This window comes from Chiloscyllium plagiosum, unplaced genomic scaffold (assembly GCF_037043375.1).
Source record: "Chiloscyllium plagiosum isolate Xiang-an unplaced genomic scaffold, Cpla_swu_hap1 HiC_scaffold_12, whole genome shotgun sequence".
NCBI lineage: Eukaryota > Metazoa > Chordata > Chondrichthyes > Orectolobiformes > Hemiscylliidae > Chiloscyllium > Chiloscyllium plagiosum.
Genome location: NW_028270150.1, coordinates 10,774,604 through 10,846,692, shown reverse-complemented (window position 1 = coordinate 10,846,692; position 72,089 = coordinate 10,774,604). Strand labels below are relative to the sequence as shown.

The following is a 72,089-nucleotide window of genomic DNA, read 5'->3' as shown; positions in this document are numbered from 1 at the left end:
TTACAGGTTGGGCTTCATTGTGATTAAGCAGTGTTATTAGGAATATTTTCAGGGTTAGGTCCAAAGGCATTTTGATGGGTATTTCAAGGATATTCTCAAGGGCATTTTCAGGGGTGTTATGAGCAGCACCTTCAGAGGTAATGAAGGAATATCCTGTGGGATATTTTCATTGGTATCTACAGGACTATTCTCATTGGGTACTTTCAGCAGTGTTCTGGGGGTGCATTCAGAGATGTTCTCGGTGGTACTGGAGGTATTCAAGGGTGCTCTTAGGGGAATCAAAAATGGAAATTGCTGGAAAAGCTCAGCAGGTCTGGCAGCATTTGTGGAGAGAAATCAGAGTTAACATTTCGGGTTGAGTGACCCTTCCTCAGAACCCATTGAACATGATGTAGATGGCTATGATCCTGGGTTGATTGAAAATACAAATGATGAAACTTGGGTTGGAATCCACATGGATTAGTGGTGCTGGAAGAAGTCCCCACCACCAGGGATATATTTCCCTCCCCACCCCTTTCCGCAAAGACCGTTCCCTCCGTGACTACCTGGTCAGGTCCATGCCCCCCTACAACCCACCCTCCCATCCTGGCACCTTCCCCTGTCACCGCAGGAACTGCAAAACTTGCACCCACACCTCCTTCCTCACCTCTATTCAAGGCCCTAAAGGAGCCTTCCACATCCATCAAAATTTTACCTGCACATCCACCAATATCATTTCTTGTATTCCTTGTTCCTGATGCGGTCTCCTCTACATTGGGGAGACTGGGCGCCTCCTAGCAGAGTGCTTTGGGGAACATCTCCGGGACACCCGCACCAATCAACCACATCGCCCCGTGGCCCAACATTTCAACTCCCCCTCCCACTCTGCCAAGGACATGGAGGTCCTGGGCCTCCTTCACCACCGCTCCCTCACCACCAGACGCCTGGAGGAAGAACGCCTCATCTTCCACCTCAGAACACTTCAACCCCAGGGCATCAATGTGGACTTCAACAGTTTCCTCATTTCCCCTTCCCCCACCTCACCCTAGTTCCAAACTTCCAGCTCAGCTTTGTCCCCATGACTTGTCTGACCTGCCTAGCTCCTTTTCCACCTATCCACTCCACCCTCCCCCCTGACCTATCACCTTCATCCCCTCCCCCACTCACCTATTGTACTCTATGCTACTTTCTCCCCACCCCACCCTCCTCTAGCTTATCTCTCCACCCTTCAGGCTCACTGCCTTTATTCCTGATGAAGGGCTTTTGCCCGAAACGTCGATTTTACTGCTCCTCGGATGCTGCCTGAACTGCTGTGCTCTTCCAGCACCACTAATCCAGAATCTGGTTTCCAGCATCTGCAGTCATTGTTTTTACCTGGAATCCACATGGGGTGAGTCTGTCCGTGGAAACAGGTTTTAGTAAATATTTGGTCAAACTTGGTTTGTTTCTGATTTACAGCAGTTCTTTAGGCTTTTACTAGTGGTACATCTTAGAGTTTTCACAGGGGTACTCTCAGATATTTTCTGGGACATTCTTAGGGGTATTTTCAGAGCAATTCACAGGGATATTTTAAGTGTTCTGAGAGATATTTTAAAGGATATTCTGAGAGACATTGAGGAATACTGTCAGGAGTATTTTCATGAGTATTTTCAGCAGTATTTTGAGGGATATTTTGAGATACATTAAAAGATATTTTCAGTATTTTAAGGGACATGAAGGAATGTTTTCATGAGGATTTTCAGGGACTTGAAAGGGTATCTTGAGGTCCATTGAGAGGTAATTAAGGAACACTAAGGGATACGTCCAGGGGCATTTTGAAGGGCATTAAGGGATATTTTCAGGAGTATTTTGAGGAACATTTAAGGGATATTTTCAGGAGTATTTTGCGGGACATTAAGGGATATTTTCAGGAGTATTTTGAGGAACATTAAGGGATATTTTCAGGAGTATTTTGAGGAACATTAAGGGATATTTTAAGGAACATTAAGGGATATTTTCAGGTGTATTTTGCGGGACATTAAGGGATATTTTAAGGAACATTAAGGGATATTTTGCGGGACATTAAGGGATATTTTCAGGAGTATTTTGTGGGACATTAAGGGATATTTTAAGGAACATTAAGGGATATTTTCAGGTGTATTTTGCGGGACATTAAGGGATATTTTCAGGAGTATTTTGAGGAACATTAAGGGATATTTTAAGGAACATTAAGGGATATTTTCAGGAGTATTTTGAGGAACATTAAGGGATATTTTAAGGAACATTAAGGGATATTTTCAGGAGTATTTTGCGGGACATTAAGGGATATTTTGAGGAACATTAAGGGATATTTTGAGGAACATTAAGGGATATTTTCAGGAGTATTTTGAGGAACATTAAGGGATATTTTGAGGAACATTAAGGGATATTTTCAGGAGTATTTTGAGGAACATTAAGGGATATTTTGAGGAACATTAAGGGATATTTTCAGGAGTATTTTGAGGAACATTAAGGGATATTTTGAGGAACATTAAGGGATATTTTCAGGAGTATTTTGAGGAACATTAAGGGATATTTTGAGGAACATTAAGGGATATTTTCAGGAGTATTTTGAGGAACATTAAGGGATATTTTAAGGAACATTAAGGGATATTTTCAGGAGTATTTTGAGGAACATTAAGGGATATTTTCAGGAGTATTTTGAGGGACATTAAGGGATATTTTAAGGAACATTAAGGGATATTTTAAGGAACATTAAGGGATATTTTCAGGAGTATTTTGAGGGACATTAAGGGATATTTTGAGGAACATTAAGGGATATTTTCAGGAGTATTTTGAGGAACATTAAGGGATATTTTCAGGAGTATTTTGAGGGACATTAAGGGATATTTTAAGGAACATTAAGGGATATTTTAAGGAGTATTTTGAGGGACATTAAGGGATATTTTCAGGAGTATTTTGAGGGACATAGCGTGGTAATTTCTGGGATGTTTTAACAGAAGATTTCTGGGATATTAGGGAATGTTCTGAGCAGGGGTTTAGATTCCTGCCGACTCCCTGTGTTTGTTTTATTCTCCCGCGATTTATTTCTCGAATATTTATTTTTGTTTTGAACCGGGCCGTGTACCTGCAGAAAGAGCTCGAACAGAATCTCCTCCCGGGTGTTACTGTCCAGATTCCCCACGAAGATTGTCCTGTCCGCCTCCTCCTGTTTACTCATGGCCCCGGCCCCGGGCCGCCTTCACTCTCCCTCCGGGCGAACATCAATCCCCGGCCCGAGGCCGCGTCGCCATCGGCCCCGAGCGGCTGCTGCAGCTGGAGGACCTCAGTGGAGACCTCCGGGCCACAAGGGGGCGCTGCGAGTGGAGGGCCCCAGCAGAGACCTCCGGGCCACAAGGGGGCGCTGCGAGTGGAGGGCCCCAGCAGAGACCTCCGGGCCACAAGGGGGCGCTGAGAGTGGAGGGCTGAAGCAGAGACCTCCGGGCCACAAGGGGGCGCTGAAAGTGGAGGGCCCCAGCATAGACCTCTGGACCACAAGGGGGAGCTGCGAGTGGAGGGCCCCAGCATAGACCTCTGGACCACAAGGGGGAGCTGCGAGTGGAGGGCCCCAGCAGAGACCTCCGGGCCACAAGGGGGCGCTGCGAGTGGAGGGCCCCAGCAGAGACCTCCGGGCCACAAGGGGGCGCTGCGAGTGGAGGGCCCCAGCATAGACCTCCGGACCACAAGGGGGAGCTGCGAGTGGAGGGCCCCAGCAGAGACCTCCGGGCCACAAGGGGGCGCTGCGAGTGGAGGGCCCCAGCAGAGACCTCCGGGCCACAAGGGGGCGCTGAGAGTGGAGGGCTGAAGCAGAGACCTCCAGGCCACAAGGGGGCGCTGAGAGTGGAGGGCTGAAGCAGAGACCTCCAGGCCACAAGGGGGCGCTGAAAGTGGAGGGCCCAGCATAGACCTCTGGACCACAAGGGGGAGCTGCGGATGGAGGGCCCCAGCATAGACCTCCGGGCCACAAGGGGGAGCTGCTAGTGGAGGGCTGAAGCAGAGACCTCCGGGCCACACGGGGGAGATGACACTGGAGGACACTGGCGGAGACCTCCGGGCCAGACAGGGGTGCTGCAAGGTGGAGGACTCCCAGCAGAGACCTCCGGGTCACAAGGGGGCGCTGCGGGTGGAGGGCCCCAGCATAGACCTCCGGACCACAAGGGGGGGCTACAGGTGGAGGGCTAAAGCAGAGACCTCCAGGCCACAAGGGGGAGGTGCGAGTGGAGGGCCCCAGCAGAGACCTCCGGGCCACACGGGGGAGCTGCGAGTAGAGGGCCCCAGCAGAGACCTCCGGGCCACACGGGGGAGCTGACACTGGAGGACACTGGCGGAGACCTCCGGGCCAGACAGGGGTGCTGCAAGGTGGAGGACTCCCAACAGAGACCTCCGGGCCATATGGGGGACACTGCAGCTGGAGGACTTGAATGGAGACCTCCGGGCCATGTGATCGTATTCCAACAAGAGGTTCCCAATGGAGACCTCCTGATAACAGTGGGGGTGCTATAGGAATGGGATCCAGTGGAAACCTCGGTAAAAACAAGGACTGCAGATGGTGGAAACCAGAGTCTAGGTTAGAGTGGTGCAGCAGGTCAGGCAGCATCCTGACCTCTATTCCTGAGGAAGGGCTTTTGCCCGAAACGTCGACTTTCCTGCTCCTCGGATGTGACCCCAGTGGAGACTTCCAGGCCACAGTGAGGCGCTGCAATGGGAGGACTCAGTGTGTGATGTACACCTTCTGGTAGGGGGCGATGTACGAGGAGGACCCAGACTGTGGAGTACCCCCACTGGTAGGGGGCAGTGTAGCAGAAGGACTCAGAGTGTGGAGTACCCCCACTGGTAGGGGGCAGTGTAGCAGAAGGACTCAGAGTGTGGAGTATTCCCACTGGTAGGGGGCAGTGCAGTGGGAGCACTCGGGATGTGGAGTATTCCCACTGGTAGGGGGCAGTGCAGTGGGAGCACTCGGAGTGTGGAGTATTCCCACTGGTAGGGGGCAGTGCAGTGGGAGCACTCGGGATGTGGAGTATTCCCACTGGTAGGGGGCAGTGCAGTGGGAGCACTCGGGATGTGGAGTATTCCCACTGGTAGGGGGCAGTGCAGTGGGAGCACTCGGGATGTGGAGTATTCCCACTGGTAGGGGGCAGTGCAGTGGGAGCACTCGGGATGTGGAGTATTCCCACTGGTAGGGGGCAGTGCAGTGGGAGCACTCGGAGTGTGGAGTATTCCCACTGGTAGGGGGCAGTGCAGTGGGAGCACTCGGGATGTGGAGTATTCCCACTGGTAGGGGGCAGTGCAGTGGGAGCACTCGGAGTGTGGAGTATTCCCACTGGTAGGGGGCAGTGCAGTGGGAGCACTCGGGATGTGGAGTACCCCACTGGTAGGGGGCAGTGCAGTGGGAGCACTCGGGATGTGGAGTATTCCCACTGGTAGGGGGCAGTGCAGTGGGAGCACTCGGGATGTGGAGTATTCCCACTGGTAGGGGGCAGTGCAGTGGGAGCACTCGGGATGTGGAGTACCCCACTGGTAGGGGGCAGTGTAGCGGGAGGACTCAGAGTGTGGAGTACTCTGAGCTGGCACAAGTTGCCCCAGTGGTGAAGGGTGCGTTTGAATGGACCTGTTATAGGTAATGGAGCGGGAGGGGGCACTGCATGTGGAGGTTCATTGTTAGATTAGATTAGATTCCCCACAGTGTGGAAACAGGCCATTCGGCCCAACATGTCCACACCAACCCTCCGAAGAGTGACCCTGCGCCTCTGACTAACGCACCTAACAACTATGAACAATTTAGCATGGCCACTGACCTGCACATCTTTGGAATGTGGGAGGAAATTGGAGTCATAGAGTCATAGAGATGTACAGCATGGAAACAGATCCTTCAGTCCAACCCAATCTTGTCCCACCTGCCAGCACCCGGCCCATATCCTTCCAAACCCTTCCTATTCATATACCCATCCAAATGCCTCTTAAATGTTGCAATTGTACCAGCCTCCACCACTTGCTCTGGCAGCTCATTCCATACATGTACCACCCTCTGTGTGAAAATGTTGCCCCTTTGGTCTCTTTTATATCTTTCCCCTCTCACCCTAAACCTATACCCTCTAGTTCTGGACTCCCCGACCCCAGGGAAAAGACTTGGTCTATTCACCCTATCCATGCCCCTCTATAAGGTCACCCCTCAGTCTCCGACACTCCAGGGAAAACAGCCCCAGCCTGTTCAGCCTCTCCCTATAGCTCAAATCCTCCAACCCTGGCAACATCCTTGTCAATTTTTTCTGAACCCTTTCAAGTTTCACAACTTCTTTCCGATAGGAAGGAGACCAGAATTGCACGCAATATTCCAACAGTGCCCGAACCAATGTCCTGTACAGCAGACTCCCAACTCTTGTACTCAATACTCTGACCAATAAAGGAAAGCATACCAAACGCCTTCATCACTATCCTATCTATCTGCGACTCCATCTGCACTCCAAGGTCTCTTTATAGAACATAGAACATTACAGCGCAGGACAGGCCCTTCAGCCCTCGATGTTGCGCCACCCTGTCATACTAATCTGAAGCCCATCCCACCTACACGGCACGGTGGCACGGTGGTTAGCACTGCTGCCTCACAGCACCAGAGACACGGGTTCAATTCCCGCCTCAGGCGACTGACTGTGTGGAGTTTGCACATTCTCCCCGTGTCTGCGTGGGTTTCCTCCGGGTGCTCCGGTTTCCTCCCACAGTCCAAAGATGTGCAAGGCCAGGTGAATTGGCCATGCTAAATTGCCCGTAGTGTTAGGTAAGGGGTAAATGCAGGGGTATGGGTGGGTTTCGCTTCGGCGGGTCGGTGTGGACTTGTTGGGCCGAAGGGCCTGTTTCCACACTGTAATCTAATCTAATCTACACTATTCCATTTACGTCCATATGTCTGTCCAATGACGACTTAAATGCACTTAAACTTTGCGAATCTACTACCGATGCAGGCAAAGCATTCCATACCCTTACTACTCTCTGAGTAAAGAAACTACCTCTGACATCTGTCTTATAACTATCTCCCCTCACTTTAAAGTTGTGTCCCCTCGTGTTTGCCGTCCCCATTCTTGGAAAAAGGCTCTCCCTGTCCACCCTATCGAACGCTCTGATTATCTTGTATGTCTCTATTAAGTCACCTCTAACCTTCTTCTCTCTAACGAGAGCAGCCTCAAGGCCCTCAGCCTTTCCTCGCAAGACATTCAATAGACAATAGGTGCAGGAGTAGGCCATTCAGCCCTTCGAGCCTGCACTGCCATTCAATATGATCATGGCTGATCATTCCTAATCAGTATCCTGTTCCTGCCTTATCTCCATAACCCTTGATTCCACTATCTTTGAGAGCTCTATCCAATTCTTTCTTAAATGAATCCAGAGACTGGGCCTCCACTGCCCTCTGGGGCAGAGCATTCCACACAGCCACCACTCTCTGGGTGAAGACGTTTCTCCTCATCTCTGTCCTAAATAGTCTACCCCGTATTTTTAAGCTGTATCCTCTGGTTCAGCACTCACCCATCAGCAGAAACATGTTTCCTGATGCCAGAGTGTCCAATCCTTTCATAATCTTATACGTCTCAATCAGATCCCCTCTCAGTCTTCTAAACTCAAGGGTATACATACCATACAAGGTAACATCCTAGTAAATTTCCTCTGCACCCTTTCCTAACCTTCCACATCCTTCTTATAATGCGGTGACCGGTACACAATACTCCAAGTGTGGCCATACCAGAGCTCTGTACAGCTGCAGCATAACCTCCTGGTTCCGGAATTCAATCCCTCTATTAATAAAGGCCAAAAACACTGTATGCCTTCTTAACAACCCTTGAGGAGAAAGTGAGGTCTGCAGATGCTGGAGATCAGAGCTGAAAATGTGTCGCTGGAAAAGCGCAGCAGGTCAGGCAGCATCCAGGGAACAGGAGAATCGACGTTTCGGGCATAAGCCCTTGTTCAGGAATCCTGAAGAAGGGCTTATGCCCGAAACGTCGATTCTCCTGTTCCCTGGATGCTGCCTGACCTGCTGCGCTTTTCCAGCAACACATTTTCAGTTCTTAACAACCCTGTCAATCTGGGTGTCAGCTTTCAGGGATCTGTGTACATGGACACCGAGATCTCTCTGCTCATCTGCACTCCCGAGAATCTTACCATGAGCCCAGTACTTTGCATTCCGATTACACCATCCAAAGTGAATCACCTCACACTTGTCCACATTAAACTCCATTTGCCACCTCTCAGCCCAGTTCTGCATCCTATCTATGTCTCTCTGCAACCTACTACATCTTTAGTCACTATCCACAACTCCACCGACCTTAGTGTCGCCCGCAAATTTATTAACCCACCCTTCTAAGCCCTCATCCAGATCATTTAGAAAAATGATGAGCAGCAGTGGACCCAACACCGACCCTTGCGGTACGCCGCTAGTAACTGGACATCAAGACGAACATGTTCCATCAACTACAACCCTCTGTTTTCTTTCAGCAAGCCAATTACTGATCCAAACTGCTATGTCTCCCACAGTCCCATTCCTCTGCATTTTGTATAATAGTCTACTGTGGGGAACCTTATCAAACACCTTGCTGAAATCCATATACACCACATCAACCGTTTTACTCTCATCTAATTGTTTGGTCAATTTGTCAAAAAAACTCAATGAGATTCATTAGGCACGACCTACCCTTCACAAAACCGTGCTGACTGTCCCTGATCAGACTATTCTTTTCTAGATGGTTATAAATCCCATCTCTTATAACCTTTTCCAACACTTTACCAACAACTGAAGTGAGACTCACTGGTCTGTAATTACCAGGGTTGTCTCTACTACCCTTTTTGAACAAGGGAACCACATTTGCTATCCTCCAGTCCTCAGGCACTATTCCTGTAGACAATGATGATTTGAAGATCAATGCCAAAGGCTCGGCAATCTATTCCCTTGTTTCCCAGAGGATCCTAGGATAGATCCCATCCGGCCCAGGGGACTTGTCTATTTTCACACTCTGCAGTATTTCTAATACCTCTTCCTTGTGAACCTCAATCTCTTCTAGTCTAGATGCATGTATCTCTGTAAATCCTCGCCAACATTTCATTTTCTACAGTGAACACTGTCAAAAAATATTTATTTAGTGCTTCCCCTATCTCCTCTGACTCCACACACAACTTCCCACTATTATCCTTGATTGGCCCTAATTTAACTCTCGTCATTCTTTTATTCCTGACATACCGATGGAAAGCCTTAGGGTTAACCCTGATCCTATCAGCCAACAACTTCTCATGTCTCCTCCTGGCTCTTCTGAGCTCTCTTTTTAGGTCTTTCCTGACTTCCTTGTAACCCTCAAGCGCCCTAACTGAGTTTTCACATTTTGTCCTAACATAAGCTGCCTTCTTCTTCTTGACCAGAGATTCCACTTCCTTAGTAAACCACGGCTCACGCGTTCTATATCTTCCTCCCTGCCTGACAGGTACATACTCATCTAGAACACACAGCAGCTTTTCCTTGAATAAGCTCCACATTTTTAATGTGCTCATCCCCTGCAGTTTCCTTCCCCATTCTACGCTTCCTAAATCTTTCCTAATTGCATCGTAATTTCCCTTCCTCCAGCTGTAACTCTTGCTCGGTGGAATACACCTATCCCTTTCCATCACTAAAGTAAACCTGACAGAATTGTGATCGCTGTCTCCAAAGTGCTCACCTACTTCCAAATCTAACACCTGGCCAGGCTCGTTACCCAGTACTAAATCTAAAGTGGCTTCGCCCCTTGTAGGCCTGTCTACATACTGTGTCAGGAAGCCCTCCTGCACACACTGGACAAAAACTGACCCATCTATAGTACTTGTACTGTAGTGATCCCAGTCAATATTTGGATAGTTGAAGTCCCCCATGACAACTACCCTACCTCTCTCACTCCTATCGAGAATCATCTTTGCTGTCCTTTCCTCTACATCTCTGGGACTATTCGGAGGCCTATAGAAAGCTCCCAGCATGGTGACTTCTCCTTTCCTGTTTCTAACCTCAGCCCATACTACCTCAGTTAATGAGTCCCCAAACATCCTTTCTACAACTGTAATACTGTCCCTGATCAACAATGCCACACCTCCCCCTCTTTGACCATCTTCTTTGTTCTTACTGAAACATCTGAATCCCAGAACCTGCAACAGCCACTCCTGTCCCTGCTCGATCCATGTCTCTGTAATGGCCACAACACCGAAGTTCCAGGTACCAACCCACGCTGCCAGTTCACCCACTTTATTTCGGATGCTCCTCATGTTGAAGTACACACACTTCAAACCAGGTTCTCGCTTGCCAGTGTCAGATACTTGATTTGGGAACTCCCTACTCTCATTCTCTTCTGTACCTGTCCTACAATTTTGGTTCCCATCCCCCTGCTGTATTAGTTTAAATCCAACTTAATAGCTTTAGCTATCCCCCAGGATATTGGCACCCCTCTGGTTTAGATGAAGACCATCCTGCTTGTAGAGGTCCCACCTACCCCAGAAAGAGCTCTAATTATCCAAAAACCCAAAACCCTCCCTCCTGCACCATCCCTGTAGCCACGTGTTCAACTCCTTTCTCTCCCTATTCCTCACCTCACGAGCACGTGGCACGGGCAGCAAACCAGAGAAAACAACTCTGTTTTTCCTAGCTCTAAGAACATAGAACATAGAACAATACAGCACAGAACAGGTCCTTCGGCCCACGATGTTGTGCCGAACATTTGTCCTAGCTTAAGCACCCATCCATGTACCTATCCAATTGCCGCTTAAAGGTCACCAATGATTCTGACTCTGCCACTCCCACAGGCAGCGCATTCCATGCCCCCACCACTCTCTGGGTAAAGAACCCACCCCTGACATCTCCCTATACCTTCCACCCTTCACCTTAAATTTATGTCCCCTTATAACACTCTGTTGTACCCGGGGAAAAAGTTTCTGACTGTCTCCTCTATCTATTCCTCTGATCATCTTATAAACCTCTATCAAGTCACCCCTCATCCTTCACCGTTCCAACGAGAAAAGGCCTAGCACTCTCAACCTATCCTCGTACGACCTATTCTCCATTCCAGGAAACATCCTGGTAAATCTTCTCTGCACCCTCTCCAAAGCTTCCACATATTTCCTAAAGTGAGGCGACCAGAACTGCACACAGTACTCCAAATGTGGCCTAACCAAAGTCCTGTACAGTTGCAACATCACTTCATGACTCTTGAATTCAATCCCTCTGCTAATGAACGCTAATACACCATAGGCCTTCTTACAAGCTCTATCCACCTGAGTGGCAACTTTCAAAGATCTATGAACATAGACACCAAGATCCCTCTGTTCCTCCACCTCACTAAGAACCCTACTGTTAACCCTGTATTCCGCATTCTTATTTGTCTTTCCAAAATGGACAACCTCACCCTTGGCAGGGTTGATCTCCATCTGCCACTCCTCAGCCCAGCTCTGGATCATATCTAAGTCCCTTTTCAGCCGACAACAGCCCTCCTCACTATCCACAACTCCACTAATCTTCGTATCATCTGCAAATTTACTGACCCACCCTTCGACTCCCTCACCCAAGTCATTAATAAAAATTACAAACAGCAGAGGACCCAGAACTGATCCCTGCGGAACTCCACTTGTAACTGGGCTCCAGGCTGAATATTTACCATCTACCACCACTCTCTGACTTCGACCGGTTAGCCAGTTTTCTATCCAATTGGCCAAATTTCCCTCTATCCCATGCCTCCTGACTTTCCGCATAAGCCTACCATGGGGAACCTTATCAAATGCCTTACTAAAATCCATGTATACTACATCCACTGCTCTACCCTCATCCACATGCTTGGTCACCTCCTCAAAGAATTCAATAAGACTTGTAAGGCAAGACCTACCCTTCACAAATCCGTGCTGGCTGTCCCTAATCAAGCAGTGCCTTTCCAGATACTCATAAATCCTATCCCTCAGTACCCTTTCCATTACTTTGCCTACCACCGAAGTAAGACTAACTGGCCTGTAATTCCCGGGGTTATCCCTAAGCTTCCATCCTAGCTCCCTGAATTTCTGCCTCAAGTCTCTTTGTTCAGCAACACTCCCAAGGACCTTACCATTAAGTGTATAAGTCCTACTAAGATTTGCTTTCCCAAAATGCAATACCTCGCATTTATCTGAATTAAACTCCATCTGCCACTGCTTCACCCATTGGCCCATCTGGTCAAGATCCTGTTGTAATCTGAGGTAACCCTCTTCGCTGTCCACTACACCTCCAATTTTGGTGTCAGCTGCAAACTTACTAACTGTACCTCTTATGCTTGTATGCAGACAACGTACAAACTCCACACAGACCGTCGCCTGAGGCTGGAATCAAACCTGGGACCCTGGCTCTGTGAGGCTGCAGTGCTAACCACTGAGCCACCGTGCCACCTCATGGTCAGAGCCAACCTGGCCAGCCTAGGCAGCCTTGTTTCGAGACAAAAAACACTGCAGATGCTGGAATCCAAAGTAGACCAGCAGGAGGCTGGAAGAACAAAGCAGGCCAGGCAGCATCAGGAGGTGGAGAAGTCAATGTTTGGGTGTAACCCTTCCTCAGGACTGGAGCCTTAGCATTTAAATGGGATGGAATAGTCATGTTCAGATGGGCCACTGTCATCAGAGATTGGACACATGGTTCATGCAGTGGCATACTCCCAGGCAGCTGGAGGTGTTATGAGTAAGAGGTATCAACACTCAGAGTCATAGAGGTGTTCAGACCTTTTAGTCCAACTTGTCCACATTCTCTAAACTAATCTAATCCCATTTGCCAGCACTTGACCCATATCCCTCTAAACCCTTCCTGTTCCTATATCCATCCAGACTCAGTGAGCAAAGTACTCCTATCTGACAGGGGCTCTGGATGGAAGACTGCACATGTGTTTAACAAGAGTAGATAACCTGGTTTAGCTCAGTTAACCAGATAGCTAATTTACAATGCAAAGTGACTCAAACAGCGAGGGTTCAATTCCTGCACAGACCGAGGTGTACTCAGGTTGAACTCAGCCCTCCCTGAGGTTAAACCACCACCAGTCGTCTCTCTCTGATGAGGGAGCAGCCCTATGGTGGTCTGGTAAGATTATGATGATGTTACCTTGACTCCCAGGCAGCAGGGATTGCTGAACCAGGAGGTCTCAACACTCAATGAGCTGAAGTACTCCGAGCTGACAGGGGCCGCAGTACCTGGAGGGCTCTACACAGTACCTAGTGGGTGGCACGGTGGCACAGTGGTCAGCACTGCTGCCTCTCAGCGCCTGAGACCCGGGTTCAATTCCCGCCTCAGGCGACTGACTGTGTGGAGTTTGCACATTCTCCCCGTGTCTGCGTGGGTTTCCTCCGGGTGCTCCGGTTTCCTCCCACAGTCCAAAGATGTGCAGGTCAGGTGAATTGGCCATGCTAAATTGCCCGTAGTGTTAGGTAAGGGGTAAATGTAGGGGTATGGGTGGGTTGTGCTTCGGCGGGTCGGTGTGGACTTGTTGGGCCGAAGGGCCTGTTTCCACACTGTAAGTAATCTAATCTAATCTAATACATGGTTAATTGGCAATGAATGGCCTCATAGGAGGGGCTCACAGTGCAACATTGGGAAAGCCGAGTCAGCTTGAGGATTTGGGGGGGCACTGACTGTAGGGTGGAGAGATCCGAACAACCGTGAGGACTCTATAAACTACTGGAGAAGTGAAGCATTCCCAACCCCTGGGTAAACTGTCATTAGAGGACAGGTATCGTTTCATTGGAGGCAGTTCAAAGAAGGTTCACAAGAATGCTCCTCTGGGGGCTTGGTCACACCACTTGTCAATCACCAGGTTTACTTGTCCATATTTAACCTGAGTCGAAAAGTGTGATGCCCGAAAAGCACTGCAGGTCAAGCAGCATCTGAGAAGCAGTGGAATTCACATTTCAGGATTAAGCCCTTCTTCAGGAATGCAGGTGAGACCACTTCTGGGTCTGTCCTGTCGGTGGGGCAGGATATATCCAGGGGTGATGATGGTGGTGTCTAGGACATTGTCTGTAAGGTATGATTCCGTGAGTATGACTGTGTCAGGCTGTTGCTTGACTAGTCTGTGAGACAGCTCTCCCAATGTTGGCACTAGCCCCCAGATCTTAGTAAGGGGGATTTTGCAGGGTCAACAGGGCTGTTTCTGCTACTGTCTGTTCTGGAACCGAGGTTGATGCTGGATGAATCGGTTTTATACAACTGAATAACCTACTGTTGAGAATCAACCACATCACTGACTCTGGAGTCACATGTAAGCCAGTCTGGGTAAAGATGGCAATTTAGAATCATAAAATCCCTACAGTGAAGAAAGAGGCCATTCGGCCCATTGAATCTGCACTGACCCTATGAAGATCATACCATCCAACTCACCCCATTCCCGTAACCCTGCATTTATCATGGCTAATCCATCTCATTTGCACATCCCTGGACACAACATTTATCATGGCCAATTCACTGAACCTGCACATAGGGTTATACAGCATGGAAGCAGACCCTTCGGTCCAACCAGTCCATGCTGATCATAATCCCAAACTAAACTAGACCTGCCTGTCTGCTCCTGGCCTCTAAACCTTTCCTATTCATGCATCATCCAAATGTCTTTTAAATGTTGTAATTGTACCCACCTTTTGGATGTAGGTTTGCTCGCTGAGCTGGAAGGTTCATCGCTGTACCTACCTTTCGGCTGCAGGAGGGAACCGGAGCATCTGGAGGAAACCCACACAGTTTACCTCCCAAAAGGACGTGAGTGAACCAGGTGGGTTTTTATGATAATCAACAATGATCACATGGTTATCATTAGAATTTCAATACCACATTTAAAAAGCAATTCAATTCCACACTGGGATTGAAATCAGGATCCCCTGGTCACCTTGGTGTATAGAATGCTCAAGATTAGAGTAGTGCTGGAAAAGCACAGCAGGTCAGGCAGCATCCGAGGAGCAGAGAAATCGGGCAAAAGCCATGTTTCAAAGAGATCATTAATGTTCTTCAGGGAAGGAAATCTGCCATCCTTCTCTGGTCTGACCTGAGTGTGACTCCAGACCCACTTCTGTTTAGAATGCTCACCCAGTGACAATATCATAGCACCCGTCCACTCCTCTGTTTAGCCCATCAGTCAAATGTGCGCTCGCTACAAGAGTAATTGAACCTGGTTTTCCTGTCCTGCTGCCCTTTCTCCCAAGCTCTGCAATTTCTAATCACAATGAAAGGTGTTTGTATTGGCCTCCAATGTTCTCAGTTGTTTGTGGGGTGATGTAATGGTATAGTAGTGCTGTTACTCAGTTATTGGTCCAGAGCCCATGGTTCTATTTTTGTTTCAGATTTCCAGCATCTGCAGTTCTTTGCTTCAAATAGGAAGGATACATCACCTGACCACCCCCCCCCCCCCCCCCCCCCCCCCCGCCCCCAATGCACTGGAAGAGCTTTCTATACTGGAATGAAACTGCCTTCAATTATAAAAATTCATCTGGATGGCTAATGTTCTTTTGGGAAGGACATCTGTCATCTTACCTGATCTGACCTACATGTAGTTCCACAAAACAATAAGAAGTGGGAACAGAAGCAGGCCATTCGGCCCCTCGGGCCAGCACCACTACTTGACAGGATCATGGCTGATCCACATTGCTGACATCCACTTTTGGCCCTTTCCCCATTACCCTTAATTCCCTGTCTGCTCAAGAATCTCTCTACCTCAGCCTTAAATATACACAAGGGTTCTGACCCCACAGCTCTCTGTAAAAGGAGTTCCAAAGACTCAGAACTCTCTGAGAGAAGACTTACCTCCTCATCTCAGTCTTAAATTGACACCCCTTTATTCTGAGACTGTGCCCTCTGGTCCTTGACTCAGCCATGAGGGGAAGCATCCTTTCAGCACTTCCCCTCTCAAACCCCTTAAGAATCGTATGTGTTTCAAAGAGATCATTAATGTCCTTTAGGGAAGGAAGTCTGCCATCCTCCTCTGGTCTGACCTCCATGTGACTCCAGACCCACAGCAATGGGATTGACCCTTAACTGTCCTTCAATCAGGCAATTAGAGATGAGCCTCACCAGTGATATGCTATGAAAGAGTGAATGGTTTCTATTGTTTTGCACATTCAGTCATCAAGAAGGTGGTGGGGATCTGGAACTCACTGCCTGTAAGGGTGGTAGAGCCTTAAACCCCCTAACCTCTGGCATGTGTCACTTGCAATGCCAAGCCATACAAGGCCATGCACCGAGAGCTGGAAAGGGATCAGAATAGTTAAGTTCTTGTTTTTGATGGCGCAGACTCGATGGGCCGAAGGGCTTTTTTTAATGTCCATTTGTCCATCCGGACTGTAACGTGGCTCTAAGTGGATACACCCTTATCAGATATGCATTCCTCCAATACCATCCTCTGGCCCGTCCTTGATTTTCCTCATTTTGCCACTGGCAGTCATGTCTTCAGCTGCCTGGACTCCTGAACGTTGGAGTTCCTTCCCTGATCCTCTCAGGGGAAGAACCTCCTCAAAGCGAGTCACTTTGACCAAGGGTGGCATTTCAGCCACTGGGTGGCACAGTGACAGAGTGGTTAGCACTGCTGCCTCAGTGCCAGGGACCTGGTTTCGATTCCACCCTTGGATGACTGTACGTGAGGAGTTTGCACATTGTAGGATAAAAGGCTGGCACAACATCGAGGGCCGAAGGACCTGTGCTTTACTATTCTATGTGCGATTGTCCCTGTGTCTGTAGGGTTTTCTCCCATAGTTCAATGATGTGCGGGTAGGTGGATTTACAATGGGAAATGCAGGGCTATGGAACTGGGGCTAGATGAGACACTTGTTGGAGGGTCAGTGTAGACTTGATGGGCTGAACAGCCTGTTTCCACATTGTTATAGATTCTAACCTCATGGTTCCTGTACCAATGTCTCCTTCTGTGGCTCAGCACTGAGTTATGCTTGTTGACCCACTTGCATATGTCTTGGGATGCTTTTCTACATTGGGGTGGCTATATAACTGTAAGTTTCTGTTGAAACACATGACAGAATTATCTCAGAAGGGACCCTGATAAATTCATTCTAATTTAGCCTCGCCCCTACTGAACTCATTATCGCCCACCATAAAATGGGTTGAGTTGGTCACATATTAGACCAGTAAGTACGAATTACCATTGACAATTGGACCAGCGAAAGATAGGAATGAAGCACTTTGGAGGTTTAAATGTGAAGTACTTCAAACAGGATATTTCATGGAGACTCAGGGTTGTGGAGCAGTAATGGCAGTTGTTATTTAATCAATTGATTATTTAATAAAATGACAAAAGTGCCATTTATTTTCAGTCGTGGTGTAGCTAAGTTGATGGAGAATATAAAAGAGTGAGGACTGATTTGCTTAATGTGGTTTGAGCTGTATCTTTTAAAGCTGAGATGCACAAGAATCAAAAACCATAGACAAATCTGCACATTCTCCCTGTATCTGCGTGGGTTTCCTCCGGGTGCTCCGGTTTCCTCCCACAGTCCAAAGATGTGCAGGTCAGGTGAATTGGCCATGCTAAATTGCCCACCGTGTTAGATGCATTAGTCAGAGGGAAATGGGTCTGGGTGGGTTACTCTTCAGAGGGTCGGGGTGGACTTGTTGGGCCGAAGGGCCTGTTTCCACACAGTAGGGAATCTAATCTAATCTAAAATTGCAGCAAAAGCTTGAGTTACCAAGCTAGGGTGGGAAGATTCCTGGATGCCTTTGTTATGAGATCTGCTTCCAACAAATCTATCAATCTTTACACCATCAAAATGTTTCTGAATGCAAAGGGAATGAAAGGAGGAAGTGTTGTTTTTATCTTGGGTTGTTATGTCACATCCATGGGTTTGGTTCCAAGGCAGACTGGACAAGGAGAAAGCAAGATCAAGAACTCTCTTCAGACCTAGGCTTCTATATCAGACTGTGTATTACAGATTAAGGTTAATGTTACAATACATGGCATTCAGAGATATATCATTGATGTAGCTCTAATCATCATATAGAGTCATACAGCATGGAAACAGACCCTTCAGTCTAATTTCTCATTATTGACAGGTTTCCCAAACTTAACTAGACCCATTTGCCTGCGTTTGGCCCATATCCCTCTAAACCTTTGCTATTCGCGTAGCTGTCTAAATGTCTTTTAAATGTTGTAACTGTACCTCCCTCTACCACTCCCTCTGTTAGTTTATTCCATTTATGCATCCTCTGCCTGAAAAGATTGTCTCTCAAGTCACTTTTAAATCTTTCCCTTCTCATTTTAAACTTATGCTCTCTAGTTTTCAACTCCCAAATACCAGGGAAAAGATCTTTGCTATTCACCTTATCCATGCCTCTCATGATTTTATAAACTTCCACAAGGTCACTCCTCAACCTCCTATGCTCCAGGGAAAAAAGTCCCAGTCCATCTAGCCTCTCCTTATAACTCAAACCCTTCAGTCCTGATAACATAAATCTTTTCTGCACCCTTTCCAATTTAATTGTTGAAAGACTGTTCCATAAACCCTACTGGCTAATGCTTGTTGGTCTACTCCACATGCTTCTGTGCATGTGTTTTGAACATTCACAGTTAGACTTCAGGCTTCTGACCAGCTCTCCAATTCACATAACTCTCTTAGCTATTTAAGCCCAGTGAGGTGTAGCTCCATGACATCATCGCAAAGTTGCTGCAGGATCCCAAAGCCCTCACACAACAGCATACTCCTGGGAGTTTTCCTCCTGGGTGTGTTTTCCTTGTATCATCGTCTTGGAGATTAAGTTTAATTCTTGAATATTATGTTGCAATAGAGGTTTTACAGCATGTCCATTCTGGTTATGAAACATCCATGTATTAGATTAGATTAGATTACTTACAGTGTGGAAACAGGCCCTTCGGCCCAACAAGTCCACACCGACCCGCCGAAGCACACCCACCCAGACCCATTCCCCTACACCTAACGCTACAGGCAATTTAGCCTGGCCAATTCACATAACTCTGGGAGGAAACCAGAGCACCTGGAGGGAACCCACACAGACACAGGGAGAATGTGCAAACTCCACACAGTCGCCTGAGGCGGGAATTGAACCCGGGTCTCTGGCGCTGTGAGGCAGCAGTGCTAACCACTGTGCCACCTTGTCGCCCACCTATTCCTATTCTAATCCTATTATCCAACCTTTGGGCCCTAGGCTTGTATGCTGTCGTATTTCATGTGCTCATTTAAATAGTCCTTACCATGTCTTGATAGTTCCTGCCTGCTAAATAGTGAGTTCTGGTTGCCAACACCCTCTGAGTGAAAAGGTTTCTGCTTCAAGTGCTGTCAAATCTTCCTGATCTTTACTTTAAAACCGTATCTCCTGGTTATTGATACCTCTACTAAAGGGAAAAGGTTGTCCCAATCCATCCTGTCCATAGCCCTCAAAACTTTGTACCCCTCAATCAAATCCCCTCACAGCCTTCTCTGCTGAGCCTATCTAGTTTCTGTTCAGTGCTGAGTTACTCCAGGCCACATACCATCCTGGTCAATCTCATCCACACCGTCTCGAACACAATCATATCCGTCACATTGACTGGCATCTCAAACTGCACACACTACTCCAGTGAGGGCCTAGCTAATGTTAATGTTGGACTATAACCTGGTGTTTTTAACCTTGTCCACCCCAGTCCAACACTAGCTCTCCCACATCAAATACGCATCTCCTTTACAACCTCCTCACTGTTGTGATCAATGCCTGGACTAATCCTTAACCAGCTTATCTACACCTCACCTGCTGCTTTCAAGGATTTATGGACATACACACCAACGTTCTTCTGTACTTCCTAGAATCCTGCTGTTCAATGTGTGTCCCCTTGACTAATTGGTCCCTTCAAAATGTACCATTTCTCACTTTTGAAGATTAAAGTCCATTCAACCCATTTGACCAGCCCTGCTATATTATTAGAACATAAAACATAGAAAAGTACAGCACAGAACAGGCCCTTTGGCCCACAAAGTTGTGCTGAGATTTAACCCTAATGTAAAATATAGTAACGTAACCTACACACCCCTCAACTCACTGCTATCCATGTGCATGTCCAGCAGTCGCTTAAATTCCCAATGACTCTGCTTCCACCACCACCGCTGGCAACACATTCCATGCATTCACAACTCTCTGCGTAAAGAACCTACCTCTGACGTCTCCTTTATACCTTCCTCCTAATATCTTCAAACCATGACTTCTCGTATCAGTCAATCCTGCCCTGGGGAAAAGTATAAGTTAAAAATCACACGACACCAGGTTATAGGTCAACAGGTTTATTTGGAAGCACCAGCTTTCAGAGCACTGCTCCTTTGTATTATTCGAAGGCTTTCCGTCTTGCTGTTTACCATGCCAGCGAAGTTCATGCAACCTGCGATATTGTTAATCATACTTTCATGTTTAGAATGTCAAATCCTGGGGATTTAACAATCTTGAGTACCATGAGTTTGTAGCCAACTCACCCAACTCCACCCCCCCCCCCCACTCCAGTTTTTCTGTCACTCTGCCAGATAACGACAAGCAATCTTAGTAACTCGACACAGGAAAGTGCAGAGGGTCTTGACATCTGATACACCAATAACCCAAAATAGCACTCACTCTCCCAAATATTTATCCGTGGTCCTTTACCCTGTCCAACATTATTCTGCCTGTCCCTCCACTGTCTGGGTGATGGGAATTTCAGGTGGTTCTCGAATTTGCAGCAGCCTTGCACTTTTCACCATGACTTCACTTTCAGACTGGATATTTACAGTTGTCCTGCGTCAGTGCAGTGGTGCACAGGAACCTGCTCCTCCTCTATCGTTTTGCTTTAAGTGTAATTGTCTCTCCATATGAGCAGTGGACATCTGCAAGTAGCTAAAAGTGGCCATGGTGGACCGCAGGGAATTTCCTGGAGGGTTATGTGAGTCCGTATCAGTCTGAATCTTCCGATACAGTCCGAACATGGATTACTGTTGGGTATTGGGAATCCGAGGGGTGTCCCAGTGTGCATGGAGGTGCCGAAATTGTCTGGGAATGTTGATTGTCTGATGGGTTTGTTTACACTCTCTAAGACTTGACATGAAAGGGGAACCTCAGGAGGCCATTCAGCCTCTCGGGTCTGGTCGACCATTCAGTAAAATCATGGCCTGACTTCACGTACCTGCCTTTGGCCGTATATTTGGGAGAGTGAGTGCTATTTTGGGTTATTGGTGTATCAGATGTCAAGACCCTCTGCACTTTGTTCAAAGTACATGGGGAACAATTGGGAAAAAGGGATTGAGTTGAAAGATCAGCCATGATCATATTTAATGGTGGAGCAAGCTTGGAAGGCCAACTAGGCCACTTCTGATCCTAATTGCAATGTCCTCAGCTAATGGAAGCAGTTAGAGGGCCAAACAAACCACACAGGCACCTGTGGCAAAGCCTGCACAACCTAACGGGATACAAAATGGAGGGTCTGTGTCCGTGCTGTCTGACTTGATGTCTCTGTGAAGTAGAACAAGATAGCAAACAAAGACACATCCCTCCCTGGCACACTCAATGCTTTCTGTGCTGGGTTTGAGCAGGATGCCAGCCTGCCCTGACAGCCCCTTCACACCTGTTCCCTCGGTCATTGCTGCAGATGTTAGATTGATCTTCCTGGGAGTCAAACCGAAGAAAGCGACGGTCGCGGAGAGTGTTCCTGGCTGAGCACTTAGATTCTGTGCAGACCAGCTGGTGGATGTATTCACTGACATCTTCAACCTCTCCCTCCTACAAGCCGAAGACCCCACCTGCTTCAAGAAGACCACCATCATCCCTGTACCTGAGAAAGCACGTACAATGTGTACAATATCACCCAGTGGCCCTGACAACCATAATCATGAAGTGCTTCAAGAGGCTGGTCATGGCCCATATAACCTCAGTCTCCCAGCCTGCCCCGATGCTCTGCAATCTGTTACATTCTCATGTAACAGGTCTACAGTGGGTACCACTCCTTGTGTCCTATACTCATCCTTGGAGCACCTGGATTAGAAGAACACCAACATCAGGTTCCTTCTCATCAAAATACAGCTCCATCTTCAATACACCATTGTCCCCTCCAGACTGATCTCAGAACTCCGTGACCTTGGTCTTGGCTCCAATTGGATCCTCAGCTTCTTGTCCCACAGACTGCGATCAGTGAAGGTGGGTAACTGCGCCTCCTCCACAATAACTGTCAACACTGGAGCCCACTGCATTCTCAGCCCCCTACTGTATTCCCTGAACACTCATGATGTGCAGCCAAATTCTGTACGAATGCCATCGACAGGTTGGATTTGGATACTGGGGAATGAACCCGGTCAGGTGTTAGATTTGGAGGTAGGTGAGCACTTTGGCATTAGTGACCACATTTCGGTTATGTTTATAATAGAAATGGGCAGGGATAGGTATATACTGCAGGGAAAGAGGCAATTATGATGTGATTAGGCAAGATTTAGAATGCATAGGAAGGGGAGGAAACTGCAGGGGATGGACACACTTGAAATGTGGAGCTTATTCAAGGAACCACGACTGCAGGTCCTTGATAAGTATAAAGAGTCATAGAGATGTACAGCATGGAAACAGACCCTTTGGTTCAACCCGTCCATGCCGACCAGATATCCCAACCCAATCTAGTCCCACCTGCCAGCACACGGCCCATATCCCTCCAAACCCTTCCTATTCATATACCCATCCAAATGCCTCTTAAATGTTGCTATTGTACCAGCCTCCATCACTTCCTCTGGCAGCTCATTCCATACACGTACCACCCTCTGTGTGAAAAAGTTGCCCCGTAGGTCTCTTTTATATCTTTCCCCTCTCACCCTAAACCTATGCCCTCTAGTTCTGGACTCCCCAACCCAAGGGAAAAGACTTTGCCTATTTATCCTATCCATGCCCCTCATAATTTTGTAAACCTCTATAAGGTCACCCCTCAGCCTCCGATGCTCCAGGGAAAACAGCACCAGACTGTTCAGCCTCTCCCTATAGCTCAAATCCTCCAACCCTGGCAACACCCTTGTAAATCTTTTCTGAACCTTTTCAAGTTTCACAACATCTTTCTGATAGGAAGGAGACCAGAATTGCACGCAATATTCCAACAGAGGCTTAACCAATGTCCTCTACAGACGTAACATGACCTCCCATACTCTGTACTCTGACCAATAAAGGAAAGCATACCAAATACCTTCTTCACTATCCTATCTACCTGTGACTCCACTTTCAAGGAGCTATGAACCTGCACTCCAAGGTCTCTTTGTTCAGCAACATGGTAAAAATAATGACTGCAGATGCTGGAAACCAGATTCTGCATTAGTGGTGCTGGAAGAGCACAGCAGTTCAGGCAGCATCCAAGGAGCTTTGAAATCGACGTTTCAGGCAAAAGCCCTTCATCAGGAATAAAGGCAGTGAGCCTGGAGCATGGAGAGATAAGCTAGAGGAGGGTGGGGATGGGGAGAAAGTAGCATAGAGTACAATAGGTGAGTGGGGGAGGGGATGAAGGTGATAGGTCAGGGAGGAGAGGGTGGAGTGGAAAGGTGGAAAAGGAGATAGGCAGGTAGGACAAGTCATGGGGACAGTGCTGAGCTGGAAGTTTAGGACTAGGGTGAGGTGGGGGAAGGCAACACTCCCTGGGGCCTTACCATTAAGTGTATAAGTCCTGCTAAGATTTGCTTTCCCAAAATGCAGCACCTCGCATTTATCTGAGTTAAACTCCATCTGTCACTTCTCAGCCCATTGGCCCATCTGGTCCAGATCCTGTTGTAATCTGAGGTAACCCACTACATCTCCAATTTTGGTGTCATCTGCAAACTTACTAACTGTACCTCTTATTCTCGCATCCAAATTATTTATGTAAATGACAAAAAGTAGAGGACCCAGCATCGATCCTTGTGGCACTCCGCTGGTCACAGGCCTCCAGTCTGAAAAACAACCCTCCACCACCACCCTCTGTCTTCTACCTTTGAGCCAGTTCTGTATCCAAATGGCTAGTTTTCCCTGTATTCCGTGAGATCTAACCTTGCTAACCAGTCTCCCATGGGGAACCTTGTCGAACGCCTTACTGAAGTCCACATAGATCACATCACCACTCTGCCCTCATCAATCCTCTTTGTTACTTCTTCAAAAAACTCAATCAAGTTTGTGAGACATGATTTCCCACGCACAAAGCCATGTTGACTATCCCTAATCAGTCCTTGCCTTTCCAAATACATATACATCCTGTCCCTCAGGATTCCATCCAACAACTTGTCCACCACCGACATCAGGCTCACTGGTCTATCGTTCCCTGGCTTGTCCTTACCACCCTTCTTAAACAGTGGCACCATGTTAGCCAACCTCCAGTCTTCCAGCACCTCACCTGTGACTATCGATGATACAAATATCTCAGCAAGAGGTCCAACAATCATTTCTCTAGCTTCTCTATCCATCTTTACCCATTTCAAGACATCCAGCACTTCCTCCTCTGTAATATGGACATTTTGCAAGATTTCACCAGTTATTTCCCCACAGTCTATATCTTCCATTTCCTTTTCCACAGTAAATACTGATGCAAAATACTCATTTAGTATCTCCCCCATTTTCTGTGGCTCCACACAAAGGTCACCTTGCTAATCTTTGAGGGGGAGAAAGTGAGGACTGCAGATGCTGGAGATCAGAGCTGAAAATGTGTTGCTGGAAAAGCGCATGAGGCATTCCTGAAGAAGGGCTCATGTCCGAAACGTTGATCCTCCTGCTCCTTGGATGCTGCCTGACCTGCTGCGCTTTTCCAGCAACACATTTTCAGCTCTGATCTTTGAGGGGCCCTATTCTCTCCCTAGTTACCCTTTTGTTCTTTATGTATTTGTAAAAACTCTTTGGATTCTCCTTAATTCTATTTGCCAAAGCTACCTCATGTCCCCTTTTTGCCCTCTTCATTTCCCTCTTAAATATACTCCTACTTCCTTTATACTCTTCAAATAATTCACTCAATCTCTGCTGTCTATGCCTTACATATGCTTCCTTCTTTTTCTTAACCAAACCCTCAATTTCTTTCGTCATCCAGCATTCCCTATACCTACCAGTCTTTCCTTTCACCCTGACAGGAATATACTTTCTCTAGATTCTCGTTGTCTCATTTCTGAAGGCTTCCCATTTTCCAGCCATCCCTTTACATGCAAACATCTGCCCCCAATCAGCTTTTGAAAGTTCTTCCCTCATACCATCAAAATTGGCCTTTCTCCAATTTAGAACTTCAACTTTTAGATCTGGTCAATACTTTTCCATCACTATTTTAAATCTAATAGAATTATGGTCGCTTGGCCCCAAAGTGCTCCCCCACTGACACCTCAGTCAGCTGTTCTATCGTATTTCCCAAAAGTAGGTCAAGTCTTGCATCTTCTCTTGTAGGTTCATCCACATACTGAATCAGGAAATTGTCTTGTACATGCTTAACAAATTCCTCTCCATCTAACCCTTCACATTATGGCAGTCCCAGTCTATTTTTGGAAAGTTAAAATCCCCTACAAAAACCACCCTATTATTCTTACAGATAGCTGAGATCTCCTTACAAGTTTGTTTCTCAATTTCCCTCTGAGGGTCTACAATACAATCCCAATAAGATTACCATCCCTTTCTTATTTCTCAGTTCCACCCAAATAACTTCCCTGGATGTATTTCCGAGAATATCCTTCCTCAGTCCAGCTGTAATGCTCTCCCTTATCAAAAACGCCACTCTCCCTCCTCTCTTGCCTTCCTTTCTATCCTTCCTGTAGCATTTGTATCCTGGAACATTAAGCTGCCAGTCCTGCCCATCCCTGAGCCATGTTTCTGTAATTGCTATGATTTCCCAATCCCATGATCCAAATCATGCCCTCAGTTCATCTACCTTCCCTGTTAGGCCCCTTGCATTGAAATAAATGCAGTTTAATTTATTAGTCCTACCTTGTCCTTGCCTGTCTCAACTGTACCAGTCTCAGATTGATCTCTTTCCTCACTATCTCCCCGGGTCTCAGCCTCCCCCCCCCCCCCCACCCGACTAGTTTAAATCCTCCCAAGCAGCTCTCGCAAATTTCCCTGCCAGTATATTAGTCCCCTTCCAATTTAGGTGCAATCCGTCCTTCTTGTACAGGTCGCTTCTCCACCAAAAGAGATTCCAATGATCCAAAAATGTGAATCCTTCTCTCATACACCAGCTCCTCAGCCGCGCATTCATCTATTCTATCGTCCTATTCCTGCCCTCACTAGCCTATAGCACCAGGAGTAATCCAGATATTACTACTGTCGAGGACCTCCTTTTACAATTTCTACCGAACGCTCTGTAATGTCCCTTCAGAATCTCCACCTTTTCCCTTCCTATGTCGTTGGGTTTCAATGTGGACAACAACCTCTTGCTGGTCTCTCTCCCCTGAGAGAACATTCTGCACCCTCTCTGAGACATCCTTGATCCTGGCACCAGGGAAGCAACACACCATTTTGTTTTTTCGCTGCTGGCTGCAGAAACATCTGTCTGTACCTCGGACTAGAGAGTTCCCTAACACAATCGATCTCTTGGAACCCGACATACCCCTCATTGCATTAGAGCCAGTCTCAATACCAGAAACTTGGCTGTTCATGCTACGTTTCCCTGAAAATCCATCACCCCTACATTTTCCAAAACAGCATACCTGTTTGAAATGGGTATATCCTCAAAAGACTCCTGCTCTAGCTGCCTACTCTCTTACCCTTCCTGGAGTTAACCCATCTATATGACTATATCTGAGACTTTCCCCCCTTCCTATAAGTGCCATCCATCACATACTGTTGCTGTTGCAAATTTTTCTCATTGCTTCTCTAACTGATTCATTCGATCTGATAAGATTCACAGCCAACAGCATTTGTGGCAGATATAATCTGCAGTAACCCTTAAACTCTCTTTAAACTCCTACATCTGACAAGAAGTACATATCACTCTGTTAAAGGACATTTTTGCTCCTTCACACTCTCCAGACCCAGAAAATAACACCATCTTATTCCTCTACAAACACTGCCCCAGATTAAATTAATAGTTATGGCTTACATCTTAAGTTTAATCAAGAGATATATCTCCAAAAACATATAATCAAGAAAGAACCCACTCTACTCACTACTGCAGATTTTCTGTAGACCACACTTAAAACAACGATTAACTTATCTGATTCTGTGCTGTAAACTTCATCCAACAGTTCCTCCAAGATCAGTTGTGAATTTCACTGTTTGTTAATTTTCCCGACGCATTCTGATGTCCAACAATACATGAATTCAGACATCAATGGGCAGTAACTGTGCAGGTTCTCATTCTCTCTCTCTCTCCTGCACTGTCCTCACCATGTGCTTCCTTTGTCTGTTCTTCTCCTTTTTAAAATTGCTGATGTTTGGCCTTTTTTTTCCCAAAGTTCCAAAACAATGCAACAGCATATGAAACAGTAATTGCTGCTCCTGGAATTCGAGGAAATCACCTCCAGCACCTAAAATACCTCAAAAAAGGACCAGTTGTTACAGCCAGAAATTTTTCCCATCCTCCATCTTGGATTGCCTATCAGGTTGTCGAGAGTGGAGCCATTGTTTACTAAAGAAGTTGAAGCTCTTGTCAAGAGGAAGAAGAAGGTTTATGTGAGAATGAGGCGTGAAGGTTGTGTTAGGGGACTTGAGAGTTAGAAGATAGCCAGAAAAGATCTAAAGAGAGGGCTAAGAAGACATGAGAAGTTGTTGGTGGATAGGATCAAGCCTTCCATAGGTATATCAGGAATAAAAGAATGACCAGAATAAGATTGGGGCCAATCAAAGATAGTAGTGGAAAGCTGTGTGAGGAATCTGAGGACATGCGGAAGTGGTTAATGAATACCTTTCATCAGTAGTCACATTGGAAAAGGGCAATGTTAGTGAAAATACGGAGATACAGACTACAAGATTAGATGGGATGGCAGTTGACAAAGAGGAGGTTTTAGAAATTTTGGAAGATCTGAAAATAGATAAGGACCTTGGGCCAGATGGAATTTAACCTCAGATTCTCTGGGAAGCCAGGGAAGAGATTGCAGAGCCTTTGGCTTTGATCTTTATGTCATCATTGTCGATAGTAGTGCCAAAAAACTGGAAGTTAGCAAATGTTCCCTGGTTTAAGAAGGGGTGTCAGGACAACCCTGGGAATTATAGGCCAATGAGCCTTACTTCAGTGTTGGAAAAGGTTCTAAGAGATAGGATTTATAATCATCTGGAAAGGAATAATTTGGTTAGAGATAGTCAACACGGTTTTGTGAAGGGTAGGTCATGCCTAACTAACCTTATTGATTCTTCCAGAACGTGACAAAACAGGTGGATGAAGGTAAAGTGGTTGATGTGGTGTACATTGACTTCAGTAAGGCATTTGGTAAGGTTCCACACAGTAGGCTATTGCACAAAATACAGAGTTTCGGGATTGGAGGTGATTTAGTGAATTGGATCAGAAATTGGCGAGCTGAAAGAAGACAGAGGGTGGTGGTTGATGGGAAATGTTCATCCTGGAGCTCATTAACCAGTGGTGTGTCGCAAGGATCTGCTTTGGGGCCACTGCTGTTTGTCATTTTTATAAATGATCTGGATGTGAATATAGATGGATGGGTTAGTAAATTTGCGGATGACACTAGGGTAAGCAGAGTTGTGGATAGTGCCAAAGGATGTTGTGGGTTACAGAGGAACATAGATAAGATGCAGAGCTGGGCTGAGAAGTGGCAGATGGAGTTTAATCCAGAAAAGTGTGAGGTAGTTCACTTCGGAAGAAGTAACAGGAACGCAGAGTACTGGGCTAATGGTAAAATTCTTGGCAGTGTAGATGAATAGAGAGATCTCTTGTGTCCAGGTGCATTAGGCCCTGAAAGTTGCCGCCCAGGTTAAAAGGGTTGTTAAGCAGACATATGGTGTGTTGGCGTTTATTGGTAGGGGGATTGAGATTCAGAGCCATGAGGTCATGCTTCAGCTGTACAAGACACTGGTAAGGCCTTACCTGGAGTATTGCTTACAGTTCTGGTCACTGCATTATAGAAAGGATGTGGAAACCTTGGAAAAGGTTCAGAGGAGATTTACTAGGTTGGTATAGAGGGAAGGTCTTATGAGGAAAGGCTGAGGGGACTGAGGCTGTTTTCATTGGAGAGAAGAAGGTTGAAAGGTGACTTAATCAAGACGTATAAGATAATCAGAGGTTTAGATAAGGTGGACAGTGAGAGCCTTTTTCCTTGGATGGTAAAGGCTAACATGAGAGGACATAGCTTTAAATTGAGGGGTGATGGATTTAGGACAGATATCAGGGGTATTTTCTTTACTCAGAGAGTAATAGGGGTGTGGAATTGCTTGCCTGCAACAGTAGTAGACTCGCCAACATTAAGGGAATTTAAGTGGGCATTGGGTGTACATATGGATAATAACAGAACTGTGTAGGTTAGATGGGCATCAGATTAATTTCACAGGTCGCAACATCGGGGGCTGAAGGGCCTGTACTGCGCTGTAACCTTCTAAATTCTATGTAAGTTTGCTGATGACACCACCATGGTAAGATGAATACCGAACAACGATGGGTCACAATGCAAGAAGGAGATAGCGTTGTGGTACAATGACAACAACCTCTCATTCAACGTTGGCAAAACTAAAGAACTGATCACTGAGTTCAGAAAGAAAGGAGGAGAATACGCCCATCTACATCAACGGAGCGGAGGTTGAAAGGGTGGAGAGCGTCAAGTTCCGAGGAGTGACGATAACTGACAATCTGACTTGGATCTCCCACGTAGATGCGACAGTCAAGAAGGCATAACTATGCCTCTTCTTCCTCAGGCGGCTCAGGAAATTCAGCATGTCCATAAGGATGCTCACCAACTTCTACAGATTCACTATAGAAAGCCCAGGATCGTAAGAAACTACAGAAGGCAATGTGTACAGCCCAGACTATTACAAGCCAACCTCCCATCCATGGACTCCATTTACACAGCTCACTGCTGTGGAAAGACTGCCAACATCATAAAAGACCCCTCCCATCCCAGTAATGCTCTCTCCCAACCTCCTCCATCAGGCAGAAGATACAGAAGCTTGATCTCACACACCAACAGGTTCAAGAATAGCTTCCTCCCGACCATTATTAGTCTGCTGAATGGACCTCTCTAACTTCAAATAATGTTGATCTTACTTTGTGCACCTCCTGTGCAGCCATAACCCTGTATGCCTCACGCTGTCTGTATGAACTTGTTTGTTGTGATCTGCCAGTACTGCTCACAAAGCAAAGCTTTTCACTGTACTCAGGTGCATGTGACGACAATAAATCAAATCAAATCAGATTCAATAAGAGTGTTTAATTGGATGCATACTCAATGAAGGGATGTTTGTGGGGTACCAGGGACAGGTCTGAGGAAGCTGCTGAAAATGTGTTGCTGGAAAAGCGCAGCAGGTCAGGTAGCATCCAAGGAGCAGGAGAATCGACGTTTCGGCATGAGCCCTTCATTCCTGAAGAAGGGCTCATGCCCGAAACATCGATTCTCCTGCTTCTTGGATGCTGCCTGACCTGCTGCGCTTTTCCAGCAACACATTTTCAGCTCTGATCTCCAGCATCTGCAGTTCTCACTTTCTCCTCACAGGTCTGAGGAATGCAACTAATCGAGCAGTTCTTTCAAATGCATGAGACAGGTGGTTTTGTTTTGAGACATATTCATTGCATGTGAGGGTCTCTGGAATTTATTGCCCCATCCCTAGTTGTCCCTTGAGAAAATGGGGGATGAGCTGCCTTCTTGAACTGCTGCTGTCCATGTGCTGTGGGTTGACCCACAATCCCAGAATTTTGACCCAGTGACAGTGAAGGGACGGTGACATTTCCTCGGGCTGGTGGAAGGGTCTTGATCAAGGGTTCATGTGATAGACCATTTCGGACTAAGGCAAGGAGAAAATATCTTCCACTTGGAGGGTGGTGAACCTATGGAATTCTGTGCCACAGTCAACTGTGGAGTCCAAGTCACTGAATAGATTTAAGAACGATATAGATAGATTTCTAGAGGCTAAACGTTAGAGGCCTGTTTTCTCCAGAATTTAGAAGGATAAGGGGCAATCTAATCAAAGTCTTCAAGATATTAACAGGAAAAGATAGGGTAGACAAAGATCAACTATTTCCACTGGTTGGGGAATCCAGAACTAGGGGCACAGTCTGAGAATTTGGGCCAGACCATTCAGGAGAGATATTAGGAAACACTGCGACACACAAAGGGTTAGAGAGGATTGGAAATCTCATCCACAAACGGTAGTGGATGTTGGATCGGTCATTAATTTTAAATCTTGAGAGAGTGAAATAAATTTTGTGAAGCCAAAGTCTTAAAGGGTACAGGCCAGAGGCAGGTACAGGAAGTTTAGGCCAAAGATGAGCCGTGATCTTATTGAATGGCGAACAGGCCTGAGGGGCTGAATGGCCTACTGCTGTCCTGTGTTTTTACAGTTTTGTAAGTCAGGACGGTGTGTCAACCCCTACATTCCTAAATACATCGGAAGGAGTTGTGAATGGGGAGACAGCAGGAGGATGATCTTGAGAGGGAGGATCAGCCATGATTGTGCTGAGTGGTGGAGCAGGCTTGAGGGGCCAAGTGGCCTACATTTATGTCGGTCAGGACAGTGTGCAAATTGGAGGGAAATTGGTCCTCCTCTGCTGCCCCTGCCCTCCTCCTCCTTCCTGCTGATGGGAGCATAGACCTGACAAGTCTACAAACATTACACAAACCCCAGGGCAGCATCTGCACACCCTCTGTAAAAAGGAATTAAAAGAATTACAGAAAAGGTGCTTCTCTCGTTTGTGACTGGCCTGGTGTTTATAACCGATAGTGGAGGCCTGTTTAGGGAAATCTTGGCAATCGCAACGTTTATGTAAATCCCCCCTTCCAGCCGTCTCCAATTCCTCAAAGCCTCGACAGCCCCTTGACAACCTATCGAAAGCAGAGGCGTGCCTGGCCTAACCTCTGCCCAGCCCAGTGAGCTGGGCTCTGACTGCTGCCGCTGTCGGGGAAGGAGAGTGGGGGCTGTTAGCAACGAGTTGGACTCTCGGGCAGACAGTGTGTGAGGAGGGAGCTTCAACATGAAATCAAGCCAAAGTAAATTGTATCCAGCAAGGGCTGACAAAGCCTCAAAATCACAGTCCAGCACTGCAGGTAATAAAGTTATAAATAACAAAAGCAGCAACAGGCATCAGTGTCTGTCTGTGTGTGTCTCTCGCTTTCTCCTTGTGCTGTTTGTCATGTGTCTTTTAATAGCTTGCTTTTCTCTGCAGGGTTTGGATGCTTTGGTTGGATTCTAATATTCCTCTCCGTCATCTTTATCCTTGCAACTCTACCCCTCTCAATCTGGTTCTGTTTACAGGTAATTGTCTAACAGTTTCTTTTTAATTTGGCAATGAGTTTTCAGAATCATTATGTGACTGTTCCCCTCATTCATTCCAGTCCTCAGCAAGACCGTCTTTAGGGAAAGTTCACAGTCTTGGCTCGCTCAAGTCTGTCTCGTTTTATTTGTTTTGACGTTTATTGGAAAAGGGAGACAGATTTCCTTCAGAAGTCTGCACTGGCACCTCGGTCCATGTCAGATGTGGGGTGTCTTTGCGCTCAAATCTCCAAAGACGACGGGAATGAGTCGCGAAGTTTACAAAAACAAAACGCACATGGCATTCCCGAAATAAAATGACAGACTGCGCTTGCTGGAGATCTGAAAATAAAACAGAAATCGTTGGGGGAGTTCATAGATCCCTGAAAGTGGAGTCGCAGGTGGATAGGATAGTGAAGAAGGCGTTTGGTATGCTTTCCTGTATTGGTCAGAGTATTGAGTACAGGGGTTAGGAGGTCATCTTGCGGCTGTACAGGACACTGGTTAGACCACTGTTGGAATATTGCATGCAATTCTGGTCTCCTTCCTATCAGAAGGATGTCATGAAACTTGAAAAGGTTCAGAAAAGATTTACAAGGATGTTGCCAGGGTTGGAGGATTTGAACTATAGGGAGAGGCTCAATAGGCTGGGGTTGTTTTCCCTGGAGCATCGGACGCTGAGGGGTGACCTTATAGAGGTTTATAAAATTATGAGGGGCATGGATAGAGTAAATAGGCAAGGTCTTTTCCCTGGGGTGGGGGAGTCCAGAACTAGAGGGTATAGGTTTAGGGTGAGAGGGGAAAGATATAAAAGAGACTTACTGGGCAAGTTTTTCACACAGAGGGTGGTACATGTGTGGAATGAGCTGCCAGAGGAAGTGTGGAGGCTGGTACAATTGCAACATGTAAAAGGCATCGAGATGGGCATATGAATAGGAAGGGTTTGGAGGGAAATGGGCCGGGTGCTGACAAATGGGATTAGATTAGGTTAGGATATCTGGTCAGCATGGACAAGTTGGCCCGAAGGGTCTGTTTCCATGCCATATATCTCTATGACTCTAACTCAGCAGGTCTGGCGATGTTTCATAGAACCATAGAGATGTCCAGCACAGAAACAGACCCTTCAGTCTAACATGTCCATGCTGACCAGCTATTCTATACTAATCTAGTCCCATTTGCTAGCACTTGGCCCATATTCCTCTAAACCTTTCCTATTCATACGCGAGAAAGAAAGCAGAATTGGCGTTTTGAGTCCCGCGACCCTTCATTAGAATATGCTTCGCTTTTTAAACAGAGGAATAGAGTATAAGAGAAAAAGAAGTTCAGATAAATCTTTGTAAAACCCTTGTGGGTATTTGCTGGAGTTTGATCTCAGTTGGGTGTGCCCTCAGACCAAACTGACTGCAGAGGTTCAAGAAGGCAGCTCATCGTCAGCTTCTCAAGGACTGGGAAATAAATATTGCCCCATCCAGCGATGCCCACATCCCATCGAATTAAGTTTTAAAAAAAAGGCTGTAGCAGATCTGACCGCATCTGTGGAGAGGGAGAAACAATGTTAATGTTTCAAAGTAAGAACGTTTGTCAGAAATGGAAGAAGTTACAGATGTAACAGGATTTAAGCAAGTACAGAGGTGATGGCAAGAGGAGAGGGAGGAAGGTCTGCGGCAGACGGGGCATGGATTTGGCATAAAGAACTGAAAAGGTGCCACAAGTACAATTCTGTAATTGAGTTGTTACGGTGAGTCTAGAGTGTGGCGCTGGAAAGACACAGCAGGTCAGCCAGCATCCGAGGAGCAGGAGAATCGACCTTTCCTGATGAACGGCTTATGACCAAAATGTCAATTCTCCTACTCTTCGGATGCTGGCTGACCTGCTGTGTCTTTACAGCACTACACTCTCGATTCTGATGCTCCTCACCTTTTTCCAAATTGTTAGGGTTGGGAATGTGCTGTCAGAAATGGTGGTGGAGGAGGCGTCCACAACAGAATCTGACAAACGCTTGCAAGGAAAATGCATCCCAGGCTATTAGGAAGTAACAAGGAAGAAAGGGACTAATTAGTTCTCTCTTCTGAAGAGCTAGCACAAGCACAATAGGCTGAATGGCCCCCTGTGTTATATTATTTTGGTGGTTACACTGTGTGGTGCATCCCACCCAGTTGAATAGTTCAATGGTGACCGTGGTACTAAGATCACTTTGGGTGAGGCCAACACAGGCTTACACATGGAGAGGATGCAGGAGACAATGTCAATCAAAATACTGATAAGAAGAGCTTAGGAAGCCAAGGACGATGGGTGGAAGTTGGGATAAACATCACCCAGGATCCCAGCAAATAGTGGAACAGTCTCATAGGTGGGATGGCCTCATCTCTGCTCACAACTTCCTCATAAAGATGCATTAGCCTTGATGTGAGGGTTATGGCTGGCCTGTTTCAAGTTGATCAGTATGTCTTTCCTCTCCAGCATCATCACTAAAAATAGTCAATCATTTCTCACATTCCTGATCGTGGGATCTTAGTTTGTGAAAATTGACAGCAATATTTCCTGCATACATCGATGCAGAGAGTTGAAGAGAAAGGGTTACCAAGGATGTTGCCATGGTTGGGGGGGGTTGAGCTATAGGGAGGGGCTGTATAGGCTGGGGCTATTTTTCCTGGAGCGTCAGAGGCTTGGGGGTGACCCTATAGAGGTTTATAAAATCATGAGGGACACAGATAGGATAAATAGACAAGGTCTTTTCCCCTGAGTAGGGGAGTCCACAACTAGAGGGTGTATGTTTAAGGGGAGAGGGGAAAATATAAAAGGGGCCAAAGGTGGAACATTTTCACACAGAGGGTGATACATGTATGGAATGAGCTGCCAGCGGAAGTGCTGGAGGCTGGTACAATTACAGCATTTAAAAGGCATCTGGATGGATATCCGAATAGGAAGGGTTTGGAGGGATATGGGCCAAATGCTGGCAAAGGGGTCTAGATTAATTTCGGATATCTGGTTGGCATGGGCAAGATGGACCGTTTCTGTGCTGTACAGCTCTGTGACTATGCTTCTGTATTGCTGAGAGCACGGTCAGCCATGAATTTATCAAATGGCGGAGTGTTTTAAAGTTGGCTCCATCTTCCTGCTATTGCACTATAAAACATAAAGCACTGACATGGGAGATGTATCAATTAAATTCCAGTGAGAGTTCTCCCCAGTGGTTTGTAAGTATTTGTATTAGCCAGTTTTCAGAAGGAGGTGATGGCCCAGTGGCATGATCACTGAGTTATTAATTCAGATATTCCTGGGAACCTGGGTTCAAATCTTACCTTGGCAGATGGTGGAAGTTAAATTCAATTAGGTGTGTAATAATGACCTCGAAGCTGTTGGGAAAAACCCATTGGCTTCACTAATATGTCTTCAGAGGGAAGTCTGCTATCCTGACATGTGACTCCAGACCCACAGCAATGTGGTTAACAATCACTCACTGCCAATGCCATCCTTAACTTATAAGACCACAAAGAACAGGAGGAGGCCATTTGGCCCCTCGAGCCTGCTGCACCATTCAATAAGAACATGGCTGATCTGACGTTTCTCACATCCATCTTCCCCTTAACCCTTGGTTCCCCGACTGATTAAGAATCTCTTTCTCAATCTTAAACATACACAGGGACTCTGCCCTACAGTCCTCTTTGGCAAGGAATTCCAAAGCCTCTCAATCCTCTGAGAGAATAAATTCCTCCTCATCTCAGTCTTAAATTGGCATCCCGTTGTTCTGAGACTATGCCCTCTCAGCGTTTACCCCGTCAAGACCCTTAAAAATCATATGTTACCTTATATGTTATAAAAAGGACACATTAATCAAAAAATGTGCTTCAAGAACCAGTGGGCATTATCACCGAATATGGGGCCACACATTTAAGACAGAATTTCTTCACTTGGAGGGTAATGAATCTCTTTATCACACAGGGCTGTTGAGGTTTAGCTATATTCAAGTCTGCAATAGATTTTAATTTTAGGAGGAGAATCAAAGGTTATGGGGACAAGACAGAAAAGTGGAGTTGAGGATTATGAGGTCAGCCATGTTCTCATTGGATAGCAGAGCAGACTTGATGGGCTGAATGACCTCCTTCTGCTCCTATGGCTGACTGTCTAACAGCTCATGTCACTAAAACAGATAATCTCATTATTTATCTCAGTACCATTTTTGGGAATTTATGCAAATTGGGTGCCTCATTTTCCACACTATAGCAGTGGTTTATACTTGGTAGAGTACTTGCAGAGAGTGTTGGGACATTCTGCATTAATATAAGGTGCCATGCAAATGCAGTCCTTCCTTTCGTATTTTCTTAAAGTTAGCCCGTTTGCAAGCTAGGAGTTGGAACTGTAAAATAATTACTTTCTTACTGTAAATGTTTCATAAAAACGAAGTTGCCTCCTTGAACTAATGTAATATGACAAAGGCCAGTTCTCACTCACTGGGCTCTGAGCCAACACTCAGAGAAGTGCTGTTTATCCAATTAGTTTTTAATGTATAGCATGTGTAGCTAAAATACATTTCATGAACTTGAGATAAGATTTGGTTCCAACTGCGTGCTTATCTTTGAATTTCACTTGTTGCTTCGTTGTTCGTATGTGTTATAACCCTGACAGTATCCAAGGAGCAGGAGAATTGACATTTCAGTCATAACCCCTTCATTAGGGATCACAACATACAAGGTTAGGCAGGTGTATGAAACTGACAAAGTAAGACTTGAACTGAGGCAATAAAGAGGATAAGGACAATATATTCACATGGAGGGTATACCCCAACGTGGTCTTGTTGGTTTAACTGGACTGTTTCCCTGTTATAACTTCAATATCAATCATACAATAAAGCAGGAAGCCATTCATCCCATCATACCTGTACTGGCTGTTTAATAGTGCCATCTGATTGGTTACATACCCGTGGTTTGTCCTCTAGCACCGCATGTCCACTTTTGTTTTAGAAGTGACCATTAGCTATACTTCCAGCACGGTGGCTCAGTGGTTAGCACTGCTGCCTCACAGCACTGGGGACCCAGGTTCAATTCCAGCCTCAAGCGACTGTCTGTGTGGAGTTTGCACATTCTCCCCGTGTCTACGTGGGTTTCCTCCCACAGCCCAAAGATATGCAGGTTAGGGTGGATTGGCCATGGGAAATTGCCCAGTGTCCAGGGGTGTGCAGGGAGTGGGATGCTCTTCAGTGGGTTAGTGTACTTGATGGGCCGAATGGCTTGCTTCCACACTGTAGGAATTCTATTCTTCCCCTCTCAGGCAGCACAGTGCAGATCATAGCACCTTGCTACACTCAAAGAAAATTCTCATCATCCTCCGCTGTCTTTTGCTCATTATCTCCAACCTGTTACCAACCCTCCTGCCAGCAGATATTCTTTCTCTTTTTTCCACTGAGGCTAATCTATGTATGTAATCATAATGCAGATGTAGGCCATTCAGCCCATCGAGTGTGCTCCCTCAATCCATGAGATCGTGGCTTATCTGATAAGTTAGGACATCATCTTTAGTAATGGTGAGTGGAGCTTTTTCCAGGGCTATGATAGCTTTTTATCAAATCACATGGAGGCCAATCACTCACAACTATTTGACCAAATCCGCACAAAGTTTGACAGAATCCCTCCAGTGTGGAAGCAGGCTACTCAGCCCATCGAGTCCACACTGACCCATCGAAGAGCATCGCACCCAAGCCCTCTCCCCATAACCCAAGCATTTCCCATGGATGATCCACCTAACCTGCACATAGAGTCATACAGCACGGAAACAGACCCTTTGGTCCAACCAGTCTGTGCCGAACATAATTCCAAACTAAACTAGTCCCTCCTTCCTGCTCCTGGCCCATATTCCTCCAAACCTTTCCTCTTCATGTACTAATCCAAATATTTTTTCAATGTTGTAATTGTACCCACATCCACCACTTTCTCAGGAAGTTCATTCCACACATGAACCACCCTCTGTGTAAAACATTTGCCCACCCACAGACACGAGGAGAATGTGCAAACTCCACACAGACAGTCTCCCGAGGCTGGAATCGAACCCGGGTCCTTGGCGCTGTGAGGCAGCTGTGCTAACCACCGAGACACCACGTAACCTCTCAGCTGAAACGTGATTTCACACAACACAAGAGTGGAAAGTACTCCAGGTACGGGAAATCAGAAATAAGGAGGAAACAGTGGAAATATAAGGTGAGATGGTGCATTTAGGGGCAGCTGTGCTCAGTTCAATGACTCTTCTTGCTTTTATTTTATATCACTTCTCTGCTTTTACCTTTTATAAATTTCATTCATAGGATGTGGGTGTTCCCTGGCAGCCAGCTAAAACTCAAACCCATTGCTGAGCATCTGGAGTCACATGTAGGTCAGACCAGGTAATGATGGCAGATTGCCATCCCTAAGGGGCATCATTGAACCAGGTGGATTTTTCTCAACAATGGTTTCACGGTCATTATCAGACTCTTAATTCCAAATTTATTTTATTGAATTCTAATTCTGCTATCCAGAGCGGGAGTTGAACCCAGGTCTCAGAACATTAGTTGGATCTTTGGATTCATGATAATTCCGTTAGGCCATTACCTCCCTATCTCTCCCTTTAGCAGTGAATTTCACTTCTTTTATTTTCATTTTTTCTTTTATTTTCTTTTTCTTTTATTTTTAAAACTTTTGCCAACTATCTGCACCCCACACTCCATTGTTCCTGTGAGAGGTCTGAACACAGTCGATAAGCAATGCTGCTTTTCCCAATGGTGGGTGAAAGGATTGAGAATGGGAGGGCATTGAATAAGGATAATTGGTGAAAGGAAGCTTTAGGAACACGAGGTGGAACCTTTACGCTCAGCGGGTGGCGAGCTCTTGAATGCGCTGTCTGAGAGTGTAGTGGCTCAATTGAGGCTTTCTGGAGAGAGTTGTATTGTCTTCTGAACAGGAGGGATGTGCAGAGTTACAGGGAGATGGTGGGGAATGGCAGGGAACACCTGGGATTCAGTGCAGAAAGGATGGGCTGAGTGGCCTCCTTTTATGCTGGGACGATTCTGTGTATTTGACTCCTATTTGCCAAGAACTTTATGACCCCCATTACCCTTTCTGTTGAAACACATCACCTCTCTTTTGTCTATATTAAAATTGACTTGTACAGATGCTCCTGAGACTGAAGAAGGCCATTATCCAAACGCAGAGCTCTCTGGTTGGTGAGAGAGAGATAGAGAGACATCATTTCATGTCTCTAACAAGAGACTCATTCCTTCCTCATCCAGCTCAGGAGAAGCTTGATCATTAAAAGCGAGATCATTAAAAACAGCCCAATGGCTAGAGATTTGCTCAGGGCACGATTTCCCAGTTGTCGATTCAGAATGAAGATGATAAAGAGTAAACATGAGACCCGTCCTCTTAGACTGAGAGGGGGAGGAATTTATTCACCCAGAGGGTGGTGAGTCTTTAGAATTCTCTGCCCCAGGGGGCTGCCGGTGCTAGGTCATGAAGTATGTTTGTGACAGAGACTAAGAGACATCTTGGAAGCACAGAGAGCTCGGAATTCAGTCATGAGTGACAGAGCAGCCCATTTGGGGCAACTAACTTGGCGCTTTTCAGCATTTTCCCCTCTGCCACCCCTTTTTGAGGCTTGTTGCATCCCCTCATTGGAGGGGGGTACCCAGGAGAGCAATGGGGTGGAGGATCTTCCATTGTTACTTTGGAGCTCGGGACCCCACCTACAGTTTGTGAAGCGCTGATCTAACTACATCAAACTATCCTTCTGTGCCTTATGTAAAGTCACCATGGTCCTTGTCCCTCATTAGAGAGGGTGATGACTGGTATTAGTTTAATCTGAGGGTCACCACACTTCAGGTGAGTCGAGAGGTTGAGAAAGAGAGTCCTTCGAGTAGATGCAGCCAGTATGACAATTGACCCCTCGCTGTTGGGTTACTCTGCATTGCAAACCAGCCATCCAGCCAACTGAGCTAACTGACCCTGCCTCGCATATGTTCCCCTGAAATGGATTTGGTGAAAAGCTGGGCTGTAAAAGTGACCACGAAACCATTCAGTGTTCACAGAAATCCAGCCTGTCTTTGAGGGGGAGAAACAAGGAAAGAGGAAACAATTCAGCCCATCTTGTTCGATCATAGAATCCCTACAGCATGGAAACAAAAGCCATTCGGCCCAACAAATCAACACCAATGTTCTGAAAAACATTCCACCCAGACCTCTCCCCATCACCCTGTATTTCCATTGGCTAAGGCACTTAACCTACACATCCCTGAACATTACAGGCAATTTAGCATGGTCAATCCACACTAACTTGCACACCTTTGGACTGTAGGAGGAAACCGGAGCACCCAGAGGAAACCCGTGCTTTTCCCAAAGGTGGGTGAAAGGATTGAGAATGGGAGGACATCGAATAAGGATAATGTGCAAACTCCACACAGACAGTCACTTGTGGCTGGAATTGAACCTGGATCCCTGATGCTGTGAGGCAGCAGTGCTAACCATGGCTGATACGCACACATGCACATTTAATCCATTAACTACATATACTTGACCAATTCTCAGTTTCAGGTTATACACTACCTTGTTCTGAACTGAATGTCCCCTGCAAAAGGGAATAATTTCTGCTGAACAAAGAGACCTTGGAGTGCAGGTTCATAGCTCCTTGAAAGTAGGGCACAGATAGATAGGAGTATTGAGTGTAGGAGTTGGGATTTCATGTTGCAGCTGTACAGTTCATTGGCTAGGCCACTGTTGGAATATTGCATGCAATTCTAGTCTCCCAGCTATAGGCAGGATGTTGTTAAACTTGAAAGTGTTCAGAAAAGATTTACAAGGATGTTGCCGAGGTTGGAGGGTTTGAGCTATAGGGAGAGGCTGAATAGTCTGGGGCTGTTTTCCCTGGAGCGTTGGAGGCTGAGGGGTGACCTTGTAGCGATTTATAAAATCATGAGGAGCCAAGGTCTTTTTTCCCAGGGTGGGGGAGTCCAAAACCAGAGAGCATAGGTTTAAGTTGAGAGCAGAAAGATTTAAAAGGAATCTAAGGGGCAACTTTTTCACGCAGAGGGTGGTGCACGTATGGAATGAGCTGCCAGAGGAAGTGGTGGAGGCTGATACAATTACAGCATTTAAAAGGCACATGGATGGGTATATGAATAGGAAGGGTTTGCAGGGATATGGGCCAAGTGCTGGCAAATGGGACTAGATTTATTTAGGACATCTGGTCAGCATGGACAAGTTGGAACGAAGGGTCTGTTTCTGTGCCGTACAGCTCTATGACTATATTCCTAAGAAACCCACAGTCTTATCGAGACTTCTGCAAGTTGTGAGTCCAGTTTAACAGTGAAGTTGGTTTGCTGTAATTTTCATTTTAAAGTTATGTGTGGCAGGCAACAGTGAGCCATCAGTACCCCATTTTCCATCACTCCCTATCTTCAATCTCAGTTTGATTGAAGATATACTAAGTCAATATGACTGCCATGGAGTCTCAACTGCTTTCGATTTTCCTGCTCCTTGGATGCTTTCTGACCTGCTATGCTTTTCCAGCAGCACTCTAATCTTGACTGCTTTCTGGAGTGGACGTTCAGATCCTTTCTCTCCAGCTATTCACTGTCTGTGCATTTGTTTCAAAGTCTAAGCTGTCAGAAATCACCACTTCCTCATTGTAAGGAAATTACTCTCACATTCTTCACTCAGTCTTGTCTGTGCCAAAGGCCTGTACATCTTGTTCCTTGGCTGCTACAGTGTCTGAATTTATTTGTATCTTTTTGCAGGTGCTATGCTGCTGCTACAATAGCAAGGCTGCAAAACTTGATCAAAAACCTGTCCTTGCAAAGTTCACATCCCTTTGCAATTCTCCCACTCTGAAGAGATTCAGCAACTATGCCCTTCCAAAACCCATGGATATGTGTGCCACTGGCAAGGCGATGTTCATTGACCACCAGTTGAGAACGTGGGAATTGATCCACTTCCTTAAAGCATGAAACTCTCTTATTCATAGAATGTGGTGTCATTGGCTGGGCCAGGATTTATTACCCGTCCCTAGTTGCCCCTTGAGAAGGTGATGCTAAGCTGCCTTCTTGTACTGCTGCAGTCCGTATGCTGTAGGTTCACCCTTAGGGAGGGAATTCCAGGATTTTGATTCAGTGAAAGAGTGATGGTATATTTCCAAGTCAGGATGGTGAGTGGCTTGGGGGGAAGCTCATAGAGGTTCGTGTTCTCATGTATCTGCTGCCCTAGTCGTTCCAGATGGTAGAGATTGCAGATTTGGAAGGTACTTTCAGAGCAGGCTTGTTGAATTTCTGCGGTGCATCTTGCACACACTGCTCCTACTAAGCGTCGGTGGTGGAGGGAGTGGATGTTGTGGTTGTGGTGCTAATCAATCGACTGCTTTGTCCTGGATGGTGTCAAGTTTCTTGAGTGCTGTTGGAGCTGCACCCATCCAAGCAAGTTGGGGGGTATTCCATCACACACCTGACTTGTGCCTTGTAGATGGTGGATAGGCTTTGTGGAGTCAGTCGGTGAGTTACTTGTCACAGGATTCCCAGCCTCTGGCCTGTTCTTGTAGACAGTACCTGATCCAGTTCAGTTTCTGGTCAATGGTAGTTCCCAGGATGTTAATAGTGGGTCATTCACCTATGCAATGTCAAGGGCAATGGTTAGATTCTCTCTGGTTGGATCTGGTCATTGCTTGGCACTTGTATGCACACATAATACTTGCCATTTATCAGCCCAAACCTGAATGGAGCCTAGGCCATGCTGCATTTTTGCATGGACTGCTGCAGTATTGGAGAAGTCCCAAAACATCCCGACCTCTGTCCTTGTGATGGAGGGAAGGCCGTTGATAAAGTAGTTTGACCTGACTGAGCGCTTTGCTAGGCTACTTTGGAGGTGAGTTAGGAATTAAATAGATTAACTATCAATGCTCCCAGAGCAATTGAATATGCCCCAAAACTTTTGTTTTTATTTCAGGTTTCCAACACCCGCAATGTTTTGTTCTTGTACACTCTTGTTTCAGGTCTGGAGCTGTGCATGTGCCCAGGCCAAATATTGGAACGTACTTCCCCAAGTACCAAATTCTTCCTTCCCTATAACCTACATGAATCATTGAGGCACATTTCATTGATACATGTAAACTGTGCCTTGCTGCAATTGTACAAGGCATTACTGAGACTGAACATGGAGTATAGCATGCAGTTTTAATGCCCTTATTTGAGGAGGGGTGCCGTTATATTAGAGACAGTTCAGAGGAAGTTCACTAGATTGATTCCAGAGATGAGAGGTTGGTCCTACGAAGAAAAATTGAGCAGTTTAGACCCAGACTCACTGGAGTTTAGAAGGATGAGAGGAGATCGAATTGAGGTCTGAACAGGATTGATAAAGTACAGGTAGAGAGGATGTTTCCTCATGTGGAAATCTAGAATGAGAAGTCATATTTTAGGATAAGGGGTGTCAGATTTAAAACGAAGATGAAGAGGAATTACTTCTCTCAGTGGGTCGTAAATCTGTGGAATTCACTCCCCCAGAGCGCAAGGACATTGAGCAAATTTAAGGAGAAGACAGATAGATTATTAATCAGTAACATGTTGAAGGGTTATGGAGAGTGAGCAGGAAAGTAAAATTGAGGCTGAGATGAGTTCAACCATGATTGCATTCAACAGCAGCACAGGCCTGAGAGGCTGAGTGGTCTACTGCTGCTCCTAGCTCTTAGCTGAACTGTGGGATAAGATTTTCGGTTCACAAACTCTGAGCAACAATGATGGCCATGAAGCATGGACTGTATTTTGGTAGCTGTGAGCATTGTGTGCAGTTTTATTGGTGTGAATATGGTTGACTATACAGCTCTGTAAGGCCCAAACTGCTGCTGTTGCAACAAACATTTCGCTTGGTGTTCATTTTTTTGTTTATCCCCTTTTGCGTCCTATAAACTCTAGGTTTTCATCAAGACCATTGTCCCCACACACAGATCCATCATCGATCCTCACTGACAATGTCATAAGGTGTGCCTCATGAACAATTAACAATTAAAGCACACTATCTTCCGTACAGAGGAACCTCGATTATCTGGCATTCGATTATCTGAATTTTTGGATTATCCACACAAGATCACAAGGTCCCGCTGCTTGGGTAAACTGTGTTATCCAGCATCCAATTATCCAAACATTCGATTATCGGAACAAATTACTCCCCACCTGTGTCGTTCAGATAATCAAGGTTCCGCTGTATTATGGTGAGAAGGTGAGGACTGCAGATGCTGGAGATAAGAGGGCTGGAAGAAGGTCTCATGCCTGAAACGTCGATTCTCCTGTTCCTTGGATGCTGCCTGATCTGCTGTGCTTTTCCAGCAACACATTTTCAGCTCCGCTGTATTATGGTTCACCCTCAGTAAAATTTGCAGATGACACAAAGCTAGGTGGGAGGGTGAGGAGGATGCAGAGATGCTTCAGTGCAATTTGACAGGCTGAGGGAGTGGGTAAATGTACGCAGTATAACGTAAATAAATGTGAGGCTATCCACTTTGCTAGCAAATGTTGGAAAGCAGATTATTATCCGAATGGCTATTAATTGAGAGAAAGAATGTGTCCTTGTACACGAGTCACTGAAAGTAAGCATGCAGGAATGCAGTGAAGAAGGATTCCAGTACAGGAACAGGAATGCCTTGCTACAATTGTACAGGGTCTTGGTGAGGCTACCCCTGGAATATTAAGTGCAGTTTTGGTCTCCTTATCTGAGGAAGGATGTTCTGGTGATGGAGGGAGTGCAGCGAAGGTTTACCACACTGACTCCTGGGATGGCAGGACTGACATGTGAAGACATACTGGATCATTAGATTAGATTCCCTACAGTATGGAAACAGGCCCTTCAGCCCAACAAGTCCATACCGACCCTCCAAAGAGTAAAGCACATGGACCCATTCCCCTACCCTATATTTACCCCTGACTAATGCACCTAACTTGATGGGCAATTTATCTTGGCCAATTCACCTGACCTGCATGTCTTTGGATTGTGGAAGGAAACCGGAGCACCCGGAGGAAACCCACGCAGACACGGGGAGAATGTACAAACTCCACACAGTTACCCGAGGCTGGAATCAAGCCCAGGTCCCTGGTGCTATGAGGTAGCAGTGCTAACCACTGAGCCACTGTGCCGCCCATCAGTTAGAACAATATTCACTGGAGTTTAGAACAATGAAAGGGAACCTCACAGAAACCTAGAAATTTCTAATAGGCCTAGCTAGACAAGATGTAGGAAAGATGTTCTGGTCTGCCCAGTACCAAGGTTACAGTCTTAGGCTATGGAGTAGGCCAGTTAGGTCCGAGATGAGGAGAACTTTCTTCGCCCAGAGAGTGGGGAGCCTGTGGACTTCTCTACCACAGAAAGCATTTGAGGCCAAAACATTGAATGTTTTCAAGAAGGAGTTAGATATAGTTCTTAGAGTGAAAGGGATCAAAGGGCATAGGGAGAAAACGGAAACAGGGCACTGAGTTGGATGATCAGCCATGATTGTAATGAACGGTGGAGCAGGCTTGAAGGGCCGAATGGCCTCCTCCTGCTCCTATTTTCCACATTTGCGGATCCACCGCTCCAATTTTGTAATTGCCCCACAACACAGATAGAACTGTCAAACCAAAAGCAGACAGGCGTTTGACGCTGTGTTACCAGCGAGGCAGTTGGCATTCCAGTTATTACGAAGGCAGTTATTAAAACTGACGGGGTTACATACACTTGCTGCACACTCAGGCAGTGATCCAAACAAGTAACTCAATAAATCAATGGCAGTATTCTCATCTCATCAAGGTAAGTTCCTGCAGGTCCTTTCATGTGACGGAAGGCAACTCACAGAAACATTATAATGTAAAATATGACACCGGCTCACATGAAGGTGTCAGGGGTGGTGAACCAAACAGTTGACCAAAGAAGTGAGTTTTAAATTTCCTCTTGAAACTGGAAAGCGAAGCGGAGAGGGTTAAGGAAGGACTTCCAGAGTGTGTGGGGCCCAAACAGCTGAAATGTGACAACTGGTGGAGTATTTAAAACCTGGAGGTGTCAAAAGGCCAAAATTAGAGAAGCACAGAGACCACAGAGGGCTTATTTTTAATATTCTTTCACGGGACGTGGGCATCGCTGAACTAGGTCAGTATTTATTGCCTGGCCCGAGAGGGTGTTTTGCACTGCACTGTCACAGTCTATGAATGGAGGCATTTGTCTGGATGAGGCAGAGGGGGTGAGTGAATCTGGGAATTTGTTTCAAAGTGGGAATTTGGCTGGAGTGTCTTTTCCAAGTCCAGTTTTAAACTTAAAATCAGATTCAGCCAATAGCCTTTGAGTAGGTTAAAGCAGGCCGATGAAAAGAGAAAGTTTCATGATGGTGGCAATTTGCACTTTAAGGACCTGGAATCCCTTCTGTAAATGAGGTGCTAATTTCTTTCACAAAAAAGTGACTTGAGCAGACCCCTATAGGAAAGGGACCTGTTGCACTAAATGGTCAGTGTGAATGCAGACATCTCCTGAGTGAGTCAATAGCTAAGTCAGTGAAACTGGGAATTTTGTTTAATTTGGCAATCCGGTGGAAAAGGTGCAGCAGTATTTTAATTAGTGTTTACTGTAAGATGCAAACACTCCAAAATGACAGGTGAGTAGGATATGAGTCATGGATGGCAAGGCAGAGCTGCTATGGAAAAATATCACAAACCACAGTGTCACGTGAGTACAGGGCAAGAAACTGACTTGTGAGAAGGATCGGTGACTGTCTTGATTCATTAATTGGAAATAAGGAGTTCAGTTTGAGTTTAGGAGTCTGGTAGTAGAATTGAAGCCAAGGTGAGATCATTCATGAGTGTATTAAGTGACAGCGCAGGCTTGAGGGGCTGAATGGCCTACTGTTGATTCATTCCTGATGAAAGGTCTTGCCCGAAACGTCGACTCTCCTGCTTCTCGGATGCTGCCTGACTGGCTGTGCTTTCCCAGCACCACAGTCTCGGCTCTGATCTCCAGCATCTGCAATCCTCACACTCCCCTAGTCTACTACTGATCCTAGTTCTTATGTAGTATTGCTAACTTCTATCATATGATGGTCTCGGTTCCCAAAAGGATCTTTTGCTCTGAGAACATTTATTAAGTCTTCCCTATTTACACATCCAAAATAGCTGATTTTGCGGTTGGATTTGTGACATATTGGTCCAGGAAAGTGTTCAAAACCTCATGGTTACCTCATGGCTACCTCTGTGGGTGAGGCAGCTGGTGTGGATCAGAATGGGTTTGATCGCTGTTCTGGTTGCTGTGGATTCGGGACTGTCTCCATGGTGGAGGCCATGACACTGTAGGTTGGAGTTGAGAACCCCAAGAAGAAGTGGTGGGATTTGAGCCCATGTTTCCACCGAACCATGACCCGACCACAGCTGTTTGCGTGGTCCGAGAACCACCAATTGGCATCATTTTCCCACCACTCAGCTGCCATGTGATTGGGCCATTGAGATGCTTTTGACCCTGTTCATTCTCACTCTGCAATGCACTCACTGCAACATCTCAAGGAAATAAACCAGGAACAATGTAAGCGTGTCACACCACTGGCATCACATGTCTTACAGGGGAACAGCTCAGATAGATTCCAGCACTGAAGGAATATTTTGGAAAAGGTCATGAGTGTGAATTTTCAAATGGGACAGACTCACAGAAAAATCAAACACTACTTATCATTGTGGTACACCATTAGACACTGGCCTCCAGTCACTCAAACAACCTTCTATCAATCCTCTTTGTGTCCTATTGCTCAGCCAGTTTCTGATTCATCTCAGCAGGCTTCCCTCAATTCCATATTTTTAACCTTCTCAATCATGGGACCTTGTCAAAAGCTTTGCTAAAATCCACCCAAACTACATCAACTAATCTTCCCTCATCCACACACTTGATCACATTTTCAAAAAATTCAAACAAACTTGTTAGGCATGACCTCTCTGACAAAGCCATGCAGACTATCCTTAATTAACCCATGCTTTTCCAAGTGGGTATTAACTCAGTTGATTAGAATTTTCTCCGATAGTTTCCTTACCACTGATGTGAGATTCACTGCTTTGTGATCTCTTGGTTCACCTCGACCACCCCTCTTAAAAAGTGGACCCCACATTAGCCATCCCCCAACCCTCTGGCACATCTCCTTTAGCCAGAGAGGAATTAAAAATTTGTGTCAGAGCCCCTGCAGTTTCCTGCCTCACCTTCCACTGCATGTAATTCATCCGGATCAGGAAATTGTCTGTCTTTAAGCCCGATAGAACTGCCAATATCCATTTCCTAGGTCAACTGTGTAAGTTCCTCACAGCACCTTTCCCTGAATTCCATATCCATGTTCTCCTTTTCCAGATTGACGACAAAGAGGTATGTTCATTCAACACCCTTCCAATAACCTGTGGCTTCACATTAACCTATGGTCCCTAATGGGTCGAAGGGCCTTCTTTGTGCTCTGTGAATCTACAGGAAGAGGCTAAGTAAAGCCAGCTGGTTCATGGCTACTTTCTTGGCTTAAGCGTTAGAGATGTTGCTTACAACGTCATAGAGTCATAGAGATATACAGCATGGAAACAGACCCTTCGGTCCAACTCGTCCATGCGGATCAGATATCCTAATCTAATCTAGTTCCATTTGCCAGCACTTGGCCCATATCCCTCTAAACCCTTGCTATTCACATACCTATCCAATGCCTTTTCAATGTTGTAATTGTACCAGCCTCTACCATTTCCTCTGGCAGCTCATTCCATACATGCACCACCATTTGTGTGAGAAAGTTGCCCCTTAGGTCCCTTTTATATCTTTCCCCTCTCACCCTAAACCTATGCCCTCCAGTTCTGGACTCCCTCACCCCAGGGAAAAGACTTTGGCTATTTACCTCATGATTTTATAAATCTCTGGGGAAAACAGCCCCCAGCCTAGGTTTAGATCAGAGTGGTGCTGGAAAAGCACAGCAGGTCAGGCAGCATCCGAGGAGTATGAAAATTGATGTTTCAAGCAAAAGCCCTTCATCAGGAGGGCCCTCAGCCTATTCAGTCTCTCCATATAGTTCAAACCTTCCAACTATGGCAACACCCTTGTAAATCTTTTCTGAAACCTTTCAAGTTTCACAACATCCTTTCTATCGGAGGGAGGCCAGAATTGCGCACAGTATTCCAAAAGTGGCCTAACCAATGTCATGTACAGCCGCAACATGACTTTTCAACTCCTATACTCAATGCTCTGACCAATAAAATAAAGCATACCAAATGCCTTCTTCAATGTCCAAATGAGAATGATGTGTAGACATTCATAATAATCACTTGACTTTCTTGTTTCAGGTTGTCAAAGAGTATGAAAGAGCTGTGATATTTCGATTGGGCCGTATCGTTCAAGGGAGAGCGAAAGGCCCAGGTAGGTTTTCAAATTCGTTGTGAAGAACTACAGATTGAGTTTTGCTGTCAGTTATATCGTGTGGTGGTGCCATGGGAACATCACTGGATTAACCATCCAGAGGCAAACACAGAGAATGCAAGAGAAACTCAGCAAGTCTGGTAGCATCTGTGGAGAGAGAAATAGTGAACATTTTGAGTCTAGTATATGACTTTTTTCCCGAACATATGAAGATCTTGTGAAGTAGAGTAATGGGAGTGGGGAAATCTTACTGGAACTGTACAAGGTGAGATCACATCGTGAGTACTGTGAACAGTTTTTTTTATTTGATTTATTATTGTCCAATATAAAGAGATACAGTGAAAAGACAAATCACACCTTACAAAAGTACATCAGGGTAATAGAACAGAATGCAGAATATAGTGTTACAGCGACAGAGAAGGGGCACAGAAAGATCAACTCTAATATATAAGAGGTCTGTTCATAAGCCTGATAACAGCAGGGAAGAAGATGTTCTTACACGTTTTGTCGGTTTTCAAACTTTCGTATCTTCTGCCCAATGGAAAAGGATAGGAGAGAGTATCCCTGGGGTGGGAGGGCTAGACAAAAGTGAGGACTGCAGATGCTGGAAACCAGAGTCTAGATCAGAGTGGTGCTGGAAAAGCACAGCAGATCAGGCAGCATCCGAGGAGCAGGAGAATTGACGTTTCGAGCAAAAGCCCTTCATCAGATGTGCTTTTCCAGCACCACTCTAATCTAGACTGGGGTGGGAGGGGTCTGGGATCATGTTGGCTGCTTTCCCAGGGCAGCGGGAAGTGTAGACAGAGTCAATGGATGGGAGGCTGGTTCTCGTGATGGACTGGGCTACGGTCAGAACTTTCTGTAACTTCTTGCAGTCTTGGGCAGAGCGTTTGCGATATCAAACTGTGATGCATCCGGATAGAATGCTTTCTATAAAAAAACTGAAAGAACTGCGGATGCTGTAAATCAGAGACAAAAATAGAAATCGCTGGGAAGTTCAGCAGGTCTGGCAGCATCTCTGGAGAGATTCAGGATTAACATTTCGGATCCAGTCACCCTTCCTCTGAACTTAAATTTAAATTCAATTCATTAAATCTGGAATGTGCAGTTCATTAATAGTGACTATGAGGCTCTCGTCAATTGACATTAAAATCCATCAGGCTAATTAATGCCCTTTAGGGAAAGGAATCTGCTGTCTTAACGTGGTCTGGCCAGGCAAGTGACTCCAGACCCAAAGCAATGAGACAAATCTGCAATCCTTACATGGTCTGGCCTACATGTGTGTCATAACAGTGTGATTATCTCTAAGTTGCTATCTGACGTGGCCTACAATGCCACTCAGTTCAAGGGCAGTTGAGGGAGAACTGGACCAACTGGGTAACTCTTTCAGGTATAGTACAGACATGATGGATTGAATGTCCTCCTTCTGTGTTGTAAAATTCTATGAGTCTATGATTAAATCAGAATGTGCAAAGTGCTAGCCTTGCCAAGTATTCTCACATCTCATGACAGAATAAAAAGAACAAACATCTCTGTCCCAACTGTCCTCAGCAACCTACATTTTGCAATGACATCTCAATTATCATCTTTGTTATCAGATCCCTCCAACCCCTAAAATTATCCATGTCGCCCTAGACTCCACATTCTTCCCAGATTTCAGTGTTGTTCCACTGCCCCAACTCCTTGATTTTTATCATCACCTGCCGAGATCTTGTGTTCCAGAATTCCTCTGTAAATTCCCCACTGCTCTACCTTTCCTGTGTCCTTTAAGAATGGCCCTTCAAACCCACATTATTGATCAAGCTTTTGATCAGATGATCACATATGACTTGATGTTAAATTTGATTTAATTTTCACTGCTAGGAAGCTCTTTGGGTCATTTTGTCACATTAGAGCATTTGCCATTGTGTAACTAAAAATGTGACAATATTTATTCCTTCCTTTAGGTATTTTATGGATTTTACCTTGTACTGATACGGTTAGTCTAGTTGACTTGAGGACAATGTCATTTTCTGTCCCACCACAAGAGGTAAGTCTGCCCAGTTGATGGGAATCTATGATAAATTAACGTGTAAGAATGGCAGAAGTGTTCATGCAGTTACAGATGTGAACTGTAAATAGAATTAGCATCCAGAACATTTTGAGCTAAATATGGAGAAACATCTTTGCGCACTTAATAAATAAATTCGCCCCTTTGTTGAACGCTGTTTCTTAATTAGCTCAAAAATAATGAAGGTGGAAGATTATCATTCAAGTCACATAGCATCTTGGTTTGGAAATGTACGACTATATCTTTTCTGCAAAGTCCTGAATTCTGTCCCTGAGGGCATGAGGAGGGGGGTTGCTATAGTACCTGGATCTGCAGTGGTTCAAGAAGGCAGCTCACCAACACTTTCTAAAGGGCAACTAGGGATGGGCAATAAATGCCGGCCAAGCCAGCGATGTGCACATCATGTGATCACTTGGAGAAAAATGATGGGCCAGGCTATTTGGATCAGTCAATAAAAATCTCTAGTTGGAGAATCATATTAAATGTTTTGAGTCTCACTCACTATTCTGACTCTTTAGCTAACCCTCTCCATTTTTAAAATGGCTGTGGTGGGGTTGATTGGCAGGGTAAATGTAGTTGGTCATATTGGGTGACTAAGATGGTTTAGGGTTGTGGACATTCAAGCCATGGATAGGAAATGAGGTCAAAATCAATGAGGCAAAAGTGAGGACTGCAGATGCTGGAAATCAGAGTCTAGATTAGAGTGGTGCTGGAAAAGCACAGCTGGTCAGGCAGCATCCGAGGAACAGGAAAATCAACGTTTCAGGCAAAAGCCCTTCATCAAGACCCATAGACTCATAGATTTGAACCCAGATTCCCATAGTCTATTGATAACATCACTAGGCCATCACCTCCACTCATAGAGTACTGATGAAGGCTGTGCTTTTCCAGCACCAGTCTAATCTAGACTAGGGAATGAGATCAGACTAGATTGGAAGCAACCTTTAGTTGTATTCATTCACAGGATGAGGGCATCACTGGCTAGGCCAGCACCTATTACCCATCCCTTATTTCCCAGAGGATAGTTAAGAATCAACCACGTTGCTGGAATTACATGTAGGCCAGACCAGGAAAGGACTGTAGCTTCCTTCCCGAAAGGACATCAATGAGCCATGTGGATTTTTCCCAAAAGTCAACAATGGGGAGGGGGTGGGGGAAGTTTCACTGTTATCACTGGAGTCTTAATTCTAAATCTTTATTGAATTCAAATTCCACCATCTGCCATAGCAGGATTTGAATCCAGATTTCCATAATCTATCAATAACATCACTAGGCCATCACCTTCACTCATGAAGGGACCAAGACTGAAAGGACACAGGAAGTTAGGACTTGGTTTTCAGGATCATGAAGAGTTATAGTAATGAAGTGGTGAGTAATCAAAGGCATTTAAAGCCACCAGCAAAGGAAATAAAGAGAAAAAAATAACATAGCGAGTTGGCATGGGTTGGAAAGTGAGGGGAACTGGTTCAATTCTAACTGTCCAAAGAGGCTTGAAGAGGGAGTATTTACGGGGAATAGAAAGATGTACTGTTTGGCTTTGCCTTCAAAGAGGCACATGCAGGTACAATGGGTCAATTAATCATCTTTCTGTATCATTTGATGGTGGGATCAAAGCCACTCCCACAGAAACCATCACCACCTGATGTTGCCCTGACGGTGTGAGTGGTGTGGAGCTGGGTAAAATGGCAATCAAGGGCAGGTGAATTACAATCTGCCTTTGCATAACCCACAACGTCAAGTCTTATTGAAGCCCCAACGTGTTTCCACACCTGAAACGAGACCGTCCAGACGCAGGCCCATGAATTTTCATTCACTTGTTGTCTAGACTGCAGCTGTCAACAATGGCACTTACATTTATTGCCTGACCTTGTAGGCCTTAAGGAGGTGGTCTCATGGTCCTTTGTAAACCAGGACAGATTGTGTGGAGAATATGCTCCCACTGTGCAGTTGAATAGGATGTTGCAGGTTATTGATCCCATGATTGTGTGGGAGCACATGACAGAAATTGGGAGTTGCTGCTATCCCATGTGCTTCCTTTCATTTTGGTTTAGTCACACATTCAGAAATGTTATTATACACCTATGGAGCAGGCTGGTCTTCTGCTTCAGAGGTAGGGACACTAACACTACACTACATGAGCCCCTTTTCCATGTGCTTCTTGTCCTAATTCTTCTGAGGGTTTGGCCAGAGGCCATACGTCGCATTGTGTTTGTGCAAGTGGAATTTAAAACTGAATCCCACTGACCTGCTCACTCGTCATGGCTCACTCTCTCCCCTTGGTCTTGTACCTGCCTCAATCTTCATGTCACAGTAAGGTGTGAGCTCTAGTGCAGTGTTAACACTGATGCGGCTGAGTCAGAAGGTTGTGGGTTCAGTCCCATTCCCTGACATTTAGCACAATATCTTACCTATCATAGAATCCCGACAGAGTGAAGCAGGTCGTTCGGTCCATCGAGTCCACATTGACCCTCCAAAGAGCAGCCCACCTCCCCCCCGTAACCCTGCATTTCCTATGGCTAATCCACATAGCCTGCACATCCCTGGAAGCTATCAGGCAATTTAGCACCTAACTTGTACATCTTTGGATTGTGGGCGGAAACCAGAGCACCCGGAGGAAACTCATGCAGGCACGGGGAGAATGTGCAAATTCCACACAAACAGTCACCCCGGGGGGATCAAACTTCAGTCCTTGGTGCTGTGAGGCAGCAGTGTTAACCACTGAGCCACCCCGCTGAAGGTGAAGCTAAACATTAAGCTGAGGTCCAGCTGCCCCGTCAGGTCAGAACCCCATTTCCAAGTAGAACATTCTCGGCACCAAATGCTTGACAAATGTCCTTTCTGATATGGTCACGTGACATCGACGGTCCCTCACAGGCAAGGATGACTCTCTTCCACTCTCAGGGTGAGTCCGTAAGTGGCTGCAGGAAATATGCTGTATGTGTGTGTTCATTGATCACCATTTCAAAACCAAGCATTCTTCCAGAGTTTTATTCATTCCTGATTGGTTCAGTGTCACTGTTCAAAATCCTGGAATTCCCTCCTCAGCAGCATTGTGGGTCTCCCAAAACACGCAGACTATAGTGGTTCAAGAAGGCAGCTCACCTGCTCAACATCAACTAAGAACAGGCAATAAATGCTGGTCAAGGCAGCAAAGCCTTGACCCACAAATCAAGTTTACAAAAGTACGGAAGTTAAATACTGCTGAGTAAAGGGACATGTTGCTGAAGCTGTTAGTCTTGCTGTAATCGCAAATTTCAAATAATCGCAATAATCACGCGAAATGGTGCTGATTGGTGTCCAACCCTAATTGGCTGCGATATTACCATGGAGAAAACGTTGGGGAACGATAGGTTCCCAAAGCTCCCAGGGTGGTTCACAAGAGAATGAACATCTCCCTGTGTGTGCAGGAACGAAAACAGAAATAGCTGCAAAGGCTGAGCAATCTGGCAGCATTGGTGGAGAGAAATCAAAGTTAACATTTCCAATTGAGTGACCCTTGCTCAGAACTGATGGTGGTTTGGAAAATGTTTTCGTATGCAAAAGATTGGGGGGAGGGGGTGCGGTGGGGGGGAGGCGGAGGGGACAGGGCAGGACTAAACGTTAGGTGGAGGTGGAGGTAGAGCCCAAAGAGAGAGAAGAGCAGTTGGACAGACAAAGGAGTGGATAACGTATGAATAGCTATTAATGAGGACAATTAGTGGCTAACAGTGGGTGGTGTGTAATAAGAAAGCCTGATGTGTGGGGATTGGGGTCAGGATATAGGAGACGGTGCCTTGTGACCTAATGTTGTTGACCTCGATATTGAGTCCAGAAAGCTGCAGAGTTCCCAGGAGGAAAAGGTGTTGGCGTGCTGCCTTCAGTAATTGTTCATGAGCTACAAAATCTCATGAACAATTACTGGATGTAGCACGCCAACACCTTTTCCTCTTGGGCCGGTTATTGCATATCTTAGCACCTTTTATCCATCGTTTCACTCTGGGTGCTGTTGTTATCTGTTGTTGTTAATGCAGTTAACCCATTTAACAGGCTTTATCTGCAGGTATTAACGAAAGACTCTGTCACGATTATGGTGGATGCTACTGTCTTCTACCGTATCTTCGATCCTGTGTTGTCAGTCATCAGTGTGATCAATGTGGACAGCGTTACTCACCTGCTGGCCCAGACGACATTGCGGAACATTCTGGGCACCAAAAGCCTGTCAGACATTCTCTCTGATCGGGAACACATGGCTCAGGAGTTGGAGGTAGACCAACAGCATGGTATTACATCAGTTAAACATCACACAACACCAGGGTATAGTCCAACAGGTTTATTTCGCAGCACTAGCTTTCAGAGTGCCACTCCTTCATCAGGTGATTGTCAGGTTCCACATCATGGAATTATATTCCATCTCATCAACAAATATACTTAATCAAAAGGATCAAACTCAACCAACATTCGTCCAAGTTTCTTGATCCATAATACATACTACCCTCAGTGCACAACTCTTAGGGAAAACACTGTCTTCACAATATGGTTCATACTCTGTAAAGTGACACAAAACTGGGTGGGAGGGTAAGCTGTGAGGAAGATGCAGAAATGATCCATTGTGCTCTGGACAGGCTGAGCGGTTGGGCAAATCATGGGAAATGAAGTGTTAAGTAGGTTAGTGTCAGGTTATCCACTTTGGTAGCAAAAACAGGAATGTGAATTGTGATCCAAATGGTGATAGATTGGGAAAGGGGGAGGTGCAATGAGACCTGGGTGTCCCTGTACACCAGTCACTGAAGGTAAGCATGCAGGTGCAGCAGGTGGGGAAGGAGGTAGATGGGATATTGGCCTTCATAGTGAGAGGGTGTCTTGCTGCAATCTCCAGGGCCTTTCACAGACCACACCTGGAGTGTAGTGTGCAGTTCTGGTCTCCTTATCTGAGGAACAATGTTCTAATTCTGGATGGAGTGCAAAAAGCATTTAACAGACTGACATCTGAAAAGAGGCTGGATCAGTTAGAGTTACATTAATGCAATTTAGAATAATGAGGGGGGATCTCAGAGAAACCAATAAAATTCAAACAGGTCTAGACAGTGGAAAGACAGGACCATGTTCCTGATGACTATAAGACATAGGAGTGGAAGTAAGACCATTCGGCCCATCGAGTCCACTCCGTCATTCAGTCATGGCTGATGGGAATTTCAACACCACTTACCCGCACTCTCCCTGTAGCCCTTAATTCCTTGCGAGATCAAGAACTTGTCAATCTCTGCCTTGAAGACATTTAACGTCCCAGCCTCCACTGCACTCCATGGCAATGAATTCGATAGGCCCACCACTCTCTGAATGAAGAAATGTCTCCAGGGAGTCCCCAACCTGGGGTCACAGTATTAGGAGACAGGATTGCCCATTTAGGACAGAGCTTAGGAGAAATTTCCTCACCCACAGAGTTATGAGATTATGGAATTGACGATTACGGAAAACAGTTGATGCCGAAACATTGAATGTTTGAAGAAGGAGTTGGAATTTGATTCTTAAGGGAAAGCATGAAAGGGAGAAAATAGGAACAGGGGACTGAGGTGGATGATCAGCCATGTTCATACTGAATGGTGAAACAGACTCGAAGGGCCAAATGGCCTACTCCTGCTCCTGGATTTTATCTTCCTGTGGAAAAGGCTCCCAGAGTCAGTTTATCTGTTGCTGACTCCATTCTCAATAAAGACTAAATAGTTGGGGCAGTGAATTCAGTTGCATGGAGAATTATGGAAAAGGTTAAAGGGGAGGGGTGAGCTCGGCAGAGTTAGCTAAAGTTTCTAGTACAAGTAGTGGGACAGAGAGTATGCGAAGGGACAGAAATTTTACATTCAGGCACAACAGATAAGAGGGCAAGTATGAGAAGGGAGCAGTCAACACAGGACTGAGGGTAAGCCAAAAGAGAAAATGCTAGAAAATCTCAGCAGGTCTGGCAGCATCCGTAAGGAGAGAAAAGAGCTGACGTTTCGAGTCTAACTGACCCTTTGTCAAAGCTAAAAAATAGGGAGATATAGGGAGGTATTTATACGAGGCTGAGAGAAGGTGAGTCATGGCTCCTGAAGCAAAGGTAGCAATAAAGAGGTGATAATGACAGTGCATAGAGAGAGTATAGGGAGGTTAGGAGCTGTGAATGACCAAGGCTGAAGCCAGTGCTATGTGACAAATTATGGGGGGGATGGGTGAAGCAGAGGCAAAATGGAAAACAGGGGAGAAGGGTAGCAAAGAGGGAAGAGGAGAGGAAAAAGTTGATGAGAGAGTGGGGAGCGAGAGAAAGAAAGACAATCAAGGAATAAGAGGTACAGAACAGTGAAAATAATACTAAAAAAAGATAAATAAAATAAAATTACGGAGCAGAATGAAAACAGAGGGGTCGAGATGGGATAATCATCTGAAGTTGTTGAATTCAATGTTGCGACCAGCAGGCTGTAACGGGCCTAGTCAGAAGATGAGATGCTGTTCCTCCAGTTTGCGTTGAGCTTCACTGGAACATTGCAGCAGGCCAAGGACAGACATGTGGGCATGGGAGCAGGATTGTGTGTAGAAGTGGCAAGCCACGGGAAGGTCCAAGAACTGATTGCGTACAGACCGAAGGTGCTCAGCAAAGCAATCACCCAGTCGGCATTTTGTCTCTCCGATATAGAGGAGACCACATTGGGAGCAATGATTGCAATAGACCAAATTGAAAGAGGTACAAGTGAAACGCTGCTTAATCTGAAATGAGTGTTTGGGGCCTTGGATAGTGAGCATGGAAGAGTTAAAGGGGCAGGTGTTGCACCTTCTGCGATTGCATGGGAAGGTGCCGTGTGTGATGGGAGAGGTATTAGGTGTGATGGGAAGGTGTTGTGTGTGATGGGAGAGGTGTTAGGTGTGATGGGAAGGTGCTGTGTGTGATGGGAGAGGTGTTAGGTGTGATGGGAAGGTGCCGTGTGTGATGGGAGAGGTGTTAGGTGTGATGGAGGAGTGGACTAGGTTGTCACAGAGGGAACGATCTCTGCGGAACGCAGATGGGGGAGGGAAGGGAAGATGTGTTTAGTGGTGGCGTCGTGTTGGAGTTGGCGAAAATGGTGGAGGATTATTCTTTGCATGTGAAGGCTGGTGGGGTGAAAGGTGAGAACAAGAGGGACCCTATCCTTGTTCTGGGAGGGGAGGGAGGGGGTGAGGGTTGTGGCGCGGGAGATGGACTGCACGCTGTCGAGAGCCCTGTCAACAACTGTAGGTGGGAAGCCACGGTTGGAGAAGGAGGAGAACATATTAAGAGCACTGCTTTGGAAAGTGGCCTCATCGGAACAAATGCAGCAGAGGCGAAGGAGCTGAGAGAAAGGGATAGAGTCCTTACAGGACGTAGGGTGAGAAGAGCTGTAGTCCCGATAGCTGTGGGAGTCAGTGGGCTTGTAATGGATATTAGTGGATAGACTATTGCCGGAAATGGAGACAGAAAGGTCAAGGAAAGGAAGGCAAGTGTCGGAGATGGACCAGGTGAAGGTGATGGAGGGATGGAAACTGGAAACGAAGTTTATGAATTTTTCCAGGTCAGGACGAGAGCATGAAGTCGCACTGAAATAGTCATCGATGTACCGATAAAGCAGTTGCGGGAGGGGGCCCGGGTAGGCCTGGAACAAGAAACGTTCCATATAACCCATGAAAAGGCAGGCATAGCTAGGACCCATGTGGGTACCCATTGCTATACCTTTGATTTGGAGAAAAGGGGATGAGTTGAAGGAGAAGTTGTTGAGAGAGAGAACAAGTTTGGCCAGGCGGAGGACAGTGGTGGTGGATGATGGTGGATATCCATTACAACTGAAAATGTGTTGTTGGAACAACGCAGCAGGTCAGACAGCATCCAGGGAACAGGAGAATCGACGTTTCGGGCATAAGCCCTTCTTCAGGAAGAAGGGCTTATGCCCGAAACGTCGATTCTCCTGTTCCCTGGATGCTGTCTGACCTGCTGCGCTTTTCCAGCAACACATTTTCAGCTCTGATCTCCAGCATCTGCAGACCTCACTTTCTCCTCGATATCCATTACAAGCCCACTGACAATAGCCAGGATGTGGGAAGAAAGCAAATCAGGAAATTAAGAAGGAATGTATGTCATGGACCAGGCCAAACCCCTCAAAATATTTCAAGAAGATAGCCTGAACCCTAACTTTGCTAGTTGTTTTAAGCATGTGTACAGTGGATATTCCAGGAGAGAATCAGCTAGTCAAACCACTTCATTTTAAACAAAACAATTTATTTACAAGATTACTGAATGAATCACAGAGAACAGAAAACAGAATACCGAATAGCCTATCTGATCCGAAAACCCAACAGACTATCCCAACTTAATGATGCCGTTCCAAAGTATTTGCAACAATCCCCATAAACATCCCTTGACACAAAAGGTAAAATCAAACAAGTTCTTACTGGAGAGAAGTCAGAGAGGGAGGGTTCCAGCAGCCTTTCTTCACACACACACACTGCTGCATTAAAACCAAACCAGAGAGTAGTTGAGGTGGGAGAACCGCCGCTCCCCCTTCATTGTACAAGTGATTTTGTAACTTGAAAGCCTTCTGCCTGTGGCGGTATCTGTTAGCTGTAAGCAAATTGGCCCTAAAATCCATCCAAATTCAGACTTTTCGGAACCTGTTTCGTTTACAGCCTCTCTGAAAAAAAAACTAAGGACAATATAACCTTCTTAAAGGAGCAGCTTGGTCACATGTAAGAAAGGCACTACTACAGAAATCATGGGGGACTTCAATATGCAGGGAAAATCAGATTTGGGAGCAGATCCCAAGAAAAGGAATTCGTGGAATGTCTATGAGATGGTTTGTTGGAGCAGCTCATGATAGAGCCCACTAAGGAATAGCCAATATTGGATTTGGTGATGGGTAATGAGGCAGACGTGATTAGGGAGCTTTAAGTATAGGAACTCCTGAGGGAGGGCCAATGATCATAACGTGATAAAATCCACCCTGCAGTTTGACGGGGAGAAGCTGGAATCCAATGTAACAGTATTTCAGTTGGGTGAAAGTACCTACAAAGACATGGTGAGGAGCTGGCCAGAGTTAATTGGAAGGGAAGCGTAGCTGGGAAGATGGTGGAGCAGCAATGGCAGGAGTTTCTGGGGGTAATTAAGGACGCATAGCAAAAATTCATCGAAAGGAAGAAGAAACATAATAAGGGGAAACTGAGGCAACCATGGCCAACAAGGGAAGACAGGGACAGCATAAAAGTAAAAGGAAAAACATAGAAAGTGGTGAAGATTAGTGGGAAGCCTTTTCAAAAAAAGCAGAGGGTAACTAAAAAAATGTAAAAAGGGAGGAGAAGATGAAATATGAGAGTAAGCTAGCTAGTAATACAAAAGAAGATTGCAAAAGTCTTTTAGACATAGAAAAGGTAAGAGAGCTGCGAGAGTGGACATTGGACTGCTGGAAAATGAGGCTGGAGAGGAAGTAATGGGGAATAACGAAATGGCGGAGAAATTGAAGAGGTACTTTGCATCGGTTTTCACAGTGGAAGATACCAGCAGCATACTAGAACTTGAAGAGAGGCAGAGGTGAGTGAAGCGGTCATCATTAAGGAGAAGCTGAAAGTTTGCAGATGACACAAAGATAGGTGGACGGACAGGTAGTGTTGAGGAAGCAAGGACACAGCAGAAGTGCTTGGACAAATTAAGAGAGTGGGTAAATGTAGGTAAATGCGTGTTTGAGCATTTTAGTAGGAAGAATAGGCGTGTAGACTATTTTCTAAATGGGGAAAGGCTTCAGAAATTTGAAGCAAAAAGGGACTTGGGAGTCCTTGTTCAGGATTCTCTTCAGATTAACATACAGGTTCAGCTGGCAATTAGGAAGGCAAATGCAATGTTAACATTCATTTCAAAAGGGCTAGAATACAAGAGCAGAGAAGTACTGAAGAGGCTGTATAAGGCTCTGGTCACAACACATTTGGAATATTGTGAGCAGTTTTGGGCTCTGTATCTAAGGAAGGATGTGCTGCCATTGGAGGGAATCCTTAGGAAGTTTACAAGAATGATCCCGGGTATGAGGGATTGTCTTATGAGGAGTATTTGAGGACTCTGGGTCTATACTTGATGACATTTAGAAGGATGAGGGGGATGCCATTGTAACTTCCAGAATACTGCAAGGCCTGAGTAAAATGGATGTGGAGAAGATGTTTCCACAGGTGGGAGAGACTAGGACCCATGGACACAGCCACAGAGTGAAGGGATGACCGTTTAGAACTGAGAGGAGGAGGAATTTCTTTACTTAGAGCATGGTAAATCTTTGGAATTCTCTACCCCTGACAGATGTGGAACCTCAATCCTTGATGAGGTACCAAAATTAGGAAGTTTGGTTTCTGGAGCCTAATGACATTCAAACTCATAGAGATAATGCAGGAAATAGCATTGTGGAGATGATCAGCCATAATCTAGAAATAGCTGAATGATGTACTCCTCTTCCTATACCTGTGATCCTAGCATTGGTTTCTCAAGCCTAACAGTGTTGGATTCCACCGTTATTATAAGGTTCTCAACTGTCACACTTCAGACACTCATCTATGCTCAGTATAAGACTCAAGACATATAATGCTGTCCATGACACATCCCACCCTCAGTATGAAGCTCTCAGATTGCTGTGTAACCCAGTGCAACTATTGTACTGCACTTTTGTGTTCTGATTGTTTTGTCCTTGCCCCTCCACCCCCTCCCCTCCCCCCTCAGCTTCTCCTGTTCGATGCATCGAAGGGATGGGGGATCAAGGTCGAGCGAGTGGAGTTTAAAGATGTCAGACTGCCGGTGGCTTTGCAAAGAGCGATGGCAGCCGAGGCCGAAGCTGTGAGGGATGCCCATGCCAAGGTAAGTGGGTGCGAGACCTGCTTAGTCACGTATTGGAAATGCATTGGGATAAAAGTGCACTGGTTTTCATCTCTGGAAAAATTCAATAATGGCGTGCAAAATAGGAGACCAACTGGCTTCTCAGCCCTGCTCTTCCATTCCATGAGCTCATGGTTCCTCTGATTGTGGTCTTAACTCCAAATTCCTGCCTGTCCTCCAACGCTCCTTGGCTCCCTTGTGAGTTGAAACCAATCTTAGCGAAGATCATCAATTTTTCAGCCCCCCTCTCCCAGCTTGTTTCGACGGGACATAATTCTGGAGTTTTTGATCCATGACCTCTTCCCTTTTATTCCCCGACCTTCAGCTGAGGAAGTCCTGTCCCACAGGCAGCTGGGCAGGAACACACACCTGAGTTACTGAGTTGCCTCTTCAGTCCCAACTCCAGTGTTATTGTAACTGGAACAGAAGTGGTGCAAGAACCTTTTCATCTCCATTGCATTTCGAGGCTGTGGAAATACCTCCACAAGGAAAGCGGAAACGATGGCCTTGTGGTATTATTGCTCGACTGTTTACCCCGAAACACAGCTAATGTTCTGATGAACTGGGTTTGAGTCCCGTTGGTGGAATTTGAATTTGATTAAATTATATCTGGAATGGAGAATCTAATGGTGATTGTGAAACCATCGCCAATTGTTGGAACAACCTGTCTGGTTACGTAATCTCCTTTAGGGAAGATAATCTGCTATTGTCACCTGGTCTGGTCTGTATGTGATTCCAGAGCCAAAGCAATCTCCTCGCTCAGAGGGTTGTGAGACTTTGGAACTCCTTGCCACAATGTGCTGTGGGGGCAGAATATTTAAGGCCGTGATAAATAGCTTCTTGTGCAGCCAGGGAATCAAGGGTTACAGGGCAAGGGTAGCAAAGTGGCCGTGAGGAATGTTGGATCAGCCATGATCCTATTTAATGGTGGAGCAGACCTGAGGGGCTGAATGGCCTTACTGCTGTTCGATCTAATTTGTGGTCCTATAGCCACTGCCTCTCGACTGCCCTCTGAAATGGAATCATAGTCATAGAGATGTACTGCACGGAAATAGACCCTTCGGTCCAACCCATCCATGCCAACCAGATATCCCAACCCAATCTCGTCCCACCTGCCAGTACCTGGCTCATCATTCATCTCATCACCACCTTCTCAAGGCCAACTAGGGATAGGCAATAAATGCCTGCCAGCCAGTGACACCCGTGTCCCTCGAGTGAATTGAAAAAATTCTGGATATCCAAGGGAATGATGTACCTGGCTATGGCGCCAGCGCTACGTTTGACTGCCATTTCTGGGAGCAAGTAGTGATCAGTCTTCACGTCATCTCCTGTGAGAGTGGACCTCCCTGGCCCTCATGATCAAGCGCCATTTCCCTTAGGGCATCTACTCCACCAAAAGCAATGCGAATCTAATGCAGTCTTCTCATTTGCATTGGAATGGTCGCAGTGCCAATTCGATAGAATGATACTGAAGTTAAGGGCGTTAACTAATGAGAGCAGGGATATAAATGTGGCTGGCATCTCACTCATGAATGCTCTGATCGAGGTGTTGAAGATGGTTAAAAGTATCCCATAGAGGTATCCCCCACTGTCCGAAAGTAGAACGTTCCTATGAAACCTTCCGTAAGCCAAAATGGCGTAAAATGTTACCGTTTTTGGTTAAAAACAAAAATCCTCTTCAGATTCCTGAAAACAGATACGAATGTAGGTCTATCATAAAAACGAAATGGCGTAAAGCGAACTTTGGAAAAGTGGGGGATAACTGTAAATGGGAAACCTGTCTGCCCCTGGTATGGAACATCAGAGCCGGAACATATTAAGATTATGTTAATGTGGTGGTGGGCTGCTTCCCATCAGATGTTTAAATTTGAGTAAAGTTATTTTTGTATTCATTCACAGGATGTGGGTGTCGCTAGCGAGGCAGTACTTATTTCCCAGAGTCAATCACATTGCCTTGGGTCTGGAGTCACATGTAAGCCAGGCCAGATAAGAATGGCAGTTTCCTTCCCTAAGGACATTAGTGGAACCGGATGGGTTTTTCCCAACAATGGCTTCATGGTCATCATTAGAGTCTTAATTCCAGATTTTTATTGTATTCGTATTCCACCATCCGCTATGGCAGGATTTGAACCTTGGGTCTCCAGAACATTATCTGGGTCTCTGGTTTAACAGTCCACTGATTATACTGGTGGGGCATTGCCTCCCCGATATTTAGGAGAGAAATTGGAGCAGCAATTTCTGATACAGCAGTTTGTGGAAGTCGAGAATTATTGTCTCTGCTAAAGATTTTGGATGCTTGGATCTTTTGTGAATGGCTGATTGGGATCAATGGCTGACTGGCGATGGACATTATTTCATTAAATACTGAAAACACATTTAAAGAGAGTCAGCTTAGAATGGGAGCGCACAGTGTTCTTGAATATGCTTCAAGTGTATTCAATAACAATGCCATAGCATCATTACACGGGGTATCTAAGACAGGAGAGCTTGCAATGTCCACTGGTAGGCTTTAGGCCTTTCCCAACTGATGGGCACCACAGATGTTGGGGTGTACCATCAGGCTTTGAAAGTGTAATTTGACAGTTTAATTATTGTTACAATACCTTTCTTTAAGTTAATTGGTTAATTTGCTCTTGTAGTTGTCACCAAAGTCCTAGAGGGCTGCTTTCTCTTTGGAGAGACAACTGGTGGTGGGTTTTTGTTTCCCTGAGGGGCACCATGCCTCATGTGAGGAGTGAGTTTAAGAAAGTGGATCCTTCCTGGTGACCTCGGCCGGTGTGGGAAATGGACCCACGCTGTTGGCATCACCCTGCTTCCAGCCAACCAAATCCCCTCATCTGTTCGATCGGTTTCCAAATGAGTATGATAAGGGATTGTTAGTGTTGTACTACTTTAATTACAGTATTCCTGTTTTTAGTTAATTTGCTTATTCGATTTGCTCAAAAAATATACAGAATACAAGACTAGCCCCTTCAAGATTTAGAGTCTCCTCAGTTTAGGGCACTGACTCTGTGTTGGCTGGTGCTACAGTCAGCGTGCTCCTGCTGAAGCTGAGGAGAAGAGTTTCTTTGTCTTTTTTTTAAATAAGACTCGCCCCTTCAAAGGCTGTCAACTCATTAGTGAATTTGTTTCTTTGTTTTTTGCTAGTTAAATCAAAAGAGTATAAAGAGGGCCAGTGGGGGAGCGGGTGGGGGGATAGGGGCTATTCTGTCATGCAGAGGAAGTGTCCCCACCACTGGACTGAGAGATATTGTGTTCAAGTCCCACCTGCCCCAAAGGTGTGTAATTGCATCTCTGAACAGGTTGGTTAGAAAAATAAGTGAAATTAAAAAAAAATGAGTGGCAGGAGGGCTCTTGTGATACTGGTGGTGTCCTTACCTCTCAGCCAAGAGGCCTGCATTTGAATCCCACTTGCTGCAAAGGTATGCCATAACATCTCTGAACATATTTATTAGGAAATGTCTATAAAGTGCATCAGTTTGGAGACTGGGTTACAGAGGCTGTCTCCTGTGAATAGACCTACTCTCAAGGAGAAGGATTGTCTTTTGTTTCAGATTTGACCATCTGTTTGACAGGTGATTGCTGCGGAAGGTGAGTTGAACGCCTCTCATGCCCTCAAAGAGGCAGCCGTGGTGATGTCAATGAGTCCAAACACCTTGCAGCTCCGCTACCTCCAGACGCTATCCGAAGTTGCTTCAGAGCGACACTCCACCATCATATTCCCGGTGCCGATCAACATGGCGTTAGCCTTCTCCAGGAACTGAAGTTGCCTCTTGGCAGTGGGAAGGCTGAATGCCGGGGTTGTAATTGGGCTGCGGTGCGGGTGATGTAAAAAGCTGACCTGATGGGACTGTTCAAGAAACCTGCACTGTTAGATGTTGGTCATTTACAGGGGCTCACCATGCACTCTGTGTGCAAAAAAGCCAGCTCTTTTCTGGCTCTTCTCCTTAGCAGATGGCTCTTAGATTTTGTGCTCTCTCTCCCCCACTTCTCTCTGGGTGGCCATTCATGTGCTGACTGGCTGCGGAACCTAATATATGATACCTTGCCACGGAATTTTTAAAAAATTTAAGTGAGGAAGATGGCATTGCCTGATAGATTTTAGAGGGCTACAAGAAAGTGAATGATCTTACAGTCCAGGGTTATCAAGCTCTAATGAAGTATTTAAGCAGGAGGCTGGAAGACCAAAGCAAGCCAGGCAGCTTCAGTAGGCTGAGAAGTCAACGTTTCGAGTATGACCCTTTTTAAGGCTTGCTGTGTTCTTCCAGCCTCCTGCTTGTCCACGTTGGATTTCAGCATCTGCAAATTTTTTGTCTCTAACTGGAGAAGTATTTGGCTTCCAATTGACAACAAACAATAGTAAAATAAAATCATCAGGTTTGGACAATGCTTGTAAACTTGACATTTAATTAGAGATACGGGTGATTACATGGTGGAAAAAAGGTGTTCAGAGGAGCGTAAAAGCGTTTCTGGATAGAAAGAAGGAAAGAAGTAAAATTGTCACTTTCGATGTCTCTGAACTGTATATTCCGGGATGTCACCTTTCATCATTCAAAACACTAGTTAGGATTAGTCAAAAAAGTGAGAGAAAAGGACTAATCAATGGACACAAAGAGAAGGTGGTGAACAAGTACCAGTTTTGTGGTCACTGAGGTAGCATTTCTACTATCACATCTCTCATTGTGTACAAAGTGGGTTAGGCTTGGTACCAGCAGCATCTGAAAAGCTTGAATTGTCGCTTATTCTCTGAGTGCACGCCAGATGTGCAGTGAACATGTTATCAGCTTTTGCCAAGTGTGCATGTGACTAACATCACCTCTGTGAGCCTTTTGACATTTGCCATGTTCTGTTTGGTTCAGCTGCGTCAGACATTTTAGCTTGTTTTTTAAAGGTTTGTTGAATATTGTATTTTTTTTTTAAATGCTCAACATTAAAACATTTCTAAACAAAGTTTTGAGGGTTTTTGTGGTCCATCCTCACACCAACTCGAGTCCACGTTTAAGCCCAAGGATTCCCTGTTGTTCTTCCAAAGGCCTTGACATCTTCCCGGCAAAGTCCCGGTGTCCTTTCCCAGTGTTTGGCAGTGGGTGAGTGCTCGGGGAGGTTGTCAGCCCAGAAGGAGGAACTTTGTTGTGGCTGTTCTGGAATATTCTAACAGAATGCAAACTGCAGCAGAATCATCACCACTGCACCCAAAAACAAGGATGACTAACAAAAGCGGAGCAGAAAATTCCTGAGGATAAACAGATTTTTCAGTATTCTGAGACAAAACGGAGGGTGGAATGTTGCCAAAACCTGCATTTTCCCTTCATAGAAACGGTAGTTTCTTCAGGCCCTTCCAGCGGCAGTGATATGAGTTAGCACCCTGACACTTTCTACACATGAAATGTTATTATCTCGAGATAAATGCAGACTTGTTCCTTGGGAGGGGGTGGTGATTGGAAAACTGAAGTGGGAGTAGGAATACTTTGTTAGGCCACCACCTTCCAAATTCAGACAGAAGAGTCAGGAAAAATCCAAGTGCATTGACTGGATAAGGACCACCTCAAATGCCAGGCACTGTCCATATCTGACGAGAGAGAATCCACATCTCCCCCAGACATTCAATCTCATTCCCATCATGAACCCCTCAGAATCAAGATCTTGGGGATTATCATTGACCTGAAACTGATTCAGGCGATAAAGTGTGGAGCTGCAAAAAGCACAGCAGGTCCAGGAGCATCAGAGGTGCAGGGGAGTTGACGTTTTATGTCGGAACCTTTCATCAGTCCTGAAACGTCAACTCTCCTGCTCCTCTGACGCCGCCTGACCTGCAGTGCTTTTTCCAGTTTCACACTTTATCGACACAGACGTTCCAGCATTTGCAGTCCTCACTCTCTCCTGAACCCGACTCTGCCAACTGAAAAATACACTCAGGGCTCTGATGAAGAGTCACCAAGACTCGAAATGTTGGCTTGCTCTCTTTCCATGGATACTGCCTAACCCACTGTGATTTTTTTGTTTTCTATATAAATACATAGTTAAAGGAGCAAGTCATAGGCTAGGAATTCTGCTGGCAATGGCTCACCTCCTGATAGCTCCAAATCTGTTCACTGTCGACAATAGAGGCATAGACACCCAGACAACTCTCTTTAATTTGTATCAGAGGACCTCTTAACTCATTTGATTATTCCCATGTGGCAAACAAAATAAATTGCAGCCCTTTGTCCTCATCATGAAGATATTCATGACAGAGTGTGATTTGAGGGTTTGATGGTGCCAATTGAAAGGCCCTTATATACTATGGGTGGTGTGCTGAGCACTTCAGTTGTGTTACACTCAGACTGCTCATAGCTTCCCAACTCAACTCCAAAAACTGACCAAGATTCTCAACCACCATATTGATGGGAGTAGGGCAGGGGATAGGAGAGGAAGGCGGTGGTGTAATGGTAATGTCACTAGATTAGCAATCTAGACCCGAGGTTTGGGATATGGATTCAAATCCCACCATGGCAGAAGGCGAAATTTGAATTCAATCAAGAAACAGCTGGATTTCAATAGCTCACCTAATGGTGACTTGGAGGTGCTGTGTTGGACTGGGGTGGACAAAGTTAAAAATAACACAACACCAGGTTATCATCCAACAGGTTTATTTGGAAACACTAGCTTTCATCTAATAGTGGCCATGTTGCTGTTGTTGATTGTTGTAAAAAACCCATCTGGTTCACTAATGTCCTTCATGGTGGACTCTTAACTGCCCTCTGAGTAATTAGGGATGGGCAATAAATGTTGGCCTAGCCAGTGACGCCCTCATCCCATAAACAGCTGTAATCTGAAAGGAGTGGCCTCTGGAAGTCAAGTCACACTTTCCTCATTCCTGAAGAAGAGCACATGCCCAAAACGTTGATTCTCCTGCTCCTTGGATGCTGCCTGACCTGCTGCGCTTTTCCAGCAACACATTTTTCAGCTCTGATCTCCAGCATCTGCAGTCCTCACTTTCTTCTGGAAGTCAAGTAGCCATACACGTAATAGTAAGGATGGCACAGTGGTAGTTACCCTATCTTTAGACTTAGAGATTTGGGTTCATGGTCCACCTACACGAGAGGTGTGTCATAACATCTCTGAAAAGGTTAATTTTTAAAAATCCATGCTGGTATCCCAGTTTTGTTTTTTGATTGAAGGTTCCATTCAGTCCACTAACAGCCCAGCAAATAATCTCTGGAAGACTGGTCTGGGAGTTAGAGGTGTCAGTTAAAAAATTATGTTGTGCTCGACCCACCATCTGGTACATATGACACATTTTACAATTGGTTATCATGCCCTTAAGAAGACTGACCAGCAGAAGTGTCAACGTGGATGTGCTTGGGTTGTTTAAATCGAAACATGTCCAGCCATGGGAATTTCCTGAATATCCTGAAAATGTCTTGAAGGCAACGCTGTCTGGTGAACCACCATCCTCATTGTTTACAGGCCTGTGCAAAGGCCTCCACTTCCTCATCAAAATCCCAGCTTTAATACGGCAGCATTCTGGCAATCCCTTGGTTTCAGCTTTGATTTCAACAGTTGACTTAACTAAACACCAGCTTGCTGAGCCTCAATCAGAAAAACATTGAAATTAGGAGCAGGAGTAGGCCATTTGGCCCTTTGACCATAGCAGATTATCCAACTCAGTCCCCTGTTCCCACTTTCTCCCTTTGATCTGTTCACCCTAAGAACTAAATTGAACTCTTTCCTGAAAAATTGAATCTTTTGGCCTCAACTACTTTCTGTGGCAGAGAATTGGACCATAACGTCACATCACCAAAAGGTATAGGAGCAGAATGTGCAAAACTTGACCAACTCTTGGGAAATAAGGCAGGGCAGGTGACTGAGGTGTCAGTGGGGGAGCACTTTGGGGCCAGCGACCATAATTCTATTCGTTTTAAAATAGTGAAAGAAAAGGATAGACTAGATCTAAAAGTTGAAGTCCTAAATTGGAGAAAGGCCAATTTTGACGCTATTAGGTAAGAACTTTCGAAAGCTGATTGGGGGCAGATGTTCGCAGGTAAACGAACGGCTGGAAAATGGGAAGCCTTCAGAAATGAGATAACGAGAATCCAGAGAAAGTATATTCCTGTCAGGGTGAAAGGGAAGGCTGGTAGGTATAGAGAATGCTGGATGACTAAAGAAATTGAGGGTTTGGTTAAGAAAAAGAAGGAAGCACATGTCAGGTATAGACAGGAGAGATCGAGTGAATCCTTAGAAGAGTATAAAGGAAGTAGGCGTATACTTAAGAGGGAAACCAGGAGGGCAAAAAGGGGACATGAGATAGCTTTGGCAAATAGAATTAAGGAGAAACCAAAAGGTTTTTACAAATATATTAAGGACAAAAGGGTAACTAGGGAGAGAATAGGGCCTCTCAAAGATCAGCAAGGCGGCCTTTGTGTGGAGCCACAGAAAATGGGGGAGATACTAAATGAATATTTTGCATCAGTATTTACTGTAGAAAAGGATATGGAAGATATAGACTGTAGAGAAATAGATGGTGACATCTTGCAAAATGTCCATATTTCAGAGGAGGAAGTGCTGGATGTCTTGAAATGGTTAAAAGTGGACAAATCCTCAGGACCTGATCAGGTGTTCCTGAGAACTCTGTGGGAAGCTAGAGAAGTGATTGCTGGGCCTCTTGCTGAGATATTTGTATCATCGATAGTCACAGGTGAGGTGCCGGAAGACTGGAGGTTGGCAAACGTGGTGCCACTGTTTAAGAAAGGTGGTAAAGACAAACCAGGGAACTATAGACTGGTGAGCCTGACCTCGGTGGTGGGCAAGTTGTTGGAGGGAATCCTGAGGGACAGGATGTACATGTATTTGGAAAGGCAAGGACTGATTCGGGATAGTCAACATGGCTTTGTGCGTGGGAAATCATGTCTCACAAACTTGATTGAGTTTTTTGAAGAAGTAACAAAGAAGATTGATGAGGGCAGAGTGGTGGATGTGATCTATATGGACTCCAGTAAGGCGTTCGACAAGGTTCCCCATGGGAGACTGGTTAGCAAGGTTAGATCTCATGGAATACAGGGAGAACTAGCCATTTGGATACAGAACTGGCTCAAAGGTAGAAGACAGAGGATGGTGGTGGAGGGTTGTTTTTCAGACTGGAGGCCTGTGACCAGTGGAGTGCCACAAGGATCGGTGCTGGGCCCTCTACGTTTTGTCATTTACATAAATGATTTGGATGCGAGAATAAGAGGTACAGTTAGTAAGTTTGCAGATGACACTAAAATTGAAGGTGTAGTGGACAGCGAAGAGGGTTACCTCAGATCACAACCGGATCTTGACCAGATGGGCCAATGGGCTGAGAAGTGGCAGATGGAGTTTAATTCAGATAAATGCGAGGTGCTGCATTTTGGGAAAGCAAATCTTAGCAGGACTTATACACTTAATGGTAAGGCCCCAGGGAGTGTTGCTGAACAAAGAGACCTTGGAGTGCAGGTTCATAGCTCCTTGAAAGTGAAGTTGCAAGTAGAAGTGAAGGATAGTGAAGAAGGCGTTTGGTATGCT

General features: G+C 45.7%; 2 protein-coding genes across 2 annotated transcripts in view; one reads left to right on the top strand and one right to left on the bottom strand.

Annotated features, from left to right (window-relative positions):
* The window catches only part of LOC122555429 (splicing regulator RBM11-like), an 18,647-nt gene extending 15,387 nt beyond the window's left edge, over positions 1 to 3,260 (bottom strand). Inside the window, exon 1 of the mRNA XM_043701423.2 lies at positions 3,086 to 3,260. Coding sequence (XP_043557358.1) covers positions 3,086 to 3,178 — 93 coding nt within the window. The 5' untranslated portion in view covers positions 3,179 to 3,260. The remainder of the gene's footprint in view (positions 1 to 3,085) is intronic.
* Positions 3,261 to 31,921: 28,661 nt separating this feature from the next.
* LOC122555431 (stomatin-like) lies at positions 31,922 to 67,517 on the top strand. The gene is made up of 7 exons (XM_043701424.2): positions 31,922 to 32,082; positions 32,202 to 32,290; positions 49,590 to 49,662; positions 51,609 to 51,691; positions 55,752 to 55,955; positions 62,415 to 62,549; positions 66,143 to 67,517. Exons 1-7 carry the CDS (start codon positions 32,010 to 32,012, stop codon positions 66,329 to 66,331), a joined length of 846 nt encoding a protein of 281 aa, XP_043557359.1. The 5' UTR covers positions 31,922 to 32,009; the 3' UTR covers positions 66,332 to 67,517.
* Positions 67,518 to 72,089: the final 4,572 nt, after the last annotated feature.

Excerpts from the sequence above, each read along its gene's own strand:
- LOC122555431 (XM_043701424.2), top strand. The coding sequence starts at position 32,010 with ATGAAATCAAGCCAAAGTAAATTGTATCCAGCAAGGGCTGACAAAGCC. Across the intron at positions 49,663-51,608 it reads AGGGAGAGCGAAAGGCCCAG|GTATTTTATGGATTTTACCT; the intron begins GTAGGTTTTCAA and ends TCCTTCCTTTAG. Across the intron at positions 51,692-55,751 it reads TTTCTGTCCCACCACAAGAG|GTATTAACGAAAGACTCTGT; the intron begins GTAAGTCTGCCC and ends CTTTATCTGCAG.